General features: G+C 38.6%; 3 protein-coding genes across 3 annotated transcripts in view; 1 reads left to right on the forward strand and 2 right to left on the reverse strand.

The window, feature by feature from the left end:
- Positions 1-19,366, forward strand: part of LOC144661482 (adenylate cyclase type 5-like) — a 36,816-nt gene extending 17,450 nt beyond the window's left edge. Inside the window, exons 12-24 of the mRNA XM_078522262.1 lie at positions 1,945-2,042; positions 2,814-2,898; positions 6,024-6,140; positions 7,499-7,615; positions 7,972-8,141; positions 9,248-9,350; positions 10,392-10,433; positions 12,707-12,826; positions 13,649-13,795; positions 15,141-15,233; positions 17,890-18,004; positions 18,337-18,461; positions 18,637-19,366. Coding sequence (XP_078378388.1) covers positions 1,945-2,042; positions 2,814-2,898; positions 6,024-6,140; positions 7,499-7,615; positions 7,972-8,141; positions 9,248-9,350; positions 10,392-10,433; positions 12,707-12,826; positions 13,649-13,795; positions 15,141-15,233; positions 17,890-18,004; positions 18,337-18,461; positions 18,637-18,771 — 1,467 coding nt within the window. The 3' untranslated portion in view covers positions 18,772-19,366. The remainder of the gene's footprint in view (positions 1-1,944; positions 2,043-2,813; positions 2,899-6,023; positions 6,141-7,498; positions 7,616-7,971; positions 8,142-9,247; positions 9,351-10,391; positions 10,434-12,706; positions 12,827-13,648; positions 13,796-15,140; positions 15,234-17,889; positions 18,005-18,336; positions 18,462-18,636) is intronic.
- A 16,571-nt stretch (positions 19,367-35,937) lies between these two features.
- LOC144661477 (universal stress protein Slr1101-like) lies at positions 35,938-49,576 on the reverse strand. The gene is made up of 4 exons (XM_078522259.1): positions 49,416-49,576; positions 41,421-41,501; positions 38,028-38,128; positions 35,938-36,274 (listed from the first exon to the last, which is right to left on the reverse strand). Exons 1-4 carry the CDS (start codon positions 49,483-49,485, stop codon positions 36,080-36,082), a joined length of 447 nt encoding a protein of 148 aa, XP_078378385.1. The 5' UTR covers positions 49,486-49,576; the 3' UTR covers positions 35,938-36,079.
- Positions 49,577-51,217: 1,641 nt separating this feature from the next.
- On the reverse strand, positions 51,218-54,340 carry LOC144659254 (uncharacterized). The gene is made up of 2 exons (XM_078519681.1): positions 52,672-54,340; positions 51,218-51,378 (listed from the first exon to the last, which is right to left on the reverse strand). Exons 1-2 carry the CDS (start codon positions 54,338-54,340, stop codon positions 51,218-51,220), a joined length of 1,830 nt encoding a protein of 609 aa, XP_078375807.1.
- Between the last annotated feature and the right edge of the window lie 6,608 nt (positions 54,341-60,948).

The raw sequence follows: 60,948 nt of genomic DNA on the forward strand, positions 1-60,948 counted from the left end.
CGTGTATCTTCAGTTGGTGAAAGTTGAATTTGCGAAGCTGCTTTTACATTATTGCCAACGAGACAGCTGAGCCAAGAGGCGAGGCTGTCGAGGCGGCAGAATCATAGAGCCGTGTGCGTATGAGTGTATAGGCAGAGAAAATCTTAAGTTCTGCGTAAAGGACTTTTTTTTTACCATATTTGAGTGTAAGTAAACCGCATATATTTGGGTTGTATTTTTCTTCCCAACTGGTTCCCAGTCTCTCACTCCTTGCTAGAGAGCAAATGACCAAAATGGCATCCACGCGGCTCGCTGTTAAAATTTTAACCATCGCGTGTTGTATTTAACAAACAGTGATTAAACCTCATTTAATAGTTAATTATTGCCTACATTTTGTAAAATTTTAAAGTTGAAAAGAATTTAAAGATTTGTCAAGAGTTATCAATCTGTCAAACCCGTAGCCTGCATAGCAGACATCTGTGTACGTTTTTTAGTGTGTTTAAAAGAGTGCGCGATCGCGAGAATACGCGCGCTGGAAACTACGGCGCCTGCTACAAAGGCTATCAAGCCTGTGTCATTTATGAACACCAGAGAAATAGCACTTTTTTCGCATATTACCTAAAATACAATTTACCATATTTTGGTCATTTCAAATATAGTTCTATCAAAAACCATTCAATATCTGTTCTTATGAACAAACATGAGTATTTCGCTCGTTGGCACTTACCGATAGGTACAACTAGTTTATATAAATGGAGGACAATATGGTTTACAACCACTGTTCGTTTGTTGAAATGAATTTCAGGATAAAATGATCTTAAACTAGTTTAATTTGTATTCTCTTGTTCCTGATTTATTGCAATAAAATTATCCTTAAACAAAGAAAAATATGAATTGGACTTATAAAATTTGATAGTAAAGATGGTAAATTGTAGCTCTGTGATAAATGATAAAGATGAAATGTTCACTATGTCATGAGCAGGGGACAAAGGAAAAATTTGAGTCCCTGACAGGAATTGAACCTGTGGCCTCGAGGTTTGCCATCTTTACTATTTTGTTACACACCTGATGCTTTTGACTTTGCTGATCCAAGCAGTATGCAGTATGCCTGTCACATATGAACCTACAACCATCATCAAAAGTTCCTTCACTCCCTCCTGCCCTTCTCAATGTTGAGCTCCTGAATATATTGCACAGAAAATCCTTAGCCACAATGGGTTCAACATTGAAAGGGGGTAGGGGGACCTCTTAAAATGTTTGCATGCCCCATTGAGAAAGTTAAAGCATCAAGTTTGTTATCCACATTTTTGTCTTCTTAGTGTAAGCGTTCCAACTACTTTTTCGACAGTTGTAGTTAATGGCCTAGCTCACTACAAGTCTCTTGTAGCTTAGTGGTTAGAGCGCCCAACCAGTATCTGATAGGCCATGGGCTGGATTCCTGTTGGGAACTCCCACACTGGTGACGTAGTGAACAATAAAATTCATCTTTTCATCAATTGAACTAGTTTGTAATCATTTTGACCTAAAGATCATTTGAATCTACAACAAAAGCATGCTTGATTATAATGCAATGAAAAGTTATTTTATTTTTTAAAACTAACAGTAGTGCCACTTCTGACAAGTTTTCAACTAACAATTACTGTGTGATGGCCAAATGGTTAGTGCAGTGGACTTTGGACTGAGCATTCTGGGGATGAGCCTAGCTTGGCCAGGGCACTACTTGGTGTTCTTGGGCAAGACACTTTCCTCCCACAGTGCCTGCAGGTACTGGCAAATTTATGCTGAAGTACCCTGCAATGTACACTAGCATCCCATCCATGGGGAAGTAGAAATTCTCCTAGTTGCTTTGTGTTACAGAAACTGTGATAAGCTCTGAGATACGCTCTGACCTGATGGGCCCCTAGGCTAGTACATGTATGCAGACTGAACAACATCATGAATGCTGAATACTTTTTGTCATTGCAGTATTCTCAAGAAAAAGACAGGATGTTCAAGTCTTACACAGCATGCATTTTTCTTCTCTTTATCTTGATATTTGTTGTTCAAATCACAACTCTTCCAAGGTATGTCCTAGTGTTGCAAATCATTTTCAACTTGTTACTTAATTTTGTGTTTACAATGTGTAGTTCCATAAATTATCCATACCTTCCCCACGGAAGGGAATTTTCCTAAGACCCCTCACCCCTCTGGAATTTCCAATTTAAGCCTTGTACATTTCCTTAATGTTTTTGGCCTTTGAACTTCCAATTCCTTCTGTGGGGGGAGTATGGGCATTTTGTGGAACCACACAATGTTGGATGCGGTAAATATCAGTTACTTCCTACTCAACTGGAGTGCTAGAATTTCTTGGTCCTTTTTGTAGTACCTGGATTTTTATAGTTTATAGAAATCTGTCCACCAGTGGATGAAAATTTGATTGGCCTTAGAATGTTTAACATTGATTGAAACAAACTCTTCAGTGTTGATAATGTTGTGCTATAGACCCACATTCCAAATAATTATGGTCACCACTGTCTTCTGTTGTCCTGACAACCTGACACTTAAACTTAAATAAAATAACATGCTATTCTGAGGAATTTTGGTGTTTTTGATTTAAAATTATATATAGCTATGTAGGTTTAATTATATATAGCTATGTAGGTTTAATTCCATTGACATATATTTCTTTTGGGCAACAAAAATGAATGGCAGCCAATTTTGGAAATGGATCTATGAAATGAGGGTATTTTTACTGAAGAGTAAACTAGTATTATTAAAAAGATACATGTAACCAGCTGGTATTCATTTGAGTGTAGTATTAATTTCTATGTGATTGTTTGTTTGTTCATTTTCAGAACCTTTGTTACCATGGCTGTTTTCACCTGCACATTTCTAGTTGTTGGTGTCATATTCTTGCTGGTTGTAGCTGAAAAATGCACTGTAAGCAATATGTTGGGTTTTAAAGTGCTACTATGATCAATTTTTCACCACTTGCAATTTAGACGTATCATAGAGAATTCAATGAAAGATCAATTGAAAATGGTATTTTCTGTTGTCAAATATCCATTTTAGTTCCGGAGATATTTAAACGTAAAAAAGCATAAAAAGTGCAAATTAGGTGACTGATGACGTGATCTTCTGGACCCCATTTTGTTTCAAGTATAAAAATTGAGTTATCTTGGTCAATTTGCTGCAGAGACCGATGAAACTTGACAGACTAAAACTTCTACAGGTGACACACACACACAGTGATAATAAAATTCTGTTACCATGACAACCCACTCTTTTCCAGTCCACACCAATCTGTTTTCAATATTTTAGAAATCTTCAGTTTGGAAAAATGAAACCCCACCAAGACATCTACTCAATCATTTAATATGCTTGCCAGATCATGCCTATGAGGCATCACTGCAAAATGGCATGCCAGAACCACAGGTAGCCAAAGTTTAAGATAAGACTGAAAATAAACAAGAGCTCTTAGAGCTTACAGCTGCGCTGGTCTTGTGAACACTTTAGAGGAGCCATGTGGGGGGGGGGGACAAAAAATTCACCCCCCCCCCCCCTTATCCCCTTTGCCTGCCTCTAATAATGTTGCGACTGACAAACAAAATGGTAAGAAAACACCTTGTGTGACATTTCATGGTTGACTTGTTCCATCCGCAATTAAATATTTTTCTTATATGCTAATGCTATATGCTGGCCAGATTTAATTCCCACGATCCTGATCCGTGAAACCAGGCGAAAGTTTTCAATTACTTCCCCTGGGTCTGCAAGATCAGTTCATAAGAACGTTTGGCTTCACGCCAGGAACGTAAGTATCCGCGAGAATTCCGACAGTATTCCTTATTTACATAAAACTGAAAACTGGCCCAATGACAATGTTTCGCAGTTTCTATAAAGTAAGTACTATTTTTGAACCTCTTCAACAGTTCAAAATTTATTTGACCCTGTTAGTTTGTATTACAATAGGCGCTTGTAAAAATGCAGCGTCTGACAAACTTTGTGTGACATTTCATGGTTGACTTGTCCTAGCCGCGATTAATAATTTTTCTTATATGCAAATTCTGGCCGAATTCCCACGCGCGGACACTGAAGATGTTTTTAGAACAGAGGGTATTTCCCTAACATACCGAATGACGTAAGCGGTACAAGTCAGGGCATGTTTGTGAAGGGAATTTTTTTTTATCTCTAAAATCCTTTCAATGACACAGGCCCAAAAATAATAGATTACCCTTAAAAGATAAATACATGCAATAAATTTGTTTAGTAAAGACCAAAGGATTCACAAAGATTTGATAGTTAGCTTATAATAGCTTTAAAACATTACCTGACTTGAGCTCTAGCCGATCGAAAGTGAAACTTGTCATGTCAGCACATTCTTTTACACCAACGTAATGGTATTTATTCACAGATTCTGGCCCGCTAAATTATATTTCTCTTTGAAAGCGTGGAAATTTAGTATTTTCCATGGACTAAACGCTTCAAAATGGAATAGTTCACAATAAACATACTTTATAAAGACAAAAAAAGAGAAACTTTTTCCATTTGTTACTGATTTATAGCTTCTAAACATTGCGTGACTTCAAGCTCGACCGAGTGGAGGTCTGGGACAGGTCACTGACAAAACGAAAAATAATAATAATAATAATAATAATAATAATAATAATAAACCCCGTGCAGAGCAAGAACTGCGCCACGCAGTTAATAACATGATCTGAAATATCAAATGTTTATTGTTTTATTAATCTTATATTACATATTCATGTAAGCTTTGTTTTCTGAGTGAAAATGAGCATAATATGCTAATTTTAAAATTGCTCTCAACCATCAAAGCAAAGTGAAAGGTTGCACACTCAAGCAGTCAGAATGCCGACCTGTGTTCATGAAATGAGCTGTAATTCTTAAAGTTTGCCATTTTTTCCCATGCCTCAAATTCAAAAGCTTTGATGGTCACTCTTTAGATACATACTGAAAAAGTACCCAATTTTCCGTCTTTTCCTTGGGAAAAGGACAATATCCCAGTGATAATCCTCAACGAAACCATTCGTGGCCCAAGCTCCTCTGCAATAAATCATATGCAATTTGGAACGACAGAAGCCACTTTCTAGGGGAGATGTATGGAATTTCGCTTATGTCATCATGTGTCACATACAGTTGATATGCATACAGTTGAACTCCGGTAACTCGAACTCTGAAGGGAAACAAAAAACAGTTCGAGTTAGCGGGGGTTTTGAGTTAGCCGAGTAAAAATGACTAAAAGTGGGTCCAAGGGAAATGGAAGTTAGTTCGAGTTAGCGGGTTGTTTGAGTTATCCCAGTTTGAGTTACTGGGGTTCTACTGTATTTTAAAAACTTGAATATCTCTGGAAGGTAAAGAGCTATTTAAAAACAGTAAATGGCATTTTTTTCTCATGCTGAGTATTTGTTTAAGTTTTAAAATGGCTTAGATAAGAAAGACGCAAATTTAATCAGTGGCACTAAAACTTGTTAATGTGTATTCTGATGTATCATGTACAAGATATAGATGCAGCTGTTTACAGGTCCTCCAAAATGGGTTCAAAATTGTGTTTGTGGATTACCTAGAACACCATTTGTAATTGGGGGTGTCCAAACAATATTACAGTATTAACCATGTGTTATGCACCCCTGTGTATATATGCATCCTAATTTTTAACCCATAAATGCAAAAAAATATTGTTGATGCATAAACATTAAAAACACAATTATAAACACATTTTCTAACAACAAAGTAAATTTGCCGTTTTACCTGTATCACCTGTGGACAACACTGTTTAAACTTAAGCTTATCTATTTTGTACACACAGCACTAGTGTTTTGATGTGATCAGTGTTCAGTGTCTTTCAAACAAAGGAACTTTCAAAATCTGACTTTTAGTCCAAATAGTTCTCTAGTTCTTCCTGAAATGAATCGTCAAGTTCATAACTGTCTGCTGCTGAAGTATAAATCAAATCATCTTCTGCTGACCCATCCAAATTGTTGGTGATGCCACACTTCAGTGTAGCTTCTCTTTTATGACTAAACTTTCCTTTCTCTTTGATTCACTAGAATGCACCACGTGTTTTGAGGAACATTTCAAGTAAAGTTGCACAGTCTCAAAGCAGTTGCAGAGTGATAGCAACTGTATTGGTCCTAATGCTTTACATTGCAGCCATAGGAAACTTTGTAAGTACAGCGAAATCTGTCATGTGAAGCAGACACAAACATAATGTCACACACAGTAGTTCTGCATCTATTTTGTGCTCCTTTGTAATCTTCTAGCTCATAACAAGGGTTTAGCAGTGACTAAAGAATTTAAAAGCTGTAATGTGTGGTTCCAGAAAATAGCCAAATCCCTACCAGTACCACAGGGGGTAAGATCCCTCACTTTGTGTATTGAAAACCAAGGCAGCTATTTTTTATGTATAAAATATTTGCAGAGTAGTTAAGAAACGACTTTGAAACTAGTTTGCACCACATTGAACTTGACCATCTGAAAGCATAATTTCACTGACACCCCCCTTCTCCTGAATTTTCTGGGCCTTTGCCCCCCCCCCCCCCTCCCCACCCTCTGGAATTTTCAATTCCCTCTGTGGTGGTGGAATGGATATTTTCTGGAACCACACAATATAAGACCCAAGCAAAGGCAACTTTTAAGATGTTTTTGTTCACATTTGTCACTGCACAATGAACTCTGATTCTGTTGAAATCAACGAGAATAGATGACTCAATGCTAGAACGTGGTGTTTCGTCGTGATTCTGTAGCCATTATCAAATGCAAATTATAAAGTTGTAAGTTTAGAATATATAGCAGTTTGAGTGTCAATACATGAGAATGAATAGTAATGTCAGTTGATTAGAACAATGTCAGCTTATTCGAAAGTTTTGCACAGATCGAGTCCACTTGCATATTTAGTTCTGGTCTGTTTTCTTTGATCAATAGCCTTTCGTATATCAGACATTCTGCATTTTTTTTTCCGGATGTTAAATTGTCCTTCATATTTGCTTGGTCGAGGTTGTGACTTTCTCGGAGATGTTTCCCTACAGCTGAGTACCTATGTTGATTTTTCATTTAAAATGTTTTTTGATTTCTTCTTAAATCAAGAGGCGGCTCATCAAATAAAGTCCATTTAATAAGCACTGTTAAAAAATCCTAGAGCGTCTCTGAGTGTTGTAGAAAAATAAAAAGTCCCGGCAAAAGAAAGTTGACTTTGGCAAAACAAAATAAATTTGTAGCAAACTAAAACCAACTCACAGCAACACAGAATTCAGGTAACTGTGAACAAATTCTGGTCAAATTTTTCAAAACTTTAGTTACAGTGCTCCTTTTTAGACAAAGCTGTAAAGTAAGATCTACTGAAAAAAGGCTAAGGTTAAAAAGAGGTTTTGGGGGATTTGTAGCTAGTTAGTAGGCCGTTACCCCTTATTACTCGGGCTGCCAAGGCACCAGGTAAAGGATTGTTGTCCACATTTTCTGTTTTTGCCACAACCAAAAAAAATATTTGAAAAATATTTGAAAAAATTGTTTTTTTGTGTTTTGATAGTTTGGTTGTGACCTTGACAGAGCAGAGTTAACAACAAGAGTAGATCGGTGTAATAAATCTCATCATGAAGTGTTTGTTGGACTTGATCCTGATGGACATTACTGTGACTACCCTCAGGTGAGCAACTGGCAGCAGCCAGCTTTTTAAATTAATTTACTGGCTTGTCAGGGTTTAGCCATCTTGCTTTTAGTTGTTGTACCGGTATGTCATTTGATGCTGACAATGAAAATTATGTTGGAGGTTTTATTTTGTGATAATTATGGTGCAGCTTGACAAGAGAGTATTTCGGGTGGGGTAAAAATAAACTATATCAAGCCATCACTTCTCATGAAATTCACATAAAGATCACAAAATTCACATATGAAAGAAAATCTATCTTCAGTTGATGAATTTGATCATAGCTCAGGGCCATTTTTATGTTGCCCTGACTCAAAGTGTCACAAATGAACTAGTTGTGTTGTCTTATATTTCAGTACTTCACCTTCAGTGTCATGCTTGTGATGATAGGCTGTGCTGTCTTTCTTCAGCTGAGCACAATGCACAAGTTTTCCATGCTAGCCCTCATGTCAGCTGTCTTTGTAGTCTTGATACAAGTTGTATACAAGGATCTTTTCAACAACCATGACAAAATTCATTATTGTTGGTGAGTATTGAGGCTCTGCAGGGACACATGGTACTGTTTAGTTTCAAAATTCACAAAGAAGTGTAATAAAAATGTGTGTATTCAAGGAAAGATGGACAAATCTCCTTGGCTTGCAACTTAGTTTACTATTTGTATTTTCACATGATCAGTTTTGAGGTTGGTTATGAAACAGTATCATTATTAGCTTTTCATTAACCATTTAAGTTGTTGCCTTTTGCATGGTTTGCAGATATTACAGGTCTCAATAGAAATGAAAGATGATTACTGGTATATACTTGATGTCATCACTGCATTGCTTATTTTGTTACACTGATGGCAATTCAACCTACCGTACTGTGCGAAAGTAATGCGAACGAAATTTATAACTTTTCGGAGCTTTTCGACGAAAAATTGCGATATTTTGCTCAGAGCGAATTTGCGGCAAAAAGTGGCTTTTCTCGCTGTGCCTATTGTAATGAACCTCACGAAATTTTGCTTTTGAAAGTTCTGAGAGTGAAGTATCAAATGTTCAACTTCTGGATTGTATCTGTTGCAGTTAATTTTTGATCTCAGTCAATTTTATATTTTATCTAGTTAGTTCTTTCTAACTAGTTGATTTTTTTTTAACCAGGTAAATAAGGTTAAGGTTAGGGTATGGGTTGGAGTCATATATTTGAAAAAAAAAAATAGTGGTTCACCCAACATTTTCTATGTGGCAAAGTGGATAAGGGGTTGGAGAGCAAATCCAGCAGTAAGCAAAATGACCTTTCCTCTGGGTTTGATCTTTGAAGCGACCTGTAATGTATGCAAATGTTGTTTAGCCAAAATTGGCTGCGCGTCGGTGAGTTGAAATAAAAAGATGCTCTAAAAGTTGAAGCCTAAAAGTATTTCCAAATATAAAGGCATACAAATGAACTTGTTTTGTGGAAAAAACTCAGAAGGATTGAATGGATTGTGTGGAACTCAATGGTGTGGCAGACAGTTTGAATAAAAGTGACCCCCTTCTTTTCAGACTTGTTGATTCCCTGTCCACCGCCATGTGCATGAGTCGTGACCTAGCCCCAGTTACCAGCATACACTGTCTGTAAACTCCATGACAATCACTGAAGTTCACCATTACTTTGCAGGTTGGTGTCAGAGTCAGGTGGCTATGGATACATCAAGTGGATTGATCTTTCCATTGTGATTGTTGTGATGTTCACATTAGCTTTAACTGCACACGCATACTTGGTGAGGAAGTGGAGTTAAAATATCCACGTTAAAATCAGAAAGATACAGCAGGCATTTGCAAAAAGCTAGGAAAACACAGATTTACAAGAATGCCCTAAGTGGCCACTTGGTGTTTGATATAATAATAATAACAATCTTTTATTAGGAAAGCTCCAATCACTTAAGTGGTTTACATGGAGGTCCTAACACTAGATATATAAGGTATTATATAAATTAAAATCTGTTAATTAAAATCTATAAATTAGAGCTAAAACCGAAATGTAATATAATGTGATATAATGAGAGTAAAAGCAAGCTGTTTGAGCTGAATAAGATGTCAGTATATCCATAGCAGGATTTTGCTAAGTGTCTGTAACTATTGCCAGGACTAAAACTTCTGTCTAATAGGAGGGTGGATATAATAGCTAGGCGTCTGATACTTAACTGTCATGTTAATTGTTAAACAAAATACAGAGGAAATGTTAATGAGTGCCCGGAGGGGGGGGGGGGTGTACTCGAAGTGTACATGACAGAGGGGTCTGAGAGAGCTTCCTATTGCAAACCCAAAAAATACACAAGCCTGAAATTTTAGACCCAAAAAATACCTGGCATCAAAATTTTCAACCCAAAAAAATACAAGACTTAAATACCTCAATACTGATTTATTCAATTAAGCAGAACTTTCTAATGCATGTCGCTGAAAAAAGTTCAAATGAATATTTATCTGATCCAGTGATGCAACAAAAACCCAAAACGAAAAGTTCACTTGGAGATAACACCCCAAAAAATACGCTGTTTTTTAAGACCTAAAAGAATATGTGACAGATCTCTTGAACCAAAAAAAACAGAGCGTGAAAATTTTTAACCCAAAAAATTCATTGGACCCCCCCCCCCGTCATGTATACTTAGAGTACCCTCCCTGGGAATGAGTGATTGGCTTTATTACAGCAGTTGGCTGTTTTGTCTTGTGTTAGTTTTTTGTTGCTGGTGATTGCCAATAAAAAAATACCAGTGCTTTTCGATAAGAATGGTTAAGTTTAAACTTGATTTATTTGCCAACAGCATGAGGAAATATCCCGACTTGACTTCTTGTGGAAACTCCAGGTGAATTATGTTATTTTAATTTTATGGAAATTACAGTGCGACGCGCCTTACTGTGGCCACCCAACAAACTTTTTTACAAGTGTGCTCTCGTAAAAAACACACCTCCTTGCAAAGTTGAATAGATACTTGTAACATCATATTTATCAACAAAACGCAGTGAAAACGTAAAATATTAGAAGATGATGCTTGTAAAAAAGTTTGTTGGGTGGCCACGGTAAGGCGCGTTGCCCTGTAAAATTTTAACCAAGCTATTTAGTATATTTTGATTCCCTTCATAAAAGTTAATAATTTTACAGCCGATTTCAGTGCAATGTGTAAACTGGGGTTTTGAAACATCATTTGACCATCGATCATTGCCAAATGGTGACCATGAACGTGGTGATTACTAAATCTTATGCCTGCCCAAATTTGGTCAAACTAAACTTTTTTGAATGGCAAAGGCTTTTGTAAAAAATTCTGGGATTTCAACATAAACTTCAATTTCAGTACTTCTGCATTTGTCAAGTGGATGAAACTAAATTGTTTACAGATCTTTACAAAAAATTTATTTCATATAAAGCTGAGACAGTCAGACAAGTCAGTCGTGCCACATATTATGGCTTGCTATTGTTACCTTTTGTTTTATGAAGTCACCTTCACAGCCATTATTTGGGTTGTCATGCAGCTTTTTTTCCCGCTAACGGCTGCTTCAACTTGAGCCACACTCCTTTCCTTTTGTTTTAATTTGACCCATTGGCTTTGACAAAAAAGTGACAGTTGCTATTTGCTGAAAACCTGTTATATTGCAGTGGCTTTAAGGTTAGCGCGCTGGACTCCGGATGGAGCGGTCCGGGTTTGAGCCCTGGCCAGGGTCGTTGCATTGTGTACTTGGGCAAGACACTCTCATTGTGCCTCTGTCCACCCAGGTGTATAAATGGGTACCTGCTGGGGGTAACCCTATGATGGACTAGCATCCTATCCAGGGCTGAGTAGAAATACTTTTAGTCGTTTGATGCTACGGAAACCGGGATAAGCTCCTGCCTGATGGGCATGCAGACTTTACCTTACCATTCTGACTGATGCTTTAGCAAAGCATAGCCATTTCTGAATACTTTACTGCACAAGGGTTCAATTTGCACAAGTTAAAAATACTGTAACGAGTTGTGGCCACAGAATCAAATTTATTTATCACCAGTACACTTGGGTGAACGATCGACAGACCAATGATGTTTTAAAAACCTGGTCTACACACTGCACTGAAATCCACTGTAATAGGGCGTTCTTGGTATTAAATACATCCTTTGAAGTCTGTCATTGTAAGGTGTAAAGTTTCCATTTTGTCATTCCAGTGTTTACTTTTTTAAATATTTTTTTATTGAAGAAAACAAAATAACAAAAAAAACTAAAGTGTTGATGGTGTCAAGGAAGTGGTATTTGGAAGAAATACCTAAATTTCCAAAATAATAATAAATAAATAAATACCAGTGGTAACAACTGAATGTAAATGATTAGTTTCTATTAATAGTACCAGTAACTGTGGTGCTGCATTAGCAGGCAAGTATTATTATTGGGACCTCTAAGCTAACATTGTGACTGTTAGCCCTTCATTAGAGCAAGTTAGTGGAGTGGGTTACATGTGTGGCTATATAATGGTGTGTCACTTGAAACACTCATGAAACCCCTCATTAAATATAGTTAGAGGTCCGGGATTATGTACCAATATTTACACCTGATTGCAAGCTGTTACTGCCATTCATCGAAAGAAATCTTTTCTAACAACACCCACCCTTTAAGTTCCGCTACCACTACGCTGATGTAGCTCCCATAGCTTGTGAATATTCATTTTCTCAGACCTATGAAATTGTTGTACCAGATTTTCACCTTATTGCACTTTTTGTTACTGCCTTCCAGATCTTTTCTAACAACACCACACCACCTTTTGAGTTCCGCTGATCCACTGCGCCGCACGTGATTGCCCCCTTGTACTTGTCTCAGACTCTGATTGTTTGTTTGTGTCACGGATTACCCTTTACCTTAAGGGTGGACGCAATAGGATTTTTTCTGATTGTTTTTTCCCTTTATATACCGACTTCCTAGTGGATTCCGTCTTAAACACTCAATGCAATAAATATTGTACTTGTAACCCCTAATACTCTACAGTCAAACAACATACATTTAACCTCCAATGCCTTATAATGAAACTACAATCAAGCACATACCTTCTTGCCGTGGTAAATTCTGATCAAGTGCTTCGATCAACCTGTCACTGAACTACTATTCATTTGTATTTTTAGGCCACAGAAGAAAGAGAAGAAATGGAACAACTCAGGGAATACAATAAAAAATTGTTATACAACATTCTTCCTGATCATGTAGCACAACATTTTCTTGCGCAACAAGCCAAGAAAAATGATGTGAGTTTTATAGCCAATTTTGTATACCGGGGTATTATGTTCATTTTTTGTTGTTGTGAAAGATGTTTGCATGAATTAGAAACCACAGAGTACCATAATTTTTTATAGCATTTTATGTAGTTTGATTATTGTTAAATATTATATTCTTATCTTTATATTTGTAAATTTGGCCCAAAAAACATTCAATGAAAACAACTAATAAACTATTAATTAGTACTATTTTTTATGACAAAAATAACTAAAAAATGAATACTTGAGACTGAAGAAAGTTCAGCTGTATTTTCCCATTCTTCTACTTTGAATGTACAGGTGTCAAGGGCAGTGATATCTCAGTCCTGTGTTCTTTTCAATTCTTGCACCTGCTAAGATATGTGGAAATGAATTCATTCATGAATTCAATTGCTTCTTTCATAACTCATTCATATTTAAAATTTGACGTATTTTCTTTCACTGGAATGATAACATATTTGACCAAAAGCAACTTAAGATATATTGTAACCATTGATTCACTTTTGCAATCACCCCTAACTGTTTTCACTTATAGAATATTCTGTCACAATTTTTTTTTACTTCTATCTACGACAAGGGAGGACTATGTTTCAACAGTTGTTACATATGAAAATATCTCACTGGGGAGGACTATGTTTCAACAGTTGTTACAATATGAAAATAAACAAGTTCACTTTGAGTTCCCACTTTAAATTAATGGGGCATCCAGCTTGCTCTTTGCAAATAATAGTTGGAATCACACACCACCAGGGACCAGCTGGAGTTTTCTGTCACCCTTAATACTATTTTAATATAACCGTTATTTGTTTCCAGGAACTTTATTACCAGTCCTGTGACAAAGTAATAGTCATGTTCTCTAGTATCTGTAACTTCTCTGACTTCTATACCGAGCTGGATGCTAATGGGGAAGGTGTAGAGTGTTTACGTCTTCTCAATGAGATATTGGTGGATTTTGATGAGGTGAGCTCCTGGATGCATTGTCTTTACTATTGTGAGAATGTGTATGTCAATGACAGCAACTTCTGGACCAGTTACTGTTTAGAAACTTGCTGCCAACTGTCAAACAGTGTTTCACTTTAAGACTTGATTATTTCCTTGCAGGTTGTCTAAACCGGTGTTACAGTGCTTCTTACAAAAGCGTGAACACTTGAAATATGTCTGGAATGTTGTTGTGTGTTGTAACCAATCACATGCATGAACTTAAGACCGCAGAAACCACAGGCAATGAATGGGTTTTGATCAGTCGCATAACAACATTCAGTTCTTGTTTTGCTCTCTAACAAGTAAACACTCCTTGTAGTTTCTTCCCATTTGAGAACACAGTGCTCAACACTAACCCTAGTACACTAGCCCAGGACTAGTAAAACTTCATGCTGGGCTAGTGAAAGTACACTCCTACTAGCCCCTAGACTAGTTAAATAGTTTCGTGGAAAAATAAATTAACTACAATTCTATAACTTGGAACGTTTTTCTCTTAGTAACCTCTTTCAGTATCAAGTTTCCATAGCTTTAGTTATTTAAACCAGAGGGCTTGCGATCCATCGTACACTGTACAATCGACTCTCAAATCTGACGCCATAGATCTTGGAAAAGGCCCTCGGTCCTCGCTTCCATGTCACTAGAAGGGACCTGGGTGAGAGCGCCATAGCTCCACCATCTTCGTTTTTTCGTTTGAGCAGTCACTGTGTCATCGCAAGCATGAAGAAGATCTTAAGCTTTTGTAACACCTTACTGTAAAAAATAGCCTTTGAGGGCCGATAATCCTACTAGTAATCTACAATCATTGACAAAAGTCGTTGGCCCACCCACCCCCTCCTCCCCCCTCTTCAATGTTGGATAGTGCAATGTGCCTAAACTCACCGTGCAGTGTGTTTCAGTTTGTAAGCAAAAATAAGCAGCAATTGCAGGCATTATTTTTTTGCATGCTACGCAACATTGCAAAGGGAGGAGAGGGGAAATTGCTTAACTTTTTTATGTTACAAGTGAGAAAAACAGCAACTGCGCCAAGATTTTGTCACTGATTGTAGATTTACGTTGTTCACCAGTAGACCACATATGATGAGTGGTCAGTGGTCAAGAAATTTTCAACAGTGTTTTTCCGTATGTGGCCGTCGATAAGAAAAAATAAAAAAATCGCTCCGGGAACGATGGAAACCCATTTATTGTCTGTGGTTTCTGTGGTCTGAAGTTTTTGCATGTGATTGGCTAAACAAAAACATTCCAGACATATTTTCAGTGCTCACGCTTTTGTAAGAAGTGCTGTAATCCCATGCCAATACACTAATTTTGTTGTGTTCATTTTAAGCTTCTGTCAGAACCACGCTTTCAGTGCATAGAGAAGATTAAAACCATTGGTGAAACATACATGGCTGCTGCTGGAATCAAGCCTGAATCCCAGGTTAGTTGTAAAAGACACAGTGCAAAACGGTGCACTTTGGGTAAGAAAATATCAGCAATTTGGCCATTGTTTCGTCGAAAGCCATTCAGGAGCCACTTGGTGCTAAAGAGTGTTGTATAATTCCAAGCTATAGAGCATTTTGGAAAGGCCATGCTTAATAATTATTATTAAGTATCACCTTTCAAAAAAATGTGAATTTACCGTAAACACCTGCGGATAAGCCGCACCCTGAGTTTAACAACTCAAATGTTGGAAAAAAGTAAATCAAAGTAAAAATTAAAGTAAATCAAAGAAAATCCAAAGTCGAATCTTTAGGAAGTCTTCTTCATCGAACTTAAACTCAATGATCATTGAAACAGAAAATACTTCAGTCTTACCCACAATTTGAGCTCTTTAATTAATTAAAAGCAACTTTGACATATTATGGGTGATCTTTTTCTGGCATTTGTTGACAGGTATTTCTTCATTCAACACAGTTTTTTTTATAGATTTTTGTGTCACAACTGTTTGCCGAACGTTCGTAGCTTAGTAACCAGGCATTTGATCGGACGCGAAATATGGGACTAGGGTGAGAACATAAAGCAAAACAAGATGGCGATGGAGGTGTTCGGGTTTCGTGGCTATCATATCGACAAATTAAAGAGATTTGGGAGCCATTTATTGGTCAGGAAACTCGTTGCATGAAGAGAGTTTCGCAATCAGTTCGACAATTTTTCCATCAAAGTGCAAAATGAGAAAGAAACAATTGGCCATCTTACTCGTGAATACTCTTGGTATTTCTTGCTCGTAAAGTATCAATATTACTGTTAAAGTTATAGGCCATTGTCGACACTGCAAACAGTATAGGAGCTGTCAAACTTGCAAAAGCAATGACCAGCACTCTCTTTTAGTTTTATGTTATATTAATTTAATACATAATTTTTCATAAATTAGCATCAGTTCACGAAAATTTACGGCAGCTTTTCCGAATGTTCCCGCAGAGAAGCTACACCCCCGCTTTCGAGTGAAATTTTTTGGCAAAAAGGTGCACCTTATCTGTGGGTTTTTACGGTAATAATTGAAGGCGTGAGCGCAAGAAACGCACTTTGAGTTTTGGCCAAATTGAAAATTGTCACAAACAACTCCAAATTTCGCAGGCAAGTTCGTTTACGTGTGCTTAACATTGATCTGTATTCAAATTCACTGAATCTAGCTTCGTTTTTTAGAAATTACGTATGCAAAGAACAAAGGCGTTTTGCAAAGCTTACGTTCTCCACAGTCGGCCAGCAGCATGAGTGAGTGAAGTGAAATTTGGAGTTGTTTGTGACAATTTTCAATTTGGCCAAAACTCAAAGTGCGTTTCTTGCACTCACGCCTTCAATTATTATTATACAATGTAGCTTGGAATTATACAACAATTTTTGCATCAAGCAGCTCCTGAATTTGTCAACACAAGATCCATGCAATCAAAAACAGAAACCAACCAAAATTTAACTGATGTAATAAACTCCATTCCTTGCTATAAATGTAAGTTCATTTCGTCAGTTAAATTGTGTTTGATTTGTGTCATTGTGGTCAAGGTCAACAAGGTCACCTTGTCAACATATCAGTTACAGCTGGCTGGAGACTTCAGTTTGAAATGTTTCAGGCCGCAGATCCTAAAATGTCTTGCTGTGGGATATTCTTTTATATTTTGTAATGCAGTTTGATGTTTCTCCTACATACTGTTCCCCACACTTCTTGCAATTGATCAAGTGCAGTCGAAGCTCTCGTAAGCAGACACCCTCGGGATGAGAAAAAAGTGTCTGTTACTGGAGCTGGCCGCTTACGAGAATGGTTCATGTAGGCCACTAGAGGTGTAGGGGAAAGATGGCCGCTTACGGGAACTTGCCTAGCTAACTATAACCGGACGGACATGGATGACGACAAAACAAGCACTAAAATGTGGTCCTGTAATTACTGTAAAATCATTGTCACAAACGGTAATGTGAATTTGATTGATTACAACAAGATACAGAGGTTGTTAGTAGGATTTTCTTTGCGGTGTCCGCTTACGGGAGCTTAGAAACAAAGAAAAAGTCTAAGTCGTAATCTTTAAATTAAAAAAGTGTTCACGGCGGCTTACGGGAATGTTTGCTTACGAGAGTGTAAAAATACAGAGTTTGTATGGGAGTAAAAACGGGGTTTCAAACAAGGTGGCCGTAAGTAGAGCTGTCTGCTTACGAGAGTGTTCGTTAAGAGAGCTTTCACTGTATATAGTATTGGCTGTCTGGCAGGTGACATTTTGCCATATTGGGAACCTTTTACCGCTCTTTTTGCTGCTATATATAATATTATATATCTGACTGGATTTATTAAAACCAGGCTATGGACATTTTCACCGTTTTAAGCGCAAATCGCCGGCGTAAACACATTTTTTTCGCGCCAGAAACTATCTTTAAAGTAGACGATATAAAAACTAAAAGTGAATGTCAGTCTTTTTTTCTCTTCTCCTCTTTCTTATCTACCTTTCAGCGCTGTTGTTCATTTTTTTTTTCTGGACATGTTTTTAGCCACATGGCAGTGCAAAGTACATGGTCAAAAACACTCAGGTCACTTTTCTTTGACCACGTTTTTACAAATCCAGTTAGATATATATATTATAGTAAACCTTACATTTTTCATACTTTTATTTTAGGAGAAGCTAGCTACACTTAGTCATATAGTTACAATGGCGGACTTTGCTATGGCAATGAAAAAGAAACTTGCTGACATAAATTTGCATTCTTTCAATGACTTCAAAATGAAAATTGGTAAGTGTAACATTGCTTATAGTACAAACATCTAAAAATACCTTCTGAAAATATCAGATGCGAAAATCATTCTGATAATAAAAACGTTTTAATTATATTTCTTTTAATTATAAGCCCATTATTTTGTAGTACCTTTTATGGTAGTTTCTATTGTAACACCAGTGCTCATAGACTTTTGATATTCATTTTAAAAATTGAGCTAAACTGTATTATATGTGCACCAAATGAGTTTAGAGGAAAAAATAATGAAATTAATAATGCTGAAGAAATAGTGCATTGTAAAGAGAGAGTTCAGTGTGTTGGAAACTTATTCAAGTATGTCTTTTTTTCAGGATTAAATTTTGGTCCCGTTGTTGCTGGAGTAATTGGTGCTCACAAGCCCCAGTATGATATCTGGGGTGACACAGTTAATGTCGCCAGCCGTATGTACAGTACTGGAAAGGCTAAACACATACAGGTCTGGCATTTATGCTATTATTTTGATATATAAATTAAGTTGGAATTTTAAGATGTTTTGATTATCACTAGGGGTTCTAACATGGACCCATAGAAAGTGCAGTCTAATGAGACACGTGACTTCTGATAACTGTTCACACACTTCTCATTCATTTTGTTTTATTTCAATCTAATAGGTCACACAAAGTGTCTATAACATTCTGTCTATACGTGGCTACACCTTTGAATGCCGTGGCTTAGTAGCAGTGAAAGGAAAAGGAAAAATGGTCACATATTGGATGACTGGTAAAGAAGGAGATCAGCCAAATTAGTACATTCCTCCTGATTGGTTTTGTTATGATATTTATTATCAAATTGAGTATACATAACCTAAGAGTATTTTTTATACCATGCTTCTGGAGCCTTTCTCCAATTACAGTGAAAACCAGCGAGTAAGAACCTAACATTTAAGAACCTGTTAGCCTAAAATTTGTAAATTAGACCCCATTTTTATAAGAAACTATTTAGCCTCAAATAATTTGAAAACAGGTTCTTATTTTCTAAAATTGATTAAAAGTGTTTTCTTTTGGGAAATAAGTTTGGACAAAGCATTCGCATGTATGTAATGTCATACAGTCAACTCTCTCTTAACGGACACCACTATAAGACGGATACCTCCATAAGACGGACACATGGTGATGGTCCCTGCCGTTTTTCAGTCATTTTACTTAAACCAAACTCCCTATAAGACGGACACCTCTCTAAGATGGACAGGACACCTGAGAAAAGTTTTTTATCATGTTTTATTAGTGAAGGTAATTTCAAACTTCGTATTGACCTAAAGCAGTAAGTCAGCGCCCTAGGATACGTGTATACCAAACTTACTAAGCACACATGACGCTTTCACAGACATTATCTGCTTACGTGTATGGAAGTAAGAGGTCGTTTTCTACTTACAGTATTACAGTTTGTAGAAGCCATTTTTACTTTAACAAGCAAATACGGTCCTTTTTTATTTTAGTCTTGTTGCAGTCAGCAAAGGTTTGTTGCATTGTGCAAAGGCTTAGCTTTATTATCTCAGAATTACTGGTGCCATGTTACCTCGACTCTCTACAGAGCGGACACCTCTCTAAGATGGACAGCTGCAGCCAGTCCCGAAGGTGTCCGTCTTAGAGAGAGTTGACTGTATTCTAAATAATAAGTGCTTTCTTTTTACATAAGCACTTACGGTATGTGGTATGCAAATTTTACACCAGGAATAGGCCGAATACCACTAAAAGCTCTATAAGCATCAATGTAAAGTTTCTTCAGAAAATAAGAACCTCTTACGAACCTGAATAGCCAAAATTTGTGTTAACTACCATTTATATAAGAACCTGTTTAGGCTAACCTGGAAAAAAGTCACTATGTTCTTACTCGCGGGTACTACTGTATTGCAAAGAAAACAAAATTAATGTTTCTCTTTAACAGCTGTTGGCTTCTATTTAAAATATTTTAATTCACACACTATCAGTGAATTTAATTTTACTTAAAAATCATATGATTTGTAATACAATGTTCACATACAAGTTTACAATATTTGTTTTTCAACCAGTTTCTTTCTTTCTCTCAAGCTGGTGTGTTTTCCTAAAAGTGATTCGTTTTCAGGTGTATGGAATTGGTGCATGTCAGTTAATGTTATAAGCAGGTAAACAATTTAGTAGTATAACCTCTTGGGAGAATTATAGACAACTGCAGTTTGTTTCCTTCTAAGGATAGATATTATTTAGCAGTTCTGATTTCCTGCAGGTTAATGACATCAAATGTGTTATTAGTCAATAAGCCCCACTCAGTGATCTGATATGATTGATGGTAATGCCCAAGGAATATAAGTTGGTCAGGAAGCAAAGATTCAAGGGCAACTGTGAAGGGTGCAGAAACAACAAGCCAGAAAGAGGTTTATTTATTTAAGTAATATCACAGCGTAATTGTGGGGACATAAACAAATGCAAGTTAATTGGTTCACTCCATTTCATTAACCCTACATTTCAATTAAAAAGCTAGTATGTTGTTTGTTTCATTTTCCTCCATAAAATTGAGCAATGGATATGAAATCAGACAAGGCATGCATATAGTCTGATTTTTCAACAACAGCAACATCCTTTATACACAATATAAAGCACACAGAAATTAATCGGGGGGTAATAGATAGAAAATATGGTTGAAACATTTTGGAGGTTATTTACTACACTGTACATGCAATATACCAGTATCTATGAGGTCTAAAAAAAATTGCATGCAGATGCTTAATCATGTATACATCAGGGTTTAAAATGTACATTGGAGTATTTTATAGTAGCCAGCATCATTTTATGGTAGACCAGCCAGTCAATAAAAATCATTTTAAAATAAGTTCATTTCTTTAATCCGGTATATACCAGAGAGTTTCCTGTAAATGCTACCAGCTAATAATGATTAAGCTAATTAATTATTATTTGGCTTTTTTCATTTTTCTTTTTAATATGACATCATTATTGCAATTAGGTGTATATATGACATATATACAAAATTACATTATAGAATAAATTACTATAGTCCTAACTGATATTTCATAGCAGTGGAATGTTCTGTTCTTCAATAATTGAGCTGAACGGGAAAATAGGTCTGTTCAATTGGCAGTGTATTGGATAGAAAACCCTGGAATGTAGTGCAACATGATAGAAAAACATACACCTTCCAACTCCCCTGAAAGTGTAATGTGTAAACACAAAAATTCCTGTGATTTATTTAAACAATGTAATCTCAACTGATGCACATTTCTTTTTTGTTTTTATTTTATAACGATCTGCTAGATGTCGATTTTCCTGTTAGTAGCCATTGTATGTTTTGATTTATTCTCCTCCTCTTGTAACTCCCATCCCCTCAAAATGTGCAATCAGGAAGCCAAGGATCTTGATACAGCAGTAGCTGTTATAACTACCTTAAGGCCGATTTACACGGTACGATTTTGTTGCATGCGACAAGCTTAAGGCACGCCTGCGACAGTCGTAAGCGAGTTGTAGATTTGATTTACACGACACAATTCGTGTCGTAGGCCTGTCGTAAGCATGTCGCAAGCATGTCGCATGCGACAAAATGGTACCGTGTAAATCAGCCTTTAGTGAGGCAACCACTGCCATTTCCTGTTCAAGTCTCAAAAACATTAAGAGATCATTTAAGTAAGTGAGAAAGTAAATTCTTTTATTATAATGGGTATCATGAGAAAACCAGTACATGTAGTTGTATTTATTGTTATTGTATTAAATTCAATAGGCTCTTGTGGATACATCAAGACTAGTTAAAATGCTAATTTTAAGTTTAGATTTACCAATTAAACACCATGTACATGTAAGGCTTAAAAGGTACTTTTACAGATTAGGAACACTTGGTGTTTATTTAAGAAATTCTTTGTTGTTTTAAGTACAGTTAAAATATTTTAGTTAGTTTGGTGGTTAATTTATTTCTACAGATGTCACTCAAATGTCAAGGTGCAATTATTCAATATATTGATGAAATATTGGATAATTTCAGATAACCAGATTCACAGAAAGATGAAAAAGAAAGTTTAATATATCTAATTAGTTTCCGATTCTAATAAATTTTATGCTAATTAAATCAAGAGCCAAGCTAGCTGTTGTCTTTGAATGATATTTATGATTGTGGATTTTACTCCAACTTAATTGTTGGCATATTGTAAAAAGGACATTGGGATAACGTGACGTACACTATATGTATATTTATGTGAAATTTTCTTCGAAAAATCCTGATTTGTGAGTGGGTGTTGATCAGTCGCTGCAAGACACTAGAAATAACCGTTCTTGTTTTTTGCAAGAAGGCATTTACCAGAATCGAGAGCACACACAAAACAACCAGCTGTCAAATAAGTTTTGCTTGTTGTCGGCAAAATCGGCATATCTGAAGAGCATTGTAGCCTCAACAAACAATCTTGCAGCTTGTGTTTCAATCATGTGCATACATGTATAATGATCTTGTATAGCTTGGAAGTTGCTTTAAACTTCTAAATTGGCAATAAACTGCTGTACTGCCTCTTCTCCTTCACGGAAAGCTAAACAAGAAGTGAAAGATTTGATTGAAAATTGGCCATGTGCTACAAAAGGTGACTTGGTGTGGGAGAGGAGAGAGTGCTTGTTGTCTTGTGAAAAAAATGTAAAATAAAATACATGTAATTTTTAAGTACTTGTATAAAGACGGATGTGATTACCCGTAGAAAAATATTGGTTTGCTTAGATTTTTAGCTCATGATTTTAACAATAATTTCTTCGGTACAGGAAATTATCCCCAAATCTTGTATAAAAATGAATGTAGAAATTTAATGAGTATTAATATATTGACAGGAGTGTTTTGCCTTTGTAAATATGTCATTTGCCTTTTTCTTCAGGTGCCACTGAATGTTATGTATTCTAAAAGCTAGTGTCTACACTTGTTACAGTATACATGTGAATAAAGTTGTAACTGTTTAAAATGATGCCATGATTGGTGATTCATTTGACAGTGCAAAGACTTGTGACGGTCCGCTTGAAACAAAATTGACCAATTAAAACATTATTAAAGAACTTGTAAAGGCGACATTTTTCTTAAATTGACCAATAACATTCAAACAATAGTTCTACAACAATTTAAAACCCAACAAAGCTGCAGAAACGGTCATTTTTTGATTGGTTATGCTTGATTCTAAATTTTGAGCATTTTTTAATAGTTTTGGTATGGATGTCACAACACATTTTCAGTCTTCACTTGCTTGTGGTACTATTGTCTGGTTGCCATGGTAATGTTTTGATTGCTCGATTTTCTCTCAAGTGGCCTTGTTCTAGTAGTGGCACTGTAAATGGTCCTACTAAGTAATGTGTTTATCCGTCTCAGAGGCCCTTAAAGAAGTGACTTGACAATTTTAAATAAATTATTGAACTCAATTTGTGGACCAGGTTTTATTTCTACTTAGACTTAATAAAGTCCTTTGTCTTATTCATGGCCCGCAGGGACCTCTCGCGACTTCGTCACAAAAAAAAAATAGGACTTAAGCCCGTGGTCCAATGGAAAACCATTTCCTGGTTGGCTTTCAACTTAAGTCAAGGGGTGCCTGTAATTAGACGGGACCAGGCCGCTAGTGGCCTCCGCCCGTCTCTTGCTTCCGGTTAGACTTTCTAAAAGTCGTTCGCTTCTTGTTTCCGGTTTTGAGCTCGAGCTCTCGCGCTTTGCGCTCTCCCTGCTTTTGCGCTCTGTGAGCTCAACTTGTAAGCAAGTCTAGCTTTCGGTTAGTTTTTAAGCGATGACGTGTAACTGATGACGTCATCGCTTATTGCCATCGCACGACGGGTTCTTTTATTCTGTTGTCTGTTTAGCGCAAACGAACAGAAATCAAGTTTAAATTAACAAGAAATCGCCGCGTAAAAGACAAGAGCAAAATACTCTCGTGCAGTTATTGGAACACTAAAAGTCCCGGACACGGAAGTACTGAAGCAGGCAGACCTTTCCAGCGCCATAACCATTATGCGCAAGGCCCAGCTGAGATGGGCAGGCCACGTCTCTCGCATGCCAGACGATCGCATTCCAAAGCAGCTCTTCTACGGAGAACTCTCCTCTGGCAAGCGCACAGTTGGAGGGCAACGAAAGCGCTACAAGGACAGTCTGAAAGTCTGCCTAAAAGACTTAAACATCAGCACTGAGTCCTGGGAGTCTCTTGCCTCGGACAGACCCTCCTGGCGCCAATGCATCACAAAAGGAGCCCAGGCAGCAGAGAAACGCAGGTCCCGTCAAGCCGAGGAGAAGCGAGCAGCACGCAAGGGAAGAGCCGCCAGCACAAACAGCACAGCCCCTACCCACTTCTGCTCCACATGTGGGAGAGGCTTCCTTGCCCAGATTGGCCTTATCAGCCATCTGCGGACTCACCAAAGAATCTAGATGTCTTATGGTCATCTTCGAATACGAAGGACGAACAACACACAATGTATAAACGAAAGAGACTAAATTTGATATGATGGGATTAGAATAGAGACTAGTTCTATTTTGTCGCCAACAGTTGACCAACCGAAGAAGACCGAAGATTCTCGGTCGAAACGTCTTGAGTACATTATGAGCGTTGTTTACGCTCAAATAAGTCAGCGTCAGAATTTATAAAGAGTATAAGTTGACCAACTTGTTTGCCGTTGTTGCGTCGTTCACACACCAACTGTCGTGTGAAGGCCGCTTTACGATTGCAAAGATTAGCGTAAGGAAAACCCGGGAAGGAATACAAGTACAAAAATATACGTATAAAATTCTCACTAAATGAGTTTTAAGTGCCCTTCATCAGTGGAAAGTCAGGATTTCGGTTAAAAACGCTCGCTTGCGCCATGAAAACAAATTTGAGTTCAAAGGCGCGCGCGCAATAAGAGCGCGCGACACCCTAAAGATAACGAAAATCTGAATTCAGACCATGTGGCTGACTGGTGCCCAGCTGGAAAATAAGGCGCATTTCCTGGCGTTTGCGGAGTTTATTTCCGCCGCAGGGCGTGACGCCTCGGACTTGTGCATCTTGCAGGGCGTGTCCGTTTGCATTAAAATGCTCTGCGACAGAAAAAAAACCCGGCAGGTTCTTCTCAATGCTGCGGAGATGCTCACCGAAGCGTTCTCTTAATGTCCGGCCTGTCTCGCCGATGTAGATGGCGGAGCAACGGCGGCAAAAGATGGCATATACCAAGCCAGAAGATTGACAGGTGAACGCATCCTTGATGTTAAATGAGCATTGGGGACCCTGTAGGAATACAAGTAGTCTGCGAACAGGCTTTTTGATGCTTTCCGAAAGTAAAATAAAGCAAATAAACACGTACATAAAACATCATACTTTCAACCGCGGCGCTTATTCGAGTAAATACGGTCATACGGAACATAGAATACAGTAGAATGGTGCCGTAAGGATGGTCAGCAAAAGAAATATAATACCCATACATGGCTAGCCTCCCACGCAGTCGTTCTTAGGGGCGATCGTGTTTCACTCCTCCCCTAACGCCTGCTTAACCGAGGCCAACATTCCTTTCCCATTGTTTTATTCGCCAGACAACCTACCAATCACCATTGAGGTAGTGTCTGTCGAAAAACACCAAAAAAAAATTTGGAAGAAAATCATCAGCAACAACCAAATCAATCAGTTCTTGTATGTGCACAATTCTGTGAAAGTAGGTTAACCTAAAAGTATTTGTCCTCGCATAATTCTTTTTAAAATATTTAAGTTCGTCTGGCGTATTTAGGCACACAAAATTGACTCGAACGCACTCCACTAATCTATGATTAATTCTAGTTTAGGATTCGAAATATATAACCAATATGTGGTTTTCACTGTCACGCCTTCAAAAAATAAATCCAAAACTACTGAGTCAAAAAAAATCAAGAAAGTAACAGGTTGTAGAAAATTACTTTATAAACTTGTTGTCCAAGTCTCAGGTCTGTACGTTATTCCGTACTCGAGTTATCCGTCAAAATGTTTCACGCAAATTTAGAGAGCGCAGTATGGAATCGCCATGTTGGAGCCCAATTGCGTGGGCTCCAACATGGCGGCCGGAAATCAATGAAAACATCTGGCATTAAATTCTGCTATAAAAAGCGGTCAAATCACCTTCACAAACAAGTAAACTTTCACATAAACACTTCTCGCAAAACCTTAACTCTCCAGATTGTTCAAAATCGCAGGATGAGGCATTTTTTAAAGAAAACGTGACAGCCTTCCGGCGGCCATCTTTGATCTCGTGTGGCGTGAAACTACGAAATTCAAAATGCTCTATCTTAAAGAAGGCAAATGCTATCGACCTAAAAATCGTCAAAAAGATATACATTAAGGACGTCTAATAGCCAGTGAAGGATAACAACTCAGGGGTCTTGCGATTCTTGGTTTTAGAATTTTGATGACGTCACGTGAAAACCAAGAATATACATAACAATATACAATGATACCTGTGACTGTTTCAAACAAAAACAGGAAGGTAAATATTATTAATGATTCGAATTAGTGCCCGAGGAGCTTATTTACTTTTGCCACCTTAAGGGAGGGCGCTTATTCGAGACAGGGCGCTTATTTAATTTTTGAGTTTTTTTTTTTTTAAAATAGCTCTTGGCCGGCGTGATGGACCGTGTAGTCAGTCAGTGGAGTATGTTTGTTTGTCACACCAATCAGGTTTCAGGTACTATCAGAACCAATCACATTTAGTCAGGTCGGTTAGCGTAATAATCGTTACTTGCGTGATAAAAGCACCAATTTTTGCATGCGGACTCCTTTCTATACTTTATTTAAGTTTATCCGTGGCTCCATCCGAATTATTTTATTTTTTTTTTTTCTTTTTTTTTCCTCTTTCCCTTTTTTCTTGAAATTTAAACCAGAACGTTTTTAGCTCATTTGCATATATTCATAAAAGTTGTTCCGCACTGCCCCTTCGTAAGCGATCGATTAGATTTTGTGATAAAAGCCCCAATTTTTGCATGCAGCCATTTTTCGATACTTGTTTTAAGTTTATTCGTGGCTCCATCCGAATTTTTTTTATTTTTCTTGAAATTTAATCTAATTTGCATAAATTCATAAACGCTGTTCTTCAATGTTCCCTTTGTACAGGCATTTATACCATGCCATAGAAAATACAGCCAATCAGAATACAGGAATGCCGTTGTATATTCGACGATATTCAACCCAACCTTCCCATCGTGCGCTGCGACTGTATTTTTCGACGAAATTTAGTAAGCGTATTTTCTATGGCATGGTATAAAATAGTTACACAACACTTTCTCGTGGTATACTATGGAATATCCCACTTGTCACTTGTATTTTCTCGGTATACACACGAGCCTTTAGGCGAGTGTGTATACCAAGAAAATACAAGTGACAAGTGGGATATTCCATAGTATACCACTCGAAAGCGTTGCATAACTAGTATTTATCAGAGTACTTGATATTGATAACCCATAAGGTAAATTGAAGAAAAAACCACGCGATTTTCAGGTTCCCTAACCCTAGCGTTCCACGCAGTCGTTTTTAATGACAAAAGTAAAAAATGCGGTGGCTTAAGGCTTGAAAAAATTAACTCTAATATCCTAGACAGGAGTGGATCTAGTGGCGTTGGATTGGGTGGCTAGCCACCCCCTTGATCCAAAAATAAACATAAAAACATGAAAATATAAGGAGAGTGAAACTCGATAAGGTGTAGAAATCGTTGCAATGTTCGGTTAAAATAAAGTCTGGTGAAGGGATATTTTGCTGAGCCTTATTAAAGTGAGTTAAAGCAAAGCATTTTCCGTCGGTGGCATCTTCTCCATGAACGTTCTTAAGACAGAAAAGTTTAATCCTAGTTTGGTTAAGGGACAAGGACGAAATCTCTCTGTCATAAACAATGATAACCAGCCGTTCAATTTTACGGAAGTGCTCACAGTCGACGGCATCAAGGGACTCAAACGGATGAGAGAGGCTGAATAGGCAGTTGTTTCTGTTTCTTCTTTAAATGCCTGCCAAGTCTGCCCTTTCCCCTAAAACTGCATTGATGTAGTATTACAACCAGATATAGCGTGGACAATGGCAGAGAGCTTTCTAGGTACAGATGGAGGAATCGTAGCTGTTGGTATACATTTACCCGGTTGGTTCTCAGCTGGAAACTGGAGGAGACTGATGCCGGTACAAAAAAGAGCTTTTGAAGGTTGTCTAAGGCATCAACAGTGAACAGACCTTTCGCAGGCAGGCAGAGGATACAACTCCATCTTCGTCAAAGTGCTCGCACATGGCTTCTGCTGTCCACTCTTCAAGCTGTGCGACCCTAACCTGCGATCAGGCGTTCTTTTTTTGCGGCGGGAGGAGAAAAAGATCGCCGGTTAGTGTGACCCTGGTATAGGAAATAGAAATTCCCAGCTGGTGTAAATGCTTGATGATCCGCTTGCTTCTCGATCTATGATCTATGTATGTTCAAGTCAATGTAGACAGGCAGAGGCGGTGCACGATTTTCGTTTTTTTTTTTTCTTGCTTTTTCAAACCGTCTCCATTGAAAATTAAGAATATTATGATTTTGAGGTTAGTTAGTAACGACGCTTCTTGACTCTTTTATGGAAACAATCGACCATTAAGTTTATATGCCTCGTGGCTGAAAATGTATTTTCTTATTATTGAAGCTGCCTTGGCCAAAATTTGAGCGTCCTCTGTGTAATCTCGTTTCTTCAAGGCTTCTTTAAGCATGTTCCGCATCCCTCGGCGGCCACAAACTACAAGCGCATAAATACAGTAGAACCCCGGTAACTCGACCTCTAAAGGGGAACGAAAAACAGTTCCAGTTAGCAGTTCCGGTTAGCGGAGTTTCGAGTTATCGGGTCGATTAAATGTTTAATTTGTCAAGTTAATAATTCATTTGATAGTTTGCTGATTTTTTAGCACTTCAGTATACAGTACAGTGCAAATTAAACTTATCTCGTCAGAAACTCTATCACGATCATAAATTCTTATAATAAGAATGGAAAAAGGCTGTCAAATACTTGATCCGTTCGTTGCTCTAATCAATGGGAATTCGTGGCGGGTTGCAAGAACCAAAATTCGAGTTATCAGGGTAAATTTGACCCAAATTTTGATCGAGGGAAACGAAATTCAGTTCGACTTAGCAGGGTTTTCGAGTTATCCGACTGTAATCACCATAATAAACATTTTAGAATACTGCATCTAAAAATTGCAATTTTAGCAAAAAACTTCAACAACGTCTTTAATTTATATATATTTTTGCAACATTTAAGCATTAAACTGCAAATTACTTACGGAGTAGAGAAATATTTCCTGCTGTTCCACTTTAATTTAATCAATTCAAAATGGCGTGGTAGCGGTGCTTGAGAGATTGTGCGTGGTCAACATGTTTAGCAAATTTTGCAAACTGCAAGAAAAAATTCAGGTGGAGCCACGGATAAAATTATTTAATAGTCTTAAAAGAATCATTCTGCAAAGTTTGGTGCTTTTATCAACCGTGTCACGATTTCTCCAAAAATTTGCCCTAAGCGACCTGACTAATTGTAGTTTATAAAGGGGAAGCAATCTGACAAGTTGTAGTGAGCGATTTCCTTCGAAGATTTTAGATTTGCAGGAGACGGAATTGGTGAGTTGTGAATTAACCCTGGATAAAAACGTGTTTTTCGAATGCTTGCCTGCTTACAACGCACACGCCGTCAGCAAAAGGCACAACACAAAATTATTATTCGTCTTGGAGAGGCTAGCTTTCCTGGCCGTAGAAAAAATGACATAAAGCTTTTACACAAAGCAGATTTAAAGAATAATGTTGTCATTATGATGTTAATACTGTGGGTATAATTAGGACTATTTACAAAGAGTCGAAGAAATGGAAGGGAATCTTCTATAGATTCCTTAACTGATATTTCTGGAGACTCTGTGGCGCCAAGGTATTTATTTGCTAAACCGGCCTTGACGATCGTTGCTCTTTCTTCCAATTGTGACGTCATCTTTGATCAAAAAGGCACCACTTACACTCAAACTCTGCAGGAGGAAAAGCTCTTTCTCCAATTAGAGTGATTGGGTCGATTGTGCTTGAAATACCCACAAAAATGCTTAAAATTTAAAGTGAAAAACTCGTAGAAAAATTTGCCTCAGCCACCCATGGCTCTTCAGTGGCGAGTATTTCCTCTTTGGATGGCACTTTCTCGTAAATTCCTAAACCGACAAGCAAGCCAAGTTATAGGCCAACAACTGCAGCAAACAGGTAAGGAAAGGAGAAATAGGAAAGGCAAGAAAAAAATGAAAAACGAAAAGACTAGTGGTAGGGCACTTTCTTGTCCAAAATTTTGATTTGTGCCAGGAGCCCACAACAATGACCTATACTCCAATGATTGTGCTTCCAGGTTGCAAGTGGCTTTTTGAGTACAGTACGACCTCTATTAAGCGGCCACCCTCCATTGAGCGGCCATTTTTCAAAGTCCCGAATTATTTGTCAGTAAACTGCTCTACTTGATACCTCTATTCAACGGCCACCTCTATTAGGCGGCCGCGGCCACCTTTTGCTGCCGCATGTGTATTATTTATATGGTTTTTTACCTCTATTAAGCGGTCAGCAAATTATATTTTCAAACGAAATAATGAAATATCTTGAGCACAATTTTTTCACGTACTAACTGTTGTTGCAAAAAAGCCTAAGGTTTTGCATCTTTTTTTGTACATTATCAACCCGACGAAATACACTGTACATTTCAACTACGTGCCCTCTGTGTAAGAGCTAGAACTATGCATTGGCTGAAAATGCACTTGATGTTGTGTTACAATGAATTTTGGATTTATCTTCATATATGTTCACTTTTTAAAAACATTAAATTGCTATATAGAGTCAATAAAATCGCATTTACTGCAATTTCTATCCAATTTATATTGTACCTCTATCAAGGACGGTGCCTACTAATAACGAGGTATTTTGCCCGGCCGATGACTATGCAAGAAATGTAGATGTTATCAAGGGCTACTAAAATCCAAAAAGAAAATTGGGGGTAGCCACGCTAATTTTCGAGATAATTGGCTTTGAAAACTGGAAAAAAGTGCTGACGTGGCATTTAAAAAAAGTAAACTAAATAAAATTTATTTGCACATTCTATTTGAAATTGGTTTCTCATGAACAAAATCAACATTAAATATAACAATCTTTAAAATAACTAACTCTTCGGAACTGCGTAATCCACGCTTTTATTAACAAAATAATCGTGTTTGAGCCATTTTTTCGACTTTTTTTGGGTGGCTTGTTTACAAGCAAAAAAGTAGGAGAATAGCGTTTAGTGGACTCAAATCTGAACCGGAAGGGATCGCATTCTTGTTAACTCTCAAGGGAATACTATCCGCTGTGGGTGATCAAAGCGCGTGACTTGTAAGTGTCACTCTATAGTTGTGCTTCAGCACTTCCGTTCTTGTAGAAAAACCGTGACTTGTCAAATTTACAAACATTATATAAGAATCAAAAACGTGAGTAGCCCAAATCTTACGTCACATAACCAATGAAGAATGTAAGCGGTTCAGCGCTCGAAGGCAGTGAAGTTTAAAACGATTAAGAACGCAATTTTTACTAGTACAAGTCTTTAGGCGCTAATATTAATTTAACCTAAAACGATTAACAACGCAAATTTGTACTCGTACAAGTCTTTCACACACTAAAACGTTGCTAAAGTGAGGTAGTTAACCAAAGGGAACTCATTTCGTGACAATTGATTATTTCTGCTGAGTTGCACAATTTAGAATTGCAACATCATCTAGCGAAGCGCACTATTACTAAAAATAGATTTCGCCACATGATACCCCCCCCCCCCCCCCGCGTGAGTCGGACAACAATTTTAGTTTGGGCAAAGGCTTTGTATGGAGGGGACGCATTCTTGACAAGAAAAAAGGGGCGAGAAAGGCACAATGTGAGGCCGAGATTCTCGAAAGGCTCGAAAAATGATAGATTCCAAACATTTTTGCTTTAGTAAGTGAAAACAGATTGAAGGTATCCAAAAAATGGCCCAAAATTGAATTTATTAGTCGAAGATCCGGCAATAACACCTTGATTCCCACTGCAAAATTATGAATTATTCAGGCTGCCGAGAAATTTAAGCGGCGGATAGCGAATTACTATCGAATTATATAATTGCGAAGGATAGCACTTGTATGTTTGCTTCATTTAGGCACCGGAAAGATCGTCGGTTGCAAGAAATTCAGAATTCTTCCCTAATTTGACGGCACTGATCGCCGGTCATCCGATCTGTTTCGACACATGATAGATAGAGGGAAAAAATATTATGCTATTCAAACGCCTTTCTAATGGAATTGACGGCGGGTTTGATTTTAATAAAGCTGTTATTTATCCCCATTACTATTACAGACTGTAGCTACAGCTGCCGAGCTCGATCAGTGTATATTAAAAAGTATTTGCCGCGACAATTGTGTAACGAAATTGACCTCTTAAAATATTCGGGTCAGGGAAGGGGACCGATCGGATGAGCGTTTCTTTGTGTACTTTGTGGTGGCATAAATCTGAGGTTAGCTCTGTTGTGTTGAAAAATGTGCCACTAAGAACAGTGTAAACGTTTTGCATTTCTCATAAAAATAAATGTTTTCTTTCAGCAAATCCCGGCAGCAAATCGGGCCTTTATAATCCATTCAATAACTGAGAGTAAAACATTTTACACATTTATTGAATAATCGCTCTGTTTGACAAACCTTTTGTTTCAAACCATGGTTTGAGCTTTCTACGTTGCACAGGTAAGGCTTTCTCTCGAAATCCGAGCCAATCTGGCCATGGTTTTGTGAAACAATCGCTAAATATGCCTCCAAAGTGCCCGCCAACCATACATTGCTCTTACAGAGAGCGGTTTGTTTGTTTGAATTTTGACTCACACCGGGGGTCAAATTCTGTGACGTCATTAGTGCGCTTCGCTAATTGTAGCCTGCGTTGCAGACGAACAAAACCCCGGTTATATGCGACGCATATAACCGGGGTTTTGTTCGTCTGCAACGCAGGCTACGCTAATTGCAACATCATTAAATGTGTTAAGTGATATTTATAAGTGTTTTCGATCCCTTTCAGCCAGCTGCTCAGGTTGAAGCGCATTTGCAGTGAAGCCGACGACTTCAATGAAAGAAGCAAGGAGATGGTCAGTTATTTCTTGGATCGCAAGTATCCGCCACGTGTTGTCAACCAGGCCTTGAATAAAGTCGCATCCATCTCTCGGGACAATTTGCTACAAGAGACACCAACACAAAGAGCATCTCAGCAACCAACAATCCCGCTTGTGCTTACATACCACCCCTCAAATGCACAAGTCAAAAACATCATGACAAAGAATCTGGGCTTGCTGAAAGACGACCCTCAAACAGGTGAAATATTCCAGCCTGTCCGAATTCTGTGTGCATATCGCCGCGACTCGAACTTACGCGATGCCTTGGTTCGGAGCACATTAGGAGATGAAAGAACTGTTGCCGACCGCGCGGATTTTGGAACATCCCCTTGTGCGAGACCCCGTTGTAAGACATGCGATAACACCAACGCGAATCCTGTTATCAACACACCTGGTGGATCAATCCATGTTCGCCAAAGATACACCTGCACCACAACACATGCGGTATATATGATACAATGCCGCGCGTGCGCCAAGTGTTACATCGGGGAAACTGGCCGACGCCTGGCTGATAGATTCAGAGAGCATTTACGATCTATCGCTATACAAAGCGATGCTCCAGTGGCTGAACATTTTAATCTGCCAGGACATACCACAAACGACATGCTTGTGTCAGTGCTCCGTGCCGGACTTACTGACACCATGGAAAGGAAGCGTTTTGAGGCAAAGCTGATTTTCCGGCACCAGACCCTGCGACCTCGTGGACTGAATGTGGACTTAAGCTTTATTTGATCTTCTCTAATGTTCACTCTAACAAGCGCGCGCGCTTGTGGCGTACGTTTTGATTTGTAAATTTTCAAATACTTTGATCACGCGCACGTGCTGATTTCCGTTAGATGGCATTTCACATTTTCCACTGAAGAAGGGGCAGTAGCCCCGAAACGTATGGAAACATTATTCTACCATCAAGCGCATTTTTCATTTTAATTATCGTTTTCAATTCAAGTGTTTTTGTAGCCTGTTGTGAAATTACTTCCGGTGGAAGCAGTAAACGTTAAACGTTTCTTCTGTTCAGAAGTAAATGCATCGATCGCCATTAGAAAAATAACAGCAACTGTTTTGCTGGAAATGTAGTCGTTAGAAATGGCATGTGTAGCTGTAAGGTAAAGAATAACGCGAGGAGAAGCGGCTTTTGGTAATATCCAAACGAAAATTTACTTCTCAATGTGGGGTTAAGATTGCGTGACGAGACAAAAGGTAACTCTGTCGTGCGTAACCTAACCTGCGATCAGGCGTTATTTTTCTGCATTAATTAAGCCGAGTAGAAATCTTTCTAACTCGAAAGGAAACAACTATTTCGATTAAACATGTTAAAGGCAAACGTCAAAGTTTACCTTTTTTAACCAAGCCAAAGTATATGAGTCGCAAAGCACCCAGTCGTCGCGACTGACAAATACAGCATTTACTCCGCGAAAATAAAAAATGCTTAAACTGAAAGACGTTTGAATTTTTCCATATGTTCGAACAACAATGCCCAGGATAAACCTTCTACTCATACTAACCTCATGCAAAAAAAAACGATATCTCGAAGAGATCTTTGATTTGACTCTAGCAGCTCTCACTTGCACGGCCAAAAAATCGGCCTAATTTTTTGTTACTTTATGACAAATTTAACATGTGAAATATCGGGAACATTTTTTGACTACAGCGTAGTATTTACCTATTTTTCCCTTTATACATTTAGTACCTACGCTGCGCAGAGTTTCTAATTTTGATCACTAATGTTAACATATGGCGTCGAACGATCTACAATGTTTTTGACTTCATGAAGGGATTTAAACATTCTGAATTCAGCCATTTTGCCTGGTAACCTTCAGTACAATACAAGAAAGCAAAGATAGAAAGCAAATTTAAATGTGTGAATGTTATGGCTAAGTTGAAACTGAAAAAGAAAGTTGCCTGTCCGAAGCATCAACTGATAAAGAGTGGTTATAATGAACCTTGAAAGTCTTGGAAAGTGCTAGCGAGTTAAATATTTGCATCTCGCTCGTGAACTACACCATATTCAGTTAGCTGTTTGCGGGTTACGTTTTAGCGCTTAGCTATTTGTTTTTAACTGTTAATGTGAGCCGTTTTCAGTGGCTAGCGGTCAATGTTTATTGATATGTTGCTCTTCCGCTGTTCCTGGCTTAGTATATGTCCACAAACTGGATTTCGTCGCAGAGAAATCTTACTTTCGTAGTTGAATTCGTCATTTTGAGCGAGCAAATTAATCAAAAGCGTTTGATATAATTATCTGTTTTCACTGTGTGTTGACCATTACAACTTACATCAATCTGTGACATAGAAAACGTCGAGAGGAAAGACAAAAAATTTGGTCATAGTAGCACTTAACAACATCGAGTAGTAATGTTTTCGATAATGTTTTCTTAAAAACATTCTCTTTATTAAATTAATATAACGATCTGACTTTTCGATGGAACGAAGTAACTTTTAGTTGGAACGAAGTGACTTTTTTTGGGAACGATCTGACCAAAAGTTGGAACGATGTGACTTGGAACGAAGTAACCTTGGAACGATGTGACCGCAATTCTGATCGATACATTACGTGATGCGCAGAACAGAACAAGTGCGCAGGATCAATAGGAGGCACCGTCCTTTAATATAAAGCGGCCACTTTTCAAAGTACCGAGGGTGGCCGCTTAATAGAGGTCGGACTGTAGTAAATGACGAGAAAATGTCAAAAACATCCATAAAATGCGGTCTTTTAAAATTCTCCGGGAGTCAATGGGTTAAAGGCAACTACGATCGATAGCAACAACAGAATAAGAGCCAGGGCTTGACTATTACACTATACAGTGTTGAATTGTGAAAGTTTAAACAAATCCACCAAACAGTTCTTTGCAATTGATGTGTTTATTAGTGAATCAAAACCAACCTGTCCCCATGTTACATGTTTAACAGAGTTATATATCATTAACGATTACCTCAACAGTTACAAAATGACAGTTGCCAAGCAACTATTTCCAAGACATAAAATTATTGCCTTGGACAAATAATGGTAGGCACGTGCGAATGATGAAGGACATAATCACTAACACTTCCTACAAAGGTGCGTCTAATGGCACCCATACCACGGCTTCCCATCACCACAAGGTCCAATTCACATTCCTTGACAGTGTGACATATGGACTCGCCAGGTTTACCACCACACAGCTTGACCTCAAATGCCACCTGAAAAACACAGCAATTTGTGACAATGTGCATTATTTTTTCGCCATTTTCAGCAACAGTTGACCGAAAGTGAAGTCAATATTCAAGAGCAAGTTTAACAGTGAATTTCAAGAGTTAAAGTCAAATGTCTTCAAAAATGTTCCATCGATATAAACTGGTTAAGATGTGCAAGACATTTCAAGAGATCCGTGTTTGAAGATAGTATCTCATCTCCTGTTTCTTGTAGTGCTGTAGGTTTACCAGGCCTGCCTTCAGGACAGCTCGACCTTCATATCATGCAGGGAGTGATCCGGCTGGTGCAGGTACCTGAAGACAGGCCTGGTAAAACAACGCAGGAAACAGGAGACGAGATATATCTTCCAACAGGGCCCTCTGAGTGGACTAAACCACGACTTTAGTTTTACGTAAATTGATTTCTTTGTCTTATCATGTACGCGAGTTATACAACAAGCTTTTTAACGACGAAATAGTTTTGTCTCCCTGAAGAAGGCAGCGCCTGAAATATCGGGAACATTTTTTGGCTACAGCGTAGTATTTACCTATTTTTCCCTTTATACATTTAGTACCTACGCTGCGCAGGGTTTCTAATTTTGATCACTAATGTTAACATATGGCGTCGAACGATCTACAATGTTTTTGACTTCATGAAGGGATTTAAACATTCTGAATTCAGCCATTTTGCCTGGTAAACTTCAGTACAATACAAGAAAGCAAAGATAGAAAGCAAATTTAAATGTGTGAATGTTATGGCTAAGTTGAAACTGAAAAAGAAAGTTGCCTGTCCGAAGCTGCCGAAGTAATTTTTTTCGATTGGAAACCAAATCAGAGGTTTTCCAAGGTTTTTTTTGACAGGTAAATCACCTTGAAACAACGTTCAAATTGTCTTATAACTTAGTTAAAGGGAGTATTTCCTTTCTCTTTTCTCAAATTACGAATTATGCGATCTTTGATGAATGATGTAAAAAGTTGCGATTTGGGGTCAATTGTGCGAAATCGCACCATCGCGCAATATCAGCAAGCCTGACTGTTGCTTTGGTAACTTGTTGTGTAACCAATCATTGGACATGTTTGGCACTATAATTGTAGCATCAACTGATAAAGAGTGGTTATAATGAACCATTAAAATCTTTTTAGGCCCAAAATGACACCCTATTTAAGAGGAGGGCGAGGAGAAGCATTCCGTGACGACTCAAATAACGGCCAACCGTGCACGGCAAAACACAAATCTTTATAAAATCGCTTTAATAATACTTGAATAGTTAGTTCAGTTTTAAGATCCCTTTTAATTTTTCATTTAGCTGGGCGTTTATTTTAGCTGATAGAATTTAGGTACCCAATCTAAGGATCACACCGGGAACACATTGCCAAAAGGAACAAAAATGATACCCTATTTAAGGACCGAGAACCTCAAAAACCATACCCTATCCCCCCCCCCTTTCCCCCGGCATTTGCCTTTCTCTTATAGGCTTCTAATGTCTTTAAAGAACTGATGAAACAAGATTGCGAAAGTCACAAAAAAAAAAATAATAATTAGCTGTTGTACATGTTGTCTTTGAATGGTTAGGGCTTATGTGCATTAATTCAAGCTGTACTTGGAAACTGTGCTACACTGAGTGACTATCGTTTATTATGCCTCTCGTTTTGCTCAGTACTGTTTGTCGTTCTATTCAGCTGGACTAGCTAAATGATTGGAGAATAGTGTTGCACATGGCAACTAAGAGAATGGAAAGCACCATTCCAGTGTTTAACATACCCCTGCATCAGTCAACTTTTTCTTGTATTTCTCTTCAACTTCTTTCACTTTCTCTGTGTGATCTTTAACGTGCTGTTCCCAATCTTCTTTAGTAATAGTTTCTGTTCAAATAATTACACACAAACCATGTTACTACTAACACTACTAACAAAACAAACATATTGTAAATGTGTTGTAGTTCTAATTGAATTTCAGGTCAATATGATTCGAAACTAGTCTGAGTTGCATTCTCCTTTGTGTTAGCTTTCATTACATAATCTTTAAGGAAAGAAAAACTAGTTTAAAATCATTTTGACCTGAAATTAATAACTACAACACATGCAAACTTGCCTGATTTAATACCTATTTTGATTGACATATTCAACATTTTTATTCAGACGTCAAATTTATGGAGTTGCATTTAATTGCCACGCCCCGTTTTCGTTTTCTGTCCTTTCATGCTCAATTTAAAACATTAGAAATAAGGGTGGACGACAAAACACTGGCCCTCTAATGGACTACCACTAAAAATGGACTACTTCTTAAAGTACCATTCTGAGTAAGTACTATTTACCGAGCTGCTGTTATTATGCCTATAATTTACCTTGTTTATTTTTTCTAACATAGGCCTGTAGCTGCCAGTTTGAATATATTATTAATACTAAATGTACATCCCTGCCAGATCGCAAAAAGCATAGACTTAAATAAATGATACCATAAAAACTCATGTATAAGCCGCACCCCCAACTTTGAAGCTTGATTTTTTTTAAAAAATAAAAAAAAATTAAAAAAGTGCTGTGTTCCAGATCCGGATTCTGTATTTTCCATACGCCCCTTGAAACTGCCTGTTGGGGTTAAAATGCACACATCAATTTAATGCTGACCTTTTGAACCCCGCTGCAAAAATTAACAAGCTGCAAAAGGGCAAACACTGTCTTTCTTTTTGTATAAATTTCGTGAATTGTCACCTTTTTTAGATATTTAAAAACTATCTGTGAAAGATACTGGATAGATTAAATAGTCATTTGTGTGGTATAAGTACAGAATGAATGCTTCGTGAATCAAAGTGCAATACAGCGTTTTTCAACAGCTAAGTATCTGTCATATTCTTTCTTCTGCTGTTGTCAGAGTCCTATAACTGTTAAACGGCTACATGCTGGAGTGTACTCTGAATTTTAGTAAAGCCTACTTTTGGCTGCTTGGGAAATCGCTTATAAATACTGATAAAGTTTCTGAATTGACAGGTCTGAATCAAGAGTTTCCAGTATATCGTGTTGTGAATGTCACAACTTTTATCAAGCCACAAAAGTAGCTATAGTTTTAGTTCAAATTTTAGGGGTGAGAAGTCTAATTTTTTCTTTATGTTGGATGCACGCCTGTCAATTTTCGATATCTTTGCAAGCCATTAAAAGACGTGAAAAGCAATCTATTTTCAAATTAACTCTGAAAAGTGACATGGGACACTTAGCCCAGAGGGCTTTTGATTTTTAAATTATAATTTATGTAATTATCTTAAAGGTCGACTAACATGTATGGTTCCTTTCTAGTCCTTCTTCACTGCTTCTTTTTTCCTTGTGTATATAAATTTATGTAATTTCTTTTTCTTTTTACTGCTTACATATCACTTTAGTTTATAAATTGTGCAGTGAAAAAAGATAACATTAAAATTGAAATTAAAAATTAAATAACTGCAAACCCAAATCAACCTTAAGTTAGAAGTCAACTTTAAGTCAAGCCAAAAAATGTTTGGTAGGAAAAAATGTATAAATATACAACTCTTGATGAGCAGGCTTTTAGCCAGGTGGGAATCCAGAACGGCCACTTTTCAGAGAACATTAATATGAATAACTGTATACAGAGGTTTGTTTTGCAAATTTGGAAATCTTTAGATACCTAAGTTGCACTCATAACTGCAGAAAAACACCTTGCATGCTCTTCAGGCCCTCCTATGGGGACAAAGTCAGGCCTTATAAAAATTTTGGACTCCCACTTTTTAAATCCTGGCTAAAAGCTTGTTGATGAGTAATTTCTTTGATATCAATTTCAATTCCACGCTTTTTGGGGCTTTTTGAGGGAATTTCGGTTTCAAGCGATATTTCTGCGGCATTTCATGCTGTTTTGTCGTATTTTTGTGACGTCTATTGTTTGGAACCACGTGAAATTTCAAGGGATTATTGGCTGTGTCGGGTAATTTGACGCAAATAATTGCACATTTTTGCACGATAATTCACTTGATCCCGAACTTTCGTGGCAATATTTCGAGGTAGTTGCAAGAATTTCAAGCAGAGCTTGCCGTGAACGAAATTTAGATCTTTCATCTTGATCTATCTCTATGTGCAGGTGTGAGACATGGCTAAAACCATTAGGATGCTGTTTTAATCAATCGAACACATCAAAGCAAGCAAGAAAACAGGAAAGTTTATCTAGACTACCGTAATGGTGGATTAAAACTCTTCATGCATGCTATTATCGAAGTGAAGAATTTGAGGCCAGTTTTAAAACTTGGAAGGAATTATTTTCACAATTTGTCAATGGTGAATGGCTCGAGTTATTGAAGACCTCTTCGAACCTCGGATGCCAGGATCAAAGCTGTATGGACTCAAACTGTCCTACCATTTTCTACAGTCATGTTTTCCGTGCGGTTGAACAATGCGGTAAGAGTTGTACAAACATTCCATTAATTTTTCACTCTTTTTTGAATGAAATAAATGTTCTAATTTATCACAATGTTTTTGTCTTGGATTTTCTTGCTTGTGTTGTAATTTTTGGAATACAAAAGCCTATTTGAAGTGCACAAACCCTGTTTAAAAAAATCAAATCATGCTATTTTAGACGGAAAGTTTGACCTAGCTAGCAATTCGCCGCTCAGGAGGTTTTGCGTGCTGGAAATAGAATGGTGAAAGGGTTAAAAAAACTGCTGTAAGTCTGTTTGAGCGAATCTTGTACGTACATGTTATGTTGAAGATAAATTAGGCAGGATATTATTCACACTTTTTAAAATTTTCATAACAAGTTTGACAAAAAACAATTGAAATTCTTATTTCTTCATTAATTTAGGCGAAAACTAGTCGCAAACTTGCGACTGAAAAGAAATGTTTAGTCGCCAAATTAAAAAATTTAGTCCCAAATGCGACCGTATCGGTCGCAATTTCAAGCCCTGCAGTGGCTTACTGATCGGACCATTGTTTTAAGATTTTGAGCTTATAATCATCTAGAAAAACCAAACCTCTAGTCTGTGGTTCTTTACTGCTTAGATAAGCAGAGTGCAAAAATGTAATAATCCATTAGCTGATTACAAAATAGTTAATGGTCAGTCCAGTGGAAATAAACAAGGATGTAGATATCGTAGACCCAGCTGGTGTTTCAAGTTCCTGGACAATATTTGTCATTATGAACAATCAGGATCTGACTTACCGATTGAACCAGAATGAGTCATTTCACTCACATGTATGATAAACACCTTGTCTTTTGACTGATGCATGTTGCTTAAATACCCTGAAACAGAAGAAGAAAGTGCCAAACATGAAGAAACCATTTTAATATATTGTATATCTTAGTACAAGCGTGCAAATAATTTTTGTCTATAGGCAGGTCATTTGTTAAGCCAGGAAAGTTTTACTGGACAAGCAGCCAGTCTGGTCAGACAAAAATAATCAGTAGTCCAGAATGTTATTGAAACTAGTGGTAACCACAGGTTAGAAAGTGCGGGCCTCAATGCAGTTAAGAGGTGTCGATAAATCACTGGACAAAAGAAAATTATTCCGAGTAAGGTCGAGTAACGCGTCACGCTTAAAGTGCCTATGAAGTAAAAATTAATTAATGCTCATTTGAAAGACTTTTACAAATAAAGAAGAATGGCGTTTACCGTTTTGAAATATCTTCTTTCGTTTAGGAGATATTCACGTTTTTGTGTTATGCAAATGAGGAAAGTGATGACGTCATAAATTGTTTCACTAAAAGATAGATCACAAAATCAAGGATATCTCTAAAAATATAAAGGTGATATTTCTGAAACTTGCCATCAGTAGTGACCTTTCTTAAAGGTGCAAGATGGCTCATACTATGATGTAACCATGGCAACACTCTTGGTTCCAGGCTCTTTCTGACATAAACCAAATATCTCAATTTGCAACCCTTTAAAGTGGGATAGAGGGTCCAGTTTGGAACACACATAATGCCCTATTACCCTAACTCTCCTCATTAGCTTGTTGGGAGTGGATCATCTTTGATAAAGCAAAAACTGGGGATATCAGTATTAATTAAAATAGGTATTTGCAGCAAAACTGTTGCCATGGCAACGTCACGACAGGTGTCATTTTGTGTCTTTTGTGGTGTACATTAATCGTGCCAAGTTTGAAGAACTCAGCTCAAATATTCCAAGAGATATTCTTGATTCAATGCTTCATCTTTTTGTGGAACAATTAATGACGTCATCACTTTGCTCATTTGCATAATATAAAAACGTAAATATCTCTAAAACGAAAAAAGATATTGCAAAAAGGAAAACGCCATTCTTCTTTACTTTGAAAAGCCTTTAATTAAACAGCAATTATTTTTTACTTCATAGGCACTTTAAGTCACGAATGTTTTTTATCGTTTCCTATTGCTGCGAACCAATCAGAGTTGTTTTTTTGATTGAGAGTTTTGCAAAGTTTCGAGCAAGCGGTGTGAATTGAGATGTGATTTTCCTCCGTCAGCAAACTCGCTTTGTTGTCAGTGTTATAAGGAATTTCTCGAGAATAATCATTGTTGGAATCATAAGCTTTGCTGTAGTTTATCTGTGATACAATTACAGTAGATCTTCTCAAAAGCAACACCTATAAAACAACGTCTGCAAAACGTAACGTCTGCAATCTTCAGACAGAAGCCTTGATCTAATGTGACAAACTGTTGATTTTTCGCATTCTTATCGCTCTTGGAGACAAGATTTTTCTCTTCCGGTGTTACGACAAACTGTCATTTTTTGCATTCCGATCGTTCTTAGTGGAAGAACAAAATTTTCAACTTCCAGTTTGCAGATAGCCTTTATAAACGTGGCGCGCACACGTATTACGCAATCCGCTGGTGACTGTCAAGATTAGGGTTGTGGGCCTCTCTTGGGCCCACAATTAAATGTAAATGAGAGAGACTGATCTATTCACACATTTTTGAGTTATTTTTTCAAAATAGCTCTTTAGTCGGCGCGATGGACCTGTAATCAGTGAAGTATGTGGGTTTGTCACACCAATCAGATTTCAGGTACTATCGGAACCAATCAAATTGTAGTTTATAAAGGGGAAGCAAACTGAGGTAGTCAGCAATTTCGTTCGAAGTTTTTAGATTAGAAGGAGGCGGAATCGGTGAGTTGTGATTTAACCCTGGATTAAAAACGTTTTTCGTAACGCCCGCCTGCTTACAACGCATACGCTGTGAGCAAAAGGCCCAACAATAACTTGTTATTTGTCTTATTCGAGCGTACGTTTGGAGAGGCTAGCTTTCCTGACCGTAGTAAAAATAACATATAACATTTGCACAAAGCAGATTTGAAGAATAATGTTGTCATTACTTTTGCCGTCCGCTTTGCGAAGTTCGTTGGGAAATTGGAAAGTTTGTTATGAAGTTGCCAAATAGGTTGCGAGTTTGTGAATCAAATTGTGAGCTTCGATACAAAGTTCCCAACTTCGTCCCGAAATTAATAAAACCTTCTATAATTATGTTATCAAAAAGGGCTTTGCTACGCTAAACTGTTGGAAACAACTGTCATAAAAATAAAAAACTTTTATGTTCAGCGAGCCGTAAACATGTTGTCTCGAACAAATTAGTCTGTCGCGTCGCGTCGGCTTCGATTAAAATCAATAAACCATCCAGTTTCATCCGGTTTACAAACGCAGAAGACTTGAAATTGAAGACAGTGAACATTATGCCTCACAGAAATCGTTAAATATGTGTTTTCATACAAAAAAGTTAAAATTTGACCAAATTTCTACCTGCATAAAATTTATTTATCGCCAAATCACTTGCGTGATCGCTGATGCGAAACGTTGTCTTGCACTTCAAGCTACTTCAACTTTCCTTGACAAGCTCTAAAATCTTCGAGTTCAGAAATTGCCATGACTTTCGAGCAACATGTCTTGTTTCTCCTCAACTACCAAAACTTCGAAAGTTCAGTCAGGCCGAAGTTGGGAACTTATCGAAGTTCGCAATTTGATTCGCAAACTCGCAACGTAATTGGCAACTTCATAACAGAGTTTCCAATTTCCCAACAAACTTCGCAAAGCGGGCAGCCAAAGTAAACTGAAATCAACTGTAAAACATCTCGTTCAAATATTTAATGAACCGGTACAAGTATTAACTTTGCTGTTAAAAGCAACTATAATCGATAGCAAAAACAGAATAAGAGCGTGCCATTCCGTGACAGTTTGATATCTCAATTAGTTCTTGTTTGTTGAATAGAATTTAGGTTGTAAATGAAAGAAAATCTTTGTTGAACAGTTCTGACAGGAAACAAAGACTCCAAGGTATACTGCGCTTTAAAGAACTTTCCCGAAGAAAGTGGTTTTTGATTTGATGCGTTTATTACTTCGTTTATTATAGTACTTTTCGTTCAATGTCTGTATGGAAACGTGGCTTTTTCGAGAAAAACAAGGGTATCGTGTTACGTTCGTTTTTAAAAAACAAAGGTCTTATGTTACAAAAGTGAGAAAAACAACAATATCATGTTTCAGTGTTTGGCAAAAATCCAAAAGTATTCCGTAACAAACAAAAGTAACACGTTACGGTTGCTACAAAGCTAGCAACAAAATAACCGCTTAAACAGAATAAGAACGTGCCATTTTGTTACATTTTGATAATTGAATTAGTTTTTGTTTTTCAATTAAATGACGAAAATTTACGTATTTAATAAAACAGTTCTGATGTATCAAAATGCACGTAAAAGTTATTTTGTTTGCAAGCAAATTTTGTGCAAAAAAGTGACTCCGTGGGCCGCCATACACAAATGGCTCAACCCATGGCATAAACCATCCCAACAGGACAATCACCCAGTTTCACCCCAAGCCACCCCATAAATTGAAAAAATAACTCCTGCACACTTAGCGTGCCTATGTTATTTGTAGTCTGCAACTGTGTCCTTTCACAGGCAGACAAGTCTCTGTGTTTGGGGCCATGTGTTATAAGCGTCACGGTATGCACTATTTGATCCCATACATTCACTGTAATTTGTAACGATTAACCTCGGCTTGAGTTCATAAAATAGTGAATTTTGCATCTTTTCATCCCAATTTCACAATAGAAACTTGAAATGAAAGGTATATCCTCCTTAGTTTTGGTAATTACTGCTTTAAGCTAGCGCCAGCACTGCCAAAAGTGACGTAGAGTATTTACGTGAATAGAACCATTTCGTTTTTGTCTGCCATATTGGAAAGGTTTATTATAATAAGTCCCATTTCCCCTCAAATTATGATGCAGTTCAGGTGAAGTATCGGAATGGTATCTTTACACCCTATGGTTCATATAACGAAAAAATGGACGAGTAGCCAGGATTCATCATCTTGTTAAGGTTTGAAGCGTTCTCTGGCTATAAATTTGTTAAAAATATAAGATTTCGACTGCCAAACTACAGCCTTAAACGGATGATAAAAATGGTCGCCGTATAAAGGCAGTCTTAAATTTAAAGGGTTTTGACAAGAAAAACAAGAAGCAAAGAAACAAAATTTGGCTGACAATGACGTGTATAAAGTAATCGACCGCCATAAAAGTTATATCTGCTGGTCAGCGGAGTTGCAAACAAAAGTTTACAGATAATGGACCAACCATGTGAGTGACCAGGCTAGCCACTATACTTCCTGAATTAAAAATTCAGTCGTAATAAAAATTCAGTTGTAAAAATATAACTCAGAATTCCCCCTATTCGACATATTTATCATTGCAATGATGCCATTTTCCATGTCATTTTTGTGACGTCATTTTCAGTCTGAAGATAGCAAAATGAACCTAATAAGCATTTTCATTTCGTTTTGTTTATCTGAGAATGACTTAACACAAATATCGACTTGTCTATTGTTTTGGTTATGTATCGCTGTGATTGGTCATGAAACAATAAACATTTCATAAATAATTTTAGGCATTCATACCTTAGGGGAGGAGAGTTATGTTTGGCATGGAACTCCCATGCACTCTCATTGACTCTCTCTCACATACTAGTGCATGTGATTACAGTGGGAGAACGTTTACTGTGATTGGTTTAAATGTAATACGAGAAAAAAGATCAAGTTTAACGAAAACGGTAAATCAAACCACTCTGCGCCAGAGGTTTTTTCTAGTGGCTTCGCCACTCATGGCAACCGCCTTCCGCCGCCAAAGTATCCATTGCGTGCGAGTAAAAATCCTCTGATACCCAGGGTAGCCGTCTGGATGAGCTTCAGCAAAAATTTTGTTGTTCATCTGGTTACGCGTCTCGAGTATAAAGACGGGCACAAGGTGAGTTACCCGTCTAGACGAGCTACTTTTCGAAATGTGTCTTGAAAGACGGATACCAAAAGGAAGCTCGCTAACCAGATGAGTAACCGAAACTCAGGAGTCTAGACAGGTAACTCGTCTCTAGTTTAAAGTGGCTCGATCGGATTTTTGAGTGACGATACCTTTCAATTTTGAGCAACTTGTACGCCACCGTAAACAATCCGACTGAAAATCGATCAGTACAGCTTTACTAAAGAAAGTTGAAAGTTTCGAATGAGATAGGTTTCATCGAAATCAGAGTAACCATAGCAACATAATGACGTCACCACCCATTTTACACAAGACCGATTATCTTGTAATAGACGGATAATTTTGAAAAACGACTTCTAGATCTTGGACTTGACATAGTTTTCTCACGGTCTGCAAAATTTGAAGAATTTCTATGAGAGCGTTTTCGAGAAAATTTTGAATGAAGTTTTTCAGGTGCTAAAATACAACAAAAACAAAGCAGTCTTAAAACATTATTGAGAAAACGTTCACAAGGCCCGATCAAGTAACATTTTGGCCTTAAGTGAATCTTGTACTATCTAATTACCTTGGGAGAAAATCTCAGAGAAATCGTTTCATTTGATTTCTTGAAACATCGGCTTAAATATGAACTCGGGTATGAAATATTATTTCGCTCTTTAATCGAAAAAGGGCCTTCGCTTACTAAAATGATAGCAAAATAAAAAGCGCTCAATATAATTTTTTTAAACTTGGCAGTCAAAAAGAAGAATAAGTATAAAATTACTACGTATCGATCGCTTTTAAAAGCCACTGATTTGATGTAAAAACATACATATTGAATCAAACCAAATAAAAACAATTGATGAAAATAGATGGTAATCGATGAAAATCAATGATAATCAATGACAGTCGATGAAAATCGATCATGTTAAAAGTCGCAAACCTTTTACATCATTGATTGGTCATTGATTTTCAATATTAATGGATTGATTGACATCGATTGATACTAATTATTAGAGCAGTGCTCGAACTTAACGGTCGTCCACTCGTCTAAAACGAGTGAAAATTGCCCAAAACGAGTAGATTTTTTTGCTACTAGTCCTCTGGACGAGTAAAGTTTCAGTTCTCCGACAAATAATTGCCTTTGTCTCGTACTAAAAGGACTAAAAGTGTCGAAGCAAACAAAGAATTTCCGAAAACGAATGTTTCGAAACGACGATCAAAAAATGCTAGGCGTTCTCTTGGCAGGTAAAAGTCTGGGTTCTACTCGAAATGAAATGCATTGTGGGAGGCAATATGGCGGCTTTTCGTGTTTGCTCAGCTTGATTAGATCTTGGTCGCATCTGTATTTTCTTCCAAAATACAATTTGTCAAAATGTCCAAACGAAAGCCAGTTCAAAGTTCACTGAGTTCTTTCTTTGGAGGAAAGCAAGATCAAGAAATCAACGCAACACCTTCATGCCTGCTGCAGCTCCGACGGAAGTTTAGGGAATCGAGGGAAGAAAGGTACAAATGGCTCCAGATTGATGGAAAATAAAACAAAACGTTTTGCAAGTTTTGCAGGGAATTTCCAAATGGAAAAACACGCAGTATTCCCTGACGATCGGAACAAATAACTTTCAAACTGCTTAAAGGCACACGAGGCCAAATGATTATGTCGTTGCAGCTCTTACGTGTAACGGAGAAGAAATTGTTGTAATTCTTTAAACTAAAAAAAATGCATATTTTATGGTTGCGTTTAATTATTTCATCATGGTTTAGCGTGTATTTACCTGCAGGCGCAAATTACTTATTGTATTACACGTGGGAAAAATGTAAAGAGTGACCAGTAGCTTTGCTCCTGGGACGAGTAAATTTTAAGCCTACTCGTCCTGTAGAAGACCAGACCTAAAAGTTAATTTCGAGCACTGTTAGAGCAGTTTTCAATTGAGTGTTGTAAAACCAAAACCAAAGTAATTACTCCGGCCAATCACAAAGAACACAGACAATAAAGTGAACCAATCAAAACTCGAAGCAAATACATGAAGCTGGCACGAAGTGCGGGAAAACGTGCGCGAGCGAATCACGATTGGTTTTGGTTTAAGTTCTGATTGGCTGATAAAGTGGCGCGAGATTTTTAAGCCAATCACTGAGCAGAGTAATGCAAAACCAAAGCAAACGCAATTTACTTTTTTCGACACTCAAGTGAAAACCGCTCTATCCATTATTGGTTTCATTAATTGGTCAGGTCAGGCCAGGGAGATTGAAGGACTCTCGTTCTGGTTTGGCCCAATTTGATGACAGTTGACAAAAACTCTCAAGAGTGTCGACTCTCATCAACTCTCGTCCTCGTTTGGCCCGGGCTCTATGAGTTTCGCTGTAATGCACCTATCAATGTTAAGCCCGAGGGGGGGGGGTCGGGCTAACCACGGGAATTTGATCGTGAGGTAGGTCCCCAGGGTAGGGATTTTGATCGTACGTGATGGCCCCAGGGTAGCGATTTTGGTCATATATAGAAGGTTTGAAGGACATCTGGCCACCTTTCATGGGGATTTTGACCAATTATTTTGTCCCGGGGGTGGGGAATTTGACATTTTTTTATAGAAAATATCAAAATCCCCACCCCTTGCCCGACCCCCCCCCCCCTCGGGCTTAACATTGATAGGTGCATAACGTCAGGCAGAAAATTGTAGTGTGCGCTGCTGTAAATACCACTGTCGTCACATGCCCATCACGTGAGAACAATGTCATGCATAAAAAATGAACTTTTAAGTTCTCGCAGAAAGTCTTCAATAAATAGAAGATGTTCGACCGCGAAATTTTCTGATTCGAAGAAATACAGCTTAAGAAATGACATTTTGGGACTTATTAACCGATCAGTAATATTATGCCTGCGTTCGCCTTCCACGGTGCCCAGTCGAGTCGCAAAGGTCGAACTGTTACAAGCTTAAACGAAACTACACATTGGATATCAATATTACTTACAGTCACAGGCCTTCTCACTGTGTTCACTTGCATCGACAGGAATACCGACTTTCCTTTCTGGCTTCGCCATCGCGTGTTTTATGTATCGTACAGTCGTACACCTACACAATCAATTCGCACAACTGGGCTTGGTCGTTCACCCTCGTCCCAGTGCTGAGACAATCTTCCTTAGAGGCCGCGAGCCTTTTGGACTGCGGCACCAAGAACCGTCAAGTAAGCCATATTCAGGAGCCATATTATTACCTCCTGCCGGATATTACCAATGCGTTTAAGAAAAATTCCCAGGTAAAGAGCGGTTTTCACTTAAGTGTCGAAAGAAAATTGCGTTTGCTTTGGTTTTGCATTACTACGATTAGTGATTGGCTTAAAAATCTCGCGCCACTTTCTCAGCGAATCAGAAGTAAAACCAAAACCAATCGTGACTCGCTCGGGCACGTTTTCCCGCGCTTCGTGCCAACTACATGTATTTGCTTCGAGTTTTGATTGGTTCACTGGATTGTCCGTGTCCTTTGTGATTGGCCAGAGTAATTACTTTGGTTTTGGTTTTACGACACTCAATTGAAAACTGCTCTATTATAACTAGGAGTTGCTGATAGCAAGTAAAGTGCTGCGAAGTGAGTTATAAGAATATTAATCGTATCTATAACAAAATTCTCGATTTGATTGGTTCTGGCGCGCCATTGTCGCGTAATCGGCGGCGATACGTGGGTGTCCAAACAGGATCATGAGCAACCATTGGATACCGTATGGACACCACCCACGCGCTCAATACGCGCATGAATGGGCTCTGCGTCCTGCTGCACAACCAATGAAACCATGACTCCACAAGGCCAACGACTCACCTCGATGGGAACGAATAGTATGGACGTGCACAAGAGAGATCGTGCTCGAATCGCCCGCGCTGCGCGCTCAGCCGAGAAATTACTCGATACTCCAATTGTACTCCACTCAGTCAATTACTATTACTAATACTAGTAGTAATCAGCGATTAGGGGAATGCGTTCGAGTAAGGCTTGAAAGGAGGGGTAGTTTTTGGTGTTGACTGGGATTTCCCCTTTTTCTTGTACAATTTGTTGGTGATGGGACAAAAGAGGAAGGTGAAATGTTTGTAAGAATAATTTAACAACATTGATGGGAATAAACTGTGAACAATAACTTTATTAATTCCAAGAATGAATGACAATTGCTTGTCTTTGAATGTGTGTTATGTGTATTAAACACACAAGTATAATAAGTGAGGAGCTTGGGAAATTATGTTTCAGTAGTTTTTTAAGTCTACTTCTATATTTCTTTCTTCTAAACAATTTAGTAACTCTACGAACGGAAATTCGAGATGGTTCTCTATCTCGTTTCCTGTTGCTTTTTGCTTTTTTCACTGCCTGAGATTTCTCAGCATTTGTAGAGATCATAGCAACAGAACAACTCCTATCGCCATTCTTTCCAGCTACAACACGGACATCTCTTTCATATCTCTTTATAAGCTTACTATCATAATTATTGTGGGTATCATTTATCGAAGTCTCAGAACTCTGTGCACAACGTGATTTGGTCACGTTATACAAAAGAATGCTTCCGGTGCCGCATTTACTCGACTGAACAATGGTTCGGTTGTATTCGATCGCTTCATCTGACTGGTTCGGTTGTATTCGATCGCTTCATCTGCTCTGATGTCGTCTACACCGTGCAAATGTTTAACGCAAATGCTAGCCTCATCACTCGATAACGCCGTGTTCTGATCACAAGTAATGATCAAGTGGCTCAACAGCCGCTGAGCTACATAACTCGGAAAGTTTGTTATTTGATCACAAGCCATGATTAAGTGGCACAATGGCCGCTGACAGGAGCCCATTAGTAATGGGCTCCTGCCGCTGAGCTATACAACTCAGAACATTTGCTATTTGACCACAAGCAACGGTCAGTTTTGGTCGCAGTTCAGCGACCATAGACGACAGAAGAGGCGATTCTTGTACGAGAACGAAAGTAAACAGTTTTACTAAGTACACAATCTAGCGAATTCGTGAAGCACACGTGCAGAACAGCGACCAAAGACGACAAAAGGGACGATTCAATGCAAAAACGAGACTAAAATATCGTCGCACCAGTTTCCCGGCCGAGACCGTGGCGCCCCTGCAAAAATCAATCGGGGCGGCCAATTTGGAGTCCATACACCTGCGCGCGCATTACGGCTCGATTCATTCCGCATAACAGTGCACAGGCCTACCAACTCAAAAGACACAGGACGCAAAACAGAATTAGGCTTGCGCTCTCCTTCGTCGAACGCAAATAGTAGGAACGGAACGGAATGTCATAGGAATGTTTCGGATTTTCACATTCTCAGATGTAAAAGATTTGATTTTTCTCAGCGTGTGAAATGCTGGTAATTCACTTAGCTTATATATATTTGTATTCTCACCAAATGTTAATTAGCAAGCGTGCAGGTGCACGTGCAAACCCATCAGAATTGAAACACCAATTTGTGACGTCAAAAAGCTCAAAGCTCGTTCCATTCCAGCGCGCGGTCATTATGAAAACGTTTTCGTGGAGCCTTTGCAAATTTCCCCAGTTTTTGCTGTTTATATTTCGCGCTTAAGGCTCAAAAAGTTTTTTTTCTTCTTAAATTAACTTAGTAATGAGTAATATTAGTGTTTGGTTGCAAAAAGAATTTCGAAATTTCGGCTCTTTTGAATTGAGTAAGTTTCGCTTTCGTGTTTGACAACAACTTGGCTTTACTTGATCTTGCATATTTATAGCTTTCTCTGCACTTTGACTGACTATTACAAGAGAAAGCGACATGTTGGGATTAAACACGGTCGGAAGTCATTTCTCGAAGAGTATTGCACGAATCGAATCGAGAAACATCTTCTTCGGTTTATTCCAGAGGTTTTTTAAAGCGAAATGTGGCCCAAGTTTTTGCTTCCTGTTTGTTATAAATTTAGCTCTGACAATGTCAGGGAAAAGGTACTGAACAGAAGTGAAAGCGGTAGCGCTTCAAAATTTAACTTCTTGCTTTTTAGCGAAAAGGACATCGCAAACGATCGCAAACGACAAACGCAGCTTCCACATTTTACATGCCGCTGATCACACGTACTGCATGTACTCAAAATCATCGCCAGCGAAAAAGTCAAATCGAGTGTGTCGCCCATATAAAGCGCCCAGGCCCCGCGCGGACAGTCAAAAATAGTTCTGCTGCTACGCTAAAGGTGGATTTCCACTGACGCGTAAATATTTACGTACGTAAAACGTGTTCTCCATTTACGTGGGACCTTTTCCAGACTCCAGATCGTGTCTATAAGTTCTTTCACTCTATCGGTTGTAAATTCAAGGTCTGCCTTCAGTAGTTCAGCTGTTATCATATCTTCACCAGGGGCTTTACCATTCTTAAGACTCTTTATTGCCCTTCTTATCTCAGCTTTACTCACAGGTCCCGTGTCAATGTCAGCTATGCCCTGTTGTTCACAATCTTCTTCATTGATCGGGTAGGCTGGCTCCTCTCTATTGAGTATCTCCATGAAATGCTCTCTCCACCGCTTCCTTCTATCCTCATCGCTGGTTAAGGCGTTACCATTTCTGTCGTTGACTACTGTGCTCTGCCTTGGTTTGCCGTTGCAGATCGTTTTAGTTAAGTTGTAAAGAGTCTTCATGTGTTGCATATTCGCTGCTTCCTCTGCTTCTTTTGCTATCCCTTCTGTCCAATTCCTCTTGTCCCTGCGTATTTGCCTCTTCACTTCTCGGTCTTTGGCTTTATATTCTACTCGCCTCTTTTCTTTCAGTCTCTCGGAGCTGGTTCCATCAAGTTTTAGTTTAATCATTTTCCTCTGCTCAATCGGGTCCCATGATTCTTTACTGATCCATGGCTTAACTTTCTTTTTCTTATATCCTAGCACTTTCTTTGCTGTCATATTGTAAGCCTTCTCTATGATACCGTTAGCCTTCTCCAGCTCAGCTTCTGGCCGATCTGTTTCGTCATCTTCCAGCTCCTCCCTCTGCAATATCTCAAACCTGTTCCTTAGTTCCAAACAAAACTGCCTCCTACACACATCGTTCTCCAGCTTCTGAGTATCATATCTCGTTCTCCTAATTCCACGTCTTTTAGGAGCTGCTTTTAGCTTTAACCTCAGTTTGGTGCAAACCAGGTGGTGGTCACTGGCGATATCATCTGATCTTATGGCTCTTGTGTCCAGCACAGATGTTCTAAATTTCCTGTTGATTAACACATGGTCTATCTGATTGCAAGTGCGTCTATCAGGGGATATCCAAGTTTGTTTATGGATCTCCTTATGAGGAAATATCGTACCTGTGATCACTAGGTCGTTCATGCCGCAAAACTCGCATAGTTTCTCGCCATTGTCGTTCCTGGTTCCAACTCCATGCTTACCCATTACTCTTTCGTATCCTTCTACATCGCTTCCTACCTTTGCGTTCAAATCTCCAGTGATAACCAGCAAATCGTGCTTCGGTGTTTTTTCCACTATTGCCTGGAGCTTCTCATAGAAATGATCTTTCACCTCTTCGTCAGTGTCATTAGTGGGGGCATAGACATGTATCAGCGTTAACTTGACATACCTAGAGTGGAATCTGGCTCGAATTATTCGCTCATCTATAGGTGTCCAGTTGATCAATGCTTTTGCTGCATCTTTGTTTAGCATGATGGCCACGCCATGTTGATGAACTTCGTCATCTCTGCCAGAATACACTATCGTCTCACCTGTAGTGAGAATGAACTTCCCCGATCCACACCATCTGCTTTCACTTATACCCATTATCTGCAACTTAGCCTCTCTCATTGCTTTCGCCGCTTGGGCTGCCTTCCCTTGTGCATACAAGGTTCTTACGTTCCAGTTTCCTATCCTCAACTGTGTTTTTGGGTGCACTAATGGCGTCCTCGGCTCCAGAGTTTCCATGCGGCTTTCGCTCTGGAGCGTCATGTTGTGTGCCACTCGGCCCCCAAGATTCGATAGATTGCCTCTAATGTGTTCGGTTTCTGTAATCATTCATTTTTTTACGAGGTTAGGTGATTAGCCTAACGCCCAACCCCCAACCTGGAGGACCAGGGGCTGCCTTTCGTCAGGTCTCTATCCCTTGACCAATCCGGCGCGGTTGAACCCACCAGGGACTAAGTCCCCACCGGCATAGCTCTTTGGGTCACTGAGACACGCAAGCTCTACCACGACGTCAAGGTGACAAGCCCAAATTTTGCGGACCAAAACGACTAAAAACATGGCGCGAGTCTGGTGCGAGAACAAGCGAGCGCGGCGACGATTGTACCAGGCGAGAACGAGGCCCGGTTGAGGTGAGAGCGAGGCCTAGTCAGGCCAGGGGCCTGGAAGCTGCTCCGCTAAACATTAACTTCTGCCGAGAAACTTGACTCCAATGAAACAAGATATAAAAATAATTTGTGTAATTTACACAAACGTTTCGGGCGTATCCCTTCTTCAGTGTGAAACCGTTTTCGATTTGTGTACGCGATCACATGTTATTAAAAGGCCCAAGAGCGCGGGGAAGCCTGAGCGCGCGCGCCCAGTTTAATTAAAATGAAAATATTGTTCCAGCCCTGTGGTTGCATTGAACCGAGCTTAAAAATGCTCTCCATTTCAATTTGCTTCCGTCGCGCTCCGGACCCAGAACAAATATCTGATAGACTCCGTTTTTATGATAATTACCATATATTTGTCATATTTGCGTTCAATAGACTGTGTTCTTGGAGTGCATAGAGAGTTTAAAAAAAAACGTTTCGGGGAAACTCCTTCATCAGTGTAAATCAGAAAGCTTGAGCTTGAGCTTGAGCTGTGCGTTAAAAATCTTGCGTCCGCGTTACTTACTGACTGACTGACTGACAAAGTTTCTCCACTCATGTCTGTCACGTGCTTTCCTCTCGATGTCTCGTAGTTTAGGGTTTTTAGTTTTGTTTCTACCGTCCTTCTCCATGTTGTTTTTGGTCGTCCGCGCTGTCTTTTTCCTTCAGGTGTCCAATGGACTGTTGTTTTTGGAATAGCTTTCCCTTCCATTCTAAGCACATGGCCTATCCAGCTCCAACGCCTCCTTCTTATGATAGTTCTCATGTTCTCTTGGTGACATTGGGCATGCATATCTTCGTTGGAGATGAACCTAGGCCAAAAGATACGTAGTATTTTCCTGAGGAATTTGGTGTGAAAAGAGGACAACTTCTTCATGTCATACTCTGTCATCTGCCAGCATTCAGACCCATACAGGAGTACTGGTAAAACACAACTTTGGCATATCGATACTTTTGTTTCCTTGCTATACTGTGCAGAGCTCCAGATAATATTCCTTCCTCTGCGAAAGCCAGCTTGTTCTTCTCTCAGCAATTTGTCAACAGATTCTGCGATACGCTGGATAATTATCTTGCTTGAGATTTTGCACAGCATGAAACATAACTTTATCGTGGTGAAAGTCAAATTAAGCTGGCGTAAATTTTTACATACCGTATTTTCTCAATTAGACACCCCCGGCGTTTATTTCAAACTTGGCTTGGTGGACCCGGCGTTTATTTGAAGCCGGCGTTTAATCGGGGCCCGGCGTTTATTAGCGGACTGCAATTTTCTGTCAATTTTTCAGATTGATTTATTGTTACTAATCTCCGTGACCAAGGGGCAGTTTGTCAAGGCGGGACGATTTTTCTCTTCGTTCTGCCCCCGAGAAACTGTTCCTTGGTATCCAAAGTTGATAATTACCCAAAGTTACATTATTGCGGATTGAACACGTCAATGTACTTGCATTCAAGACTTGTGACAAACAGAATATAAACGGTATATGAACAATAAAGGAGCATACAAGTAAAGGTTATGGGTGGAACGTTTTAAGTTCATAAACGGCACTCCAACTTGTAAACAAACGCTGGAGGGATCCTCGAGATTTTAACGACTGTGAGCATTCACACAAGAAAGGAAATATGTAAGTCATGAAGACAAGAACGCGAAACCTGCTAGGTTTTATTTTGTTGTACAGCGTCCATCCTAGCTATGTTACGCCGGACCTTTTCTTTGAACGTTATTGAAATTTCCAAAGCAGCACACCGTACTAGTATGACATAGCAGTGCCATTTAAGAGAATATATTTACTTCTTAGCTTGATCTCAAATAAAATTAGCAATTTTGACCCGGCGTTTAATCGGGGTCCGGAGTTTAATAGAGAAAATACGGTATTTCAAAGCTGAGCTTTATCCCAGCTTTACACTTAAGTATAAAGGTAGATAAAGAGACTCCTTTACACCAACTTTAAATGACAAACGACCTTTTATTTCTTGTAAATCCCAATTTTCATGCTGTGAATTTCCAGTTCTTACAGTCGGTTTTTGGATTTTTTGGGGGGATTTTAACTATTATTCCTTTTGACCAGTCATCAGGAATCACCTCACTTTCCCATATGTCAGCAAACAGTAGCCTGTGAGCAGGCTCTCTATTCGGGGGCGACGTGAATCTCCTTTTTCGAGAGCTCGCGCCTTCGGCGCTCTCGAAGAATGAGGTTCACGTTGCCCCCGAATAGAGAGCCTGCTCGCTAGTGGTCTTAATACTGTAGCTGTTAACTCTGGATCTACCTTGAAGTGTTTAGCCTTCAAATTATCCGGACCGGGAGCCTTGCCGTTTTTTAAAGATTTGATGGTGCAAATAATCTCTTCTCTTTTGGGTGGGTCTATGTCAATATTCATGGCAGATCTGATGGTGCTTCTGGTATGTCCGCTTCTTCCTGTGGAGGTGGCCTATTAAGAGTCTCTTTAAAATGTTCTGTCCAGCGTAACTCTCGCTCCTTTTCCGTGGTCAAAAGGTTGCGTTGTTGGTCCTTGACAAGTGATGCTGCTGGAAGATGACACTTGCCGCTGAGGATTTTAGTGATCTTGTAAACTGTACCTTGCTCATTTCGAACAGCTGCGGCTTCAGTTTGTACTGCCAAGTTGTTCACATAGGCTCTTTTCGGGGTATCCAATCGAACGTTTGGTAATCGAACTCAATCGAACACCAATCGTTCGATTGGGTTCGGTTATCGAACATAATCGAACTCACAATAAAATTTGGTCAATCGAACTTTCGATTACCGAACAGTGAACAATCGAACTCAATCGAACGTTTGATTACAGAACAACCAACAATCGAACTCAATCGAACGTTCGATTACCGAACTCCTGTTTGTTTATACTGCGTACATATTGTACGGTGTACCGTTCCCCTAATCCTTTTTTGGCGATTCGCCATACCCCGGGATAGGACGATTGTCTGCACAATAGCCACGAGCACACAGCAGTCTGCTACGTGGTTGGGAGAAATTTTGCCAAATGTGTCGGTTCTTCACATATTGAACACAACTGCCTGTGCTGCAGTGAATGAAATGGTGCAACTTCTGTTTGAGTGTACATAACAGTGAAAAGCAGGGCAGAAACCATATCCTTCCTTCTAATATAGAAATGCAAACAATACATAGTGCATTCCAGTTATTTTACCGTCGTTTTTTTCTTTTCTACCAAATATATTTTACTAAACATTGACATTCAGTTCGATATTTGGACGTTGTTTTATTTATTCCATTCAATAAAAGTTGATTTTGATTAGCCCTGCGTGATTTACTTATCAAGAAAAAGATTCCGAACAAAATCGATCAGATTGTGTTCGATTGGTTCGAAAATCGAACTCACCGCAAAAAAGATGTTCGATTTTGTTCGATTACCGAACCCAATCGAACGATTAATGTTCGATTGATTTTTGGTTCGATTTTGTTCGATTGGATACCCCGGGTCTTTTATCTGCCTGCACTCTCCGCTTTACCTCCCGGTGAGCCTTTCTGTGCTGTTCCCGATACCTTGCTTTTAGCTTGTAAGATTTTTAATCCATTATCTTTTTCTTTAGGTCACGCCTGGCTTCTATAGCACTCCATGAATCAGGCGTCATCCATTCCTTCCTTTTTCTTTGCCTAAAAACCTAAGCATGCTTTTCACAGAACAATAGAAATCCACCAGGAAGTCTAAAAATCATCCCCGGAAGTTAACCACACCGGAAACCCTGAAAAAACATTTTTTGCTCTCGATGGCCAGATGTTTGGAGTATCAACTTAATTTCAAGTTTTCTCTGTAAAACACCTTAGAACTCGTAGAATGGCTCTACATAAATGAAGTGTTTTCTAATTCTATCCTTCTTACTGAACTCAAAAGAATACCATGAATAAAAAAAGGTCTTTAGGTCTGCGTTTCTGAACGGAGTTTAAAAGCAACAACGACTGCAACACCGATTGGCGACACAAAAGAAGCTAAAAGACAAGGTCGATTGAAAACTAAATTTATAGTTGACTTACAAATTTCCTAGAGTACTGTTTTCACTCAAATCTCCGTTTCGGCTGAAAAACTAAATATCGACATTGTTCGATTCCAAGTAATAACTTATGGCAATGCAACGCAGTTTTTGAGCATTAAGGTCGCGGTGGACAGCTTAGGTTCATCATTATGCATATATTTAAAGCGTATGCACGAAGTGCAACGACTAACATCGACAACTTTACACGACGAGATATTTGCATAAAAATATGAGCACGCGCGTGTGATTTGATGTGTTTGCGTGTGGAATTGTTATGTCTTTTTGAAAACGCATTGTTCTCACCATAAAAGCGTGTAATATAATTACCATAATTACCATTTGGAAACCGTGTTTTAATCGGGACACCTTCGGAAATCTCAAAGTTTGGACTTTTCCGACAATTTTGTGGCAGAGAATTTATCGCAGATACAGAACTTCATGACCTGCCACTGCAGAGAGGCAAACTAGGAATACTGTAGTGCGTCATAACAGAAGTGGAATTTTAAAAGAGCGCTTTTAGAAAGAGATAGAAAGCATTGAATTCAAATTTGCGCAATTTGTTGCTTTTGTTACGGGGTCCTGACGTCGTTTGAAATAGTTTCACCTTCTCGATTTACTTCCTTTCTGGTATTATCTGATCCAACTTTAGCATTTAAATCCCTTGATAATGATAACGTCTTGCGTTGGAGTTTCAGCCACCTCGGCCTGGAGGATTCGAGAGAAAGTGTCTTTTTCTTCCTCATTACTTTCATTTGTTGGCGCATAGCATTGGATAAAGGTGATGTTGGTGTGCCTCCCTCGTAGTCTGGCTCTGATTAGTCGGCTGTTGATAGGTTTCCATTTTAGCAGTGCATGATCGATCTGTTCCTTACTTGAGGATGATTGCAACTCCTTCGAAGTTCAGTTCGTCAGTACGTCCTGAATATACAGACCCAGAGTAACGCTGACAGACCGTAGCGCATCATTTTCATGGTAATCTAAGCCAATTTTCCAGCATCATAAATTGTTCGAACATTCCAAAAAACCAACATAGCATTCATACGAGTCATCGACTATGGAATCCCGTCACAACCATTTGTTGAAAATTTCTTTGCCGCTGTTTCCGTAAAAATGTTTTTGCTGATAAGGCTGTTGGCGCTATGCAAACCCCCTAACCTGGAGGGCCGGTGTGCCAGCTTCTTCAGCCCCCTTACTCTCAGACCTTTACGGCATGGTTAACCTGCCAGGAGTTACATGAGTAAATTGTTTTCTCGCGTCGCACGCGGGCGCGAGGCTCGCGAAACGATCGGCGCTTTGCGCCTCAACGTTCGGCGCTACGCGCCTTCGGTCATAGAAGTACGTGGCGGGGGGCTAGGGGGCAGCCTCCCGATGTCAATTTTTTTCGGGCAAAATGCTTAGAATTCGGGCAACGAGCCTAGAGAAAAAAAAACAAGAACATTGAGAAGCTTGAGAAGCTTAAAATCGGGCGCTTTGCCTTGAAAGGCAGGGTTCAGTACAGCAGAAACCACGAAGCAGTTACTTAAGTAGCACTCAGTCCGACTGTGTTTGTGTAAGTCACAGGGCTTGCATGAGCTGTATTAGTGTGCATAATATAATATCTAGAACGTTGTCGAGATTGCATTATTACTTAATGACATGATGGTTTCAATTTATAAATGTATCTCACAAAATACAAATAAACGATTGAAGTAGACGACTAGACAATGTAAAGTTTTAAGACTTACAAAGTGCAGTGTATTGGTAATACTGTAAGGTGCGGTTTCACCTGAAGGTCGTGTGCTTTTCGGTACTTTCCAGGCATTGCACTTTGATGGGACAGTACTACAACTGTTTACCGGGGAACTACTATTGTCAAGAAAATGATCACAACTTGTTGATGAATGATTGAACATTTGTTTCATACCATTACTGTAATAGCAATTGATGAAGGCTTTTAGTCCTGAACCAAAGTATAAGGACTGGGAAATACTGAAACCCATTATCAGCCACCTTAAACGGAAATATCTTGTTGGTGTTTCAAGGAATCCAAGGAAACTTCACTCATCCCATGTATCTATGTATTGCGGTATTTTGTAATTTTTTGAGTGATTTTTGGGGATGTTTGGCAGGTGATAGTTTTTTTAAAAGAATTAGTAAAATTTAGACAACTAAGAAATATTGAAAATTTAATGTGAATTTAACATTGGAATTTGAAGTTAGAAATTGGCAGACGGACACCAAACAGTCCCGTGACATCC

The sequence above is a fragment of the Oculina patagonica genome, chromosome 7, assembly GCF_052425735.1.
Source record: "Oculina patagonica isolate OP01 chromosome 7, crgOcupat, whole genome shotgun sequence".
Lineage (NCBI taxonomy): Eukaryota > Metazoa > Cnidaria > Anthozoa > Scleractinia > Oculinidae > Oculina > Oculina patagonica.

Coding starts and splice junctions, on each gene's coding strand:
- LOC144661477 (XM_078522259.1), bottom strand. CDS start 49,485: ATGGCGAAGCCAGAAAGGAAAGTCGGTATTCCTGTCGATGCAAGTGAA. Junction 41,502..49,415: donor CAGTGAGAAGGCCTGTGACT/GTAAGTAATATT, acceptor CTTCTGTTTCAG/GGTATTTAAGCAACATGCAT. Junction 38,129..41,420: donor GACTCATTCTGGTTCAATCG/GTAAGTCAGATC, acceptor TTATTTGAACAG/AAACTATTACTAAAGAAGAT.
- LOC144659254 (XM_078519681.1), bottom strand. CDS start 54,340: ATGACGCTCCAGAGCGAAAGCCGCATGGAAACTCTGGAGCCGAGGACG. Junction 51,379..52,671: donor GAGTCTGGAAAAGGTCCCAC/GTAAATGGAGAA, acceptor TTCTCGTACAAG/AATCGCCTCTTCTGTCGTCT.